This window comes from Hetaerina americana, unplaced genomic scaffold, assembly GCF_022747635.1.
Source record: "Hetaerina americana unplaced genomic scaffold, ioHetAmer1.1.p SCAF_10, whole genome shotgun sequence".
Lineage (NCBI taxonomy): Eukaryota > Metazoa > Arthropoda > Insecta > Odonata > Calopterygidae > Hetaerina > Hetaerina americana.
The window spans coordinates 60388071-60460159 of NW_027286070.1; positions in this window are offsets into that span (position 1 = coordinate 60388071).

The following is a 72089-nucleotide window of genomic DNA, read 5'->3' on the forward strand; positions in this document are numbered from 1 at the left end:
AACAGAGTCGTGAGTGTTAAATGGCTGACGATAAGATAAAAGAAAGAAAAGAAAAGCTTAGAGCATAGACCAGTAAAGGAATCATCAGTTTCAGCACGATTTTTGTTAAAATTGCCTTTATCGCAGCACGAAGACACTGCAATTTAAGAGTTTCCCTCGCCATAACTTCTCACAATCAGTCAGGCGTGTCAGAATAAAGCAAAGGAATAAAAGGCCGCTTGTTAATCTGATAAGGGGGTAGAAATCTCTTCTTTTTGATCCCACGAGAAGCTTAATTCCAGAAAATGGAGATATATTTTGTATTTTTCATAATTAGGGAAAACATAAAATCGTAAAGAGTCATTAAAATTTTTTTAAAGGTATGCCACGTATATTTCATTTGAACCGGTTTCAACTGGATAGATATTTCGTCAGGGTAATACATAACTTTTGAGTCTCCAGCGAAAGAAAACGCACTCATTGGTTTACCATTTAGGTGTGAGCTGAAATGCTATCAGGGTATAACATTAATAGTTTATGAGTTTTTTAAAATTCAAAACATGATTTATAACTGATACAAGGGTCAGAAACAGGATAATAAAAAAAATTTTATTACCTTTTCTTTATTTTGCTATTTTGCATGTCACCCTTCTGGCTATATGCCCCTTCATAAAATATCCACATTGCCTCTGAAATAATATTAATCACCTGAGTAATTAAATATTCTCATTACAGTGAGCGAGATTGTTACAATTTAAAGGGGAAGTTATTCTGAATGAAATGCAATAGTATATTGCACTCAAACATGGGAGTGCTTGTCTCATCCGTAGAGATTAAATCTGAAATCAATGCCACAATTTCAGAGTGTAAAAATCATTCGCCTTGACAGGAATTCGAGCCCGGATCCTTCAATTTCCGGCCGCGGGTTTTAGCCAGTTAATCCTCGATAGCTTAACTGGCTAAAGAACTCGGCCGGACATTGAAGGATCCTAGTTCGAATCCCGGTCAAGGTGAATGATTTTTACACTCTGAAATTGTTTCATTGAAATACATATTAGCGGATGACTGTTAAAAGTTACTGTTGCGGCATTTCCCACAGTTTCTTAGGATAAATCTGAATTATTCAAGAATCCCTAATACTTTGAAGATTCCTCCGTTTCCTCACTTCCTGTAGGCCAACAAAAATACCAAAACAGTGATCCTAACATTTAAATACCTTACTTAAGGAAATAAATTAAAGTGTTAATGCATCGGTTCTCGATCCCACCTCAGCTAATGATGTTGTTTAATATTAAACCAGGGATATCCCAGCATGCACTGGCTTTGGGAGTCGAACTCGTGGCCTTTTCATTCAGTCCGGAACTCCAAAAAGCAGAATCAATCTCCTGCCATCAAATACCCGGACCTAATCGCATGAACTCTGCTTTTGTGCTTCCATATCACTCAAACCGCAATCAATCCGTCACCGCTCCTTTCAAGTGGATGACGGAAAATTGACCAAAAGTGCTAAGTGCTTCAGGGATACGGAAAAAACGGCGAGGGCACGTTAAAAATAATACGAGAACGTTTGAAACTATCGCAAGATTTCTTAGTCTAAATCATGTTTAGACTCACCAAGAAAATAATGTCCGGATTCACTCTGAGATTACAGAGTTTTCACTTTAAAATTCCCTCAGTGAGTTATAGGTTTACCGCACAAAACCTTAAGAGCCAGGGCATGAGCGGACCCCGGTGTTCTAACTTCAATTTTAGCCCTCGCACTTTGAGAAATTAAAGTGCTGCCTCCCGCCGCCTGTCAATCACTTGATGGAATCAAGTGACTATTGCGTGGCTGGATGTGGCACAAAGGGGGAGGAAAGCAAAGGGGACGCATTAGTACATCAAAGTGACTTCTGCATTAGCATCAACACGTCGCCTTCGCCGTCATCAGTTCAACACGCAGTGCCGGGCATATCGATGCGAAATTCCCGCAAGCCATTCGGTCAAAGAGGGAAGTCAAAGGCAAAAGCATGCCGCTCCCTTGGTGATACTTCACGACTACGCACCCAATTGATGGCGCACGGTTACCACACACTTCAGCCTTCTAAGGCTGCGCTTCCGTGAAAGAAATTGACTGAATTGAGAGAGTAAGCCTATGTTTTCCACATTTCGCGTCGATCTATCTTTTATTTAGCATCTATTTCCTTAGCATGGCTAACCAAATCGAATGCACATTGATTTACTTAAATCAGGCGAAAATGGATAAATGTCACATCTAAAATTGAGCTAAATGCTTAAGAAATCTAATGCTTTGCATTGGATATGATTACTCTCACAAACTGCGTACATAGTTCAAATTTCGTAGCATTCTCTCTTTAGATAGATAGGTAGATAGAGGTCTTTATTTGGACGAAATTGAGACTAAATGGTCCCTTCTTCCATTTAACCATTAACTCTTTAGTGTAATCACAACGGAGAATACCATTTTCCAGCATGGTTAAATTTATTTAGCCTTGGTCCGTAAACAGCATTTGGCCTTTGCTTCGGATTATTAGCAGTGAAAACAATAGAGACTATTACAAACACCCAAGGCCTAGGTGGAGAAAAAACCACCCAGGCGGGAATCGAACCCGCGACTCTTGCATGGGAGCCCACACCGAGACCGGCACAATATAAGGTCATTAAAAGACCCATTAAATAGCCTAAGTATCTTTCAAACTTCCTCCACATATATACTATACACACATACAAACATTGATCACGAAATAATATGTGATAATAGACTAATAGCAAATATATAATTTAGCAAGTAAGTGCAGAGAAGCCAATCGTCATAAGCCACATTTACATGACAGGATATCCAGCTAACATGTTTACTGAGCATCCAATAAAAATAATTGGTATCCATACAATGAGATATTCGCTTTGATAAACGTCCATGAAATTTCAAAATGGGCCTTGGTTGTGCATCACAGGTAGCGTATCGAATTTTCACACTCCCATTATATTACGGTTGTACACCAACACGACAAGGATATCGCAAGTTAACATGCTTCATAATAGTACGTCAGTGCATGCTGCAGTTGTTTTCCTAATGCATTGTTGTACAGGTAATGTTACGTTCCCCGCGTGCTCATCGTAATTCCAGTAATCCCTCGCCTGTCGCCAAGTTTTACAAGGACCATAGCGCAGGTCTTTTAGTGAATATATCCGTGAAAGGCTGTACGTACTGCAAACCGCAACCGCTGTGCTAAAGGCCTATCGTGTAGCCCATTAGGAGAGCCCGTCTCAGCTCTTAACATTATGCAATCGCAAACTTCGCCGACTCTTCCACGAACGAACGGGAGTGGGGGGCGATGAGCAGAGCAAAGGGGAGTGGAGGGCTCTTTGAAGAAGATTGTTTAGGGGAGGGGGCGAGAGGGGTTACTCGGGCCACAAAGACAGGGGTGGGCGTTCCGTTTAGTTTGGTTTGGCATGAGTGCATCGGATTTTAAACCCTGATTAACGCATGGCGAATTGCGCCATGCGCCGAGAGGATTCGATGCAATTTAGTGCACACCTGACCGCCAATTTTCGCGCGCCCGCGCAGAATGGTTTACGAAGGACGGCTGGCATTTAAAAAAAATATACGGGCCTCTAATGAGATCCGAAGAACACAGAGGAATGGGGGATCCGAGGGAGTAGATTCGGGAGCGGGCCTCGGAAAATCGGGTGCAGCTATCGCAGAGCCTTCGGGTGGCCGCAAAGCAAAGGCATATGCGGAGATCGGCCGAGCGGTGATTGGGCATTGGTGTTTAATTTAATGGTCCTCTCTGTTTTCTGTGCTCCTGCGTCAATCGTTTTGTCCCAGTGGATACAAGCGAGCCTTCGGTATGCGGTGGCTCCACCTTTAACCTATCTTTGCGCACATTTCTCACTGCACTCTCTGTTTTCTGAAGCGGTTGGATATCTAAAAACATCAATTTTCATAAAAAATACAACCAATATACCGCTGAGTTTTCAAATTATAAATTTGTACGTTCAAGTAATGTCGTAGCGCATTTAAAGACAATGAATAGTACTTTTTCGGTTTTAATGTGGAATTTCAATCACGGCTTTAAACGACGTCATCTTCTAATACTATACGTGCCTAATCTTCGCTTTGATCGGAAACCTTGACGTATCGAGAGGGTTGGTGCATTACAACGACCAATAGCTACTGCTTTGAGTAATGACTACTATTCCTCAAAGGGGTAACTGTGCCAAAAAGATTGAAAGATTTGATTCAGATCGTATGGCCTCGTTAAAACTCTGCTACCCAATCAATATTTTACTGTGGTAAACGAAGGAGATGACTCACCCAGAGTAGAATCCAGTTCAGCTTTTATATCAGTTTGGTCGAGGCCTTTCAAATAAAACTATTGTATCACATAACGATGACCAATTTTCTCTATTTTCACAAATTCAGTGAAAACGTTCACAATTGATGGCTGCCAAACAAATACTAAACAACGTGGCGTCTTCACACTTGAAACATATGCTTTATAGATTGCATACTTATAATGCAGTAATATTTTACCAGCAACTACCGTCATCTCTAGGTCGGGCAGTTTAAGAGTAGGCACGCAAGAGAAAGACAGCCATTAGACTAAGGAAGTCAAAATGACGCTGTTGAGGAAGCAGCTAGTAAACAGCAAACTCTTGCTTCAGTAAAATGGATAAATAAGAATGAATAATAGTTGAGGGAAGAAAAGATTGTGGGCTTAGATAATTAAAATACGAATTTTAAAATATCTTGGTGAGGTCGAGGGTCAGCAACATAGAAACGCAGTTATTACTAGAAAATTATGGATAATGGTAAACATGAAGAGCGTAATAGTGATGGAATGTGATTGATGGGTGCAACAAATATTAGCATTTTACCATTATTTAATGGTAAAACAGAGCTGAGGAGAGGAATGGAAGAGTGAAGGAGAGGGATGAAATTTTTCAACGGCGAAATGAGGGTAGTAAAAGAAGAGTTGATGAGTGTGAAGCAAAAGAATTTTATGCAGGGCAGGAGTACTTCGAAATCCTGAGACGACGCGGAATAAATTTCAAGAACCTAACTCTTAACCATAACTCTTTAACGTAGGCCACCTCTATCATAGTATAGCACAATGTATCATATAAAAGTACAAGGGAGACCTAGGCAAAATTACTCATAAATAATACCTTTACCCTGCTAGAGTCTATAAGAATATCTAATGGACTAATTTTGGGAACAAAAAATACTTCAATTTTGAAAAGGCTGCTTCATAATATGATTTTTGTAAGCACAGAGCAGTAAATTTTGAATATACGTATGCCCGTTAACTAAGGACATTGGTGGGTTTCCGCATCGGCATTGAAAACAAAATTTCACCTAAAGTTAGGCATGTAAGCTTAAAATCAATTCAAGTTAATAATAATAAGACAAGAGAATTAATGAGCACGGCAAACTACGTTCTTGTTTCGACCATGCAAAATTTATTACAGTAAACACCAAACATTACACAGCCGTTTACGCCGGCTAAAGGCATAATATTTTTTTTAATTAATAGCATTTGCCTGGCTTTTCTATGTAGCTATTAATAGTTATTGTATCGAAATAAAATTAATTTTTTTCTCAAAACTAAAAAAATAAAAAAAAAACAATTAAATTCTATGCGTTTAAAATCCATTTGAATGCATTTTCCTATCCGGAAAATATTTTATGGCTTAATGGATGGTGTTCTTTTATATTATTGAGTAGCTGTACGTTTCGTTGTATAATCGCCACAGACGCTTATTTGCAATTATCGATAAATAAACCAACAAAAAAGCAAAATTGAATGTATGGTTTAGTCTAGTTGGTTACCGCTCACTCTGTATACCTCATCCAAGTTCTGTACATAAACTATTATTTGCATGTGCATGCACTGGAAGGTACTACACAGGCTGCCGAATGGTGTTTAGCCGGTTGTGCCAACAAAATATCCAAAGCTTGGTCATTTTATTGGATGGTGATTTTACACTCTCGTATTTTTTAAATTTCATGGCCAAGTTAATTTATCTATGATAAGAGACAAAAAATAAAACGCATTTGGAAGGAGGGGGTTACGCCACCAAAAATATTCTAAAGAATTCGGGTTAGTTGGTGCTTTATGTGTTACTTTTCCGCGGCTACACATCTGACCCTTATTAAAGCACTCTTTTCAGTGAGAATTTATCAGTAGATAAAGGTAAATATAGATAAAAATCATTCAACGTGGAACAAAATGTGCGGGCATTTTGTGATCAGCCTTTGGAGTAAATACCATCAAGTTGCAGCTGCACATTTTCAAATTTACATTCGTGGCTTCAATGAACGTTTAAAAAAAAAAGGAAAAGAAAAACTTACCAGATATTAGAAGCACACAAACCACCAATCCAGTCACATAACAACGATACTATGAAAAATGCGGTAAGATAGGGACTCCGAAAGGTGAGGTGGGGTTTGTGTGCCTTGGGATCGGAAGAGGGAGAGAAAGCGCAGCTGTCATATTCCGGCCCTTATCGAGACGGGCTGGAGCACCCGGCGTCGCAGCTGGATCCTGAGCAACCTTCCGATACGGAGCCGCCATCAAAGTACCCGTTAGTACACGCGAGGGTTGTTGGGAGTTGTAGGAATATTTCCGTATCCGAGGCCCGAGAACATGCCGCGTCGAGGGAATATGTTCAAATTCTGGAGGAGTGCGTGGCGCTTGTAACGTCGCCCGTCGCCGTCATCGGGCCGTCCAATCATCCTTTGAAACCCTACACGGCGAATTTAACTATTAACATGCGATCAAACAGGAACTTTAATTCAGATGCTTCAAGGAGTCGAACAGCTCTCGATGAGGCGATTGCGTCAACGGAAATGACAAGGACAAACAATCATTCACCCATTCGGGGTTAGGACACGCTAATAATGTTTTTTTGTTGAGATTTTCCAAACCATCCGATCCCATTAAACTTAACTTAAAAAAAGACTTATTTTGTTACTTTTACGACTAAGGTGACCCCACGCATCAAAGTTATGTTCAGATGTATAGCTTTATTTTTACAGGCACGTAAAATTGCATTTGAGGTCCACCAAGTAACTTAAACAGACATAGAGGAATATTTTCAGTGAGGTGTAATAATAACTTTAAATTTTATCTCCCTCGTAAAGGGCCGAGTGTACTTTAAACGACAAGGAAATTCTGTGCCGAAAAAATAAATGGTATTGATTCGCATATCGTCCGCAGAGGTCTGAGGTAGTTCAGTACTCCTCTAATTTTACGGCCAAAATATGAATCATTAATTTCATTTTAAACTCAGCGAAAGTCAGAAATCAACCTCCAGATATTGACGAAATAAGAAAAAATACTAGCAACAGGCTAAGGAGTGAGTATCAAGAAGGGAACATTGATCGGCATTGCCTCGAACTGGAATGGCAATTTTTAACCTTACACAGAGTGCTATCATTAATGACTTTTAAAGAAAACATTGAATTTAAATTGTATTAATATTCCACGAGAAATACATTGCATTCGTATCCTTCTACTTCAAACATCTAGGAACTTCCTCCAAGAAAGTGGAATCTTCCCTCTCGTTATGCCAGAAATTTCCGCCAGCATGACAACATTATGGTTTAAGAAGTTATGAGATATTTTCCATGCATGAAAACAAACGTTGAACTGAAACGGGAAGTTGAAGATAGGAGAAATATGTTGGACTCGGACGCAGCCAATGAGAGGCTGCACAAGTAGCTTCTCTCATGCAGGAAAAACTATGCATAAAGTGTGCGGTTAACAAAGAGCAGTGATAGATTACCCCAAGAAGTATTGCAATTCCGTCTTAAGGAATAGTTAATGATGGACTATGAACCGAGAAATCATTTCTGAGAAATATATTCCAAGAGCGAAAGCTGCTGAGCGGTGAAACACGATATTTATCACAAAGGAATTGTATTCAGGAGACGACGCCTGCGATTTAGAACCTGCCAAAATGCCAACACACCCAAGGCAATCAATGATATAATTTATTTTAAAGATTAATCGATGGAAAATTTATTGGAAAATAGGATCTTCACCCTGTGTTGATATCGGTTTTTTTTTACAACATTGTACTTACTAAGCAGGTGTAATAGCTGTTTGCAAATAAAGAGATAAGGAGGATCATAAAACAGATTCAAGATTCGTCGAAGGTGAGTCGAAGAGATGTGCCATATGGAGAAGAAGGTTAGCCTCGTCGTCTCAGTAAGAGGATCCAAGGTTTCGACGCACATGAGATGCCTACGGTGATAAGAAAAGTACTAATGCCGACCCTCTCCTTTCCCTTTCTCGCTCATTCACTCCCCTTGACTATTCTCAACACGCGAGGGTGACCTTTTCGCAAGAAATAAAAAATAAAATTAAAGCAAAGAGTTCATAAATGTGTTATACCTCGCGATCTTTATTCTCGGCCACAATTATAAAGTACGTTAACTCATTCCCGTCGGCTAATTGTCGGCCGAATAAAATAAATTCTGTGAAAACGAGCGTGGAGAATAAGCGAAGACGTTTGTTAAATAGCATAGATGCTTTCATTGCCATACACTTTCACTGTGGCCCAGCCGTGTAGGTAGGGCGTGCGGTTTCTCATCTGGAGGCCCGGTTTCAAATGACGGTGAATATCGCCTCTTGATATGACCAGTCTCGCCCAAGCTGGGTGATTATACGGGAACTGGGCATAAGGGAGAAGCACTGACCCCCTTACCCTCAGGTGTGGATTGCACATGCCCGAGGGGATACCATTAATATGTACATAACGAACTCTGTTCTCACCTAACATAATCATCCAGCGGGGTTGATTATTGTGGTGGGCGGTAATTACACTTAGGTTCACCTTCGGAAGCAATATACGCCTCAGTCACCATGTCACTGCTTTTTATGACGTAAATATGTGTGTACTTACTCCATAAAGTTTACATAGGTGGTGATTTCATCACGTCATAACTAAGTCTTTAGATTACTCAGAGCTCTTGAAGTATAATGAACGTAGTGACGACACCATCTTTGACCTAAGAGCACCTTGGTTTTATCAGTTATATACTTGGGTTCAATCTGAAATCATATTCCGCCATGTTATTTTAGGCGACGGAGACCAATTCACTGCCCACCAGGCTCGAAAATTATTGAGTTTTATAATTTCAATAAAAATAACCTTTATTCATTCCACGATGTCATGTGCTATGATAAGTGCACCTTGTATTTAAGAGGTTTTACACCACCTAGACGGAACGAGATTATCTGTACACAATTTACTTAATTTAATTCAACAATTTTACCTCCGGAATTGCATGTTTTGTAAAAAAATCAAAATAACTCGCATTCTTTTAACAAAAGACAGTCCATCAAACCTTGCAAGAATATATTCCCCAACGGATGTCGCTTTCGGCGGGCATTAATTAAAAAGATCTTAAATGCATGATATCAAAAATGAATTCTTTACGCTCTCGTTAGTCATGGGAAATTTATTTAACGATTTTTACTACATACCACCTGGGTCAAAAGGCATTAATTCAGGGCAGCCTTACAGCAGCACAGGACAAATGACCAATATTGACCACTTGTTGAAGAATATTTTTTATTGTCAAACGGGAAGCGAACGAAATTACGAGCCAACCAGGGTGGTGGGCATAGCACCTAAATCAATATCTGCCACCGAAGTTTTTGAATCCCCGCTTTGCCGCTCGGACCACCTAATAAAAACGCTATCTCAACGAGACCTATAAAGGGTTGAAAAACGCCCGCGCTGATATAATCTACACCTTTCATAAACCATTCCGGAAGAGGATTTTCTTCCAACTTGACGGAGATAGGGGAACGGCCCGGTCGGACTAAAAGGAAGAGAGTAAGAGATATTTTGTGGGAGAAGAGGACCCAGGGCGTAGTCGATTGATTCCTCGAGACCCATCTCCACCTCCTCTTCCTCCACGAGAGAGGGGGGGGGGGTTGTTCTCGCACACCCCCTCTTCCGATACAACACCCGTTTTAAAAGAGCCCCGTTAAAACCTCTTGATTTCCCCATCCTCTCCTCTCGGATTTTTCTTGAAGTCCCTCCGACGGCGAGAGGCGTGGGGCCCACCCGGAAAACAATGCATTTTAGGGGGTTCGCCATCGACCGTCCAGTGAAGTGTCAGGGGAGAAAGGAAGGGGGGGATTCGCCTTCCCCGCCCCCTCTACATACTCTCCCCGCCGAGGGAGTGAGAGACCTGCGCCCGTTCCATAAATCGAGGTCCTATCGCATGGGTGGGCGGGCGGGCGAGAGGATGGGAGAGCGAGGGAGGTAGGGAGCGGGCGGGCCGCACCCAGCCCCGCGCCGCGCCCTTCACACCCCTATCTCACCGGTGTATCTATCTCGCAGGTGATTTGTGAGGGGCGCCACGGGTGTGGAGGAACACGAAACTAGTCTGTGGCGAGAGGAGTTGGACGGCGGGTGTTTGGGGTCGTGTCAAGGGTGGAAAGTTATCCCTCTCTCTGATCCCACCCTCCCATACACCCTTACACTCCCACCCCCGAGCCCGACTCTCTCACCGCCAGGTCCCCCACTCCCCTCCCCCGGACCCGCCCCTCTCGGGACCCCCCGCCCCATCCCCCCCCCCCGCCGCCCTCTTACCGAACGTGACTACGAAACGTCTCACTCTCACCCTCCCGTCAGCCACGTCCCGTGGGGGAAAACGAATTTCCCGGTCAAACGGGATGCATGTAATTGAGTTAGCTCCTATGAATTAATTAATATGTGGTTTTAATTAAATGCAGATAATTTCCAGCCACGGAGTTTACGGTAACGGTAGGATATACAAAGTACAAAGCCGCCCGTGAAATATATATTGGAGGGTAATTCGTGGTTCACCCATGTGAAGAGGATTAATGCTAAATTCATCGGGTTAAACGGGATAAGGAATAATATTTTTCTGACTTCGCTGTGGCCGAGTATTAACTGGAGCTCCAAGTGTTCCAAATGAGTTCCCTGCGTTCCACGACTAATCCTTTTCAAGAAAATGCTATAAATGTGCCCAGAGCTAAGATTATGGCTTTGGCTAAAATGACAGCAAAATAAAGTGAAGAAGTAGAAAGCAATGAAATGCTTTACCATGTATATCGGGTCATAAATTTACAACAAGTAATATCAAAAATGGCTTATAATGCTAATAGGTTCCTCTTAGCATCATAAACCATACAATCAATGTTGAGGATTAGTCAGCTTGGTTTAGTGAATACAGTGGCTTAATAGGATAATGCAGGTGTAAGTCAGTTCGTTAAGGAACCTGGAAGCTTCTTTAAAAATAAATGTAGCATAGTGCCAATAGACTAAATTGAAGAAATAATTATTACCTCTATTGCAAATTTAAAATGATTTGCCAGCATTTTACAAAATATTGCAAAGTTTATAAGTGTTCAGGACTGTGCTGTGTCCTGGTGTTGCTGAGTTCAGTCACTTATCACCGACAATGAATTCCTTCAATACTTCGGAGCTTTGACATATTCATGAAGTGGATCGATACACTAAAATATTTGATTTTGTTTAACGATACACGGTTTGGACCCTTCACCTTTAAGCGAAGGACACAAACTCTCTTTATCCCAATGCTTGGCACAGATTTAAAACGTGTTGGCCGAATTATTACCTATTCTGGCTCCCAGAGGGTGTAAATCCCATTGGCAATGCTCTGGACAGCGAAATTTATTTAACTTTTATGAAATGGCAAATTTAGTTGGCATTTTTAATGCCATTATCTTTTGAACAGATATCACTCAAAATCCCATATGAAATGAGACTTGTACTGCAGAAAATAAAAACAATAGCCACATTTTTACAATTATCCGAGACTTAAATATTTAATGACAAAGTTACAAAAAAGTGAATCGTTTACTTTAAACTCTTTGAGAATGAAATCACCCTCTCACACGATCGCATTTGACTATTAGGGAACAGATAATGTGAAATACAGGTACAGTATAGCCCATACCGTGATTTGGATTCTTTTATTTTGCTCTTTTTACGCTGCGAACGCTGAGTTAATAGAGCTTCCAAGTAAGGTTACCATACCGAACCATTATGCCCACTCAGCATATGAACACTGAGGAATACACTGAGACCTTTTCCGAATTAAGACACCCCTCCTTATTTCCGCGATCTACTGCATCGCCTGCCTACAATGATAAGAGCAGAGGCGAGGCGTTGATTGCTGTTGGCAATGGGAAATCAAGGAGTGAATGGGAAATTCGAGTCATCTGGTGTCCATATTGATCGCCAAGGAGTCAGCGAATCGATAAATCCGACCTTGTGACGATAGAAAAGATTCCATATTTCATATTAAAAATTATTTTCACTTCGGATCTTCTCAAACAGCAAATCTTTGGAAAATTATTCTATCGTCTGACATCTATTTATGTGATATAGCATTTCCCAGTTACGTTGGTAATCTGTGAATCAAATTTCGACAATATAAAGCTGTATACACTCACATTGAACTATTATCTAGTTGACTTGACGGTATCCACGCATAAAAAAATACAAAAAGAAAATATCAGTCAATACATTCAAAACACCTTAATATAATTCGCATTTACATCTTTGGATATCATTAAATTATTATCCTTTTAGCCTAACTTAACAAACACTAAAATTATTGACATTTGAAGTTCTAGGGGGATCGGAATGGTGCGGTGGCTAACGTACAGGCTTCCCACCAAGAGGGCCTGGGTTCAAATCCTTGAGAAAACATATTTTTCAGTGGTACCCCGATCCCTACTTAAGGTGCTTTGTGGAGAGCACTTTGAGTGAGTACGACGTCCGTCGGATGGGATCTCCGTCGGATGGGACGTTAAACTGCGAACCCCTTAGCGCCTTTCGACAAGAGTAGGCTAATGCCGACGACGGGTATCTCTCCACCCTTCTTTTCCCATTCATCTCTAATGGCGCAAATGACCCTGGCTGTCGGTCGCCTCCCCTAAAAAACTACTACTTGAAGTTCTACTAACAGCCTTTTGTTGAAAATAGCTGTAATTTTCCATTATGCTCTCGCAATTACATTATGCATTCGATATTTACAAAAATTAAATCAATGTAAAACTGTTTGGCATCGATTTATCTTAATTACATGATTAACATCAAATAGAAAAATCAATTATTTGAAAATTTTTCAAAACTTCTCTCACTGTTTATAAGAGTGAATTTAAAAGACTTTTACAGAAACTTCATGTTCTAACGAACCCTTTTTTAAGGAAAGACAAAATATAATTTAGGAACATGAGTCAGTAGACATTACTGGAAGTGACTAATTTACCATGTTCAAAGCATTGCATCAATTCGATACGTATTAGCTTAGCATATATCAATTCCATATCAATACACAATTGATTTCTTTTGCTTCGTAAGAAATTCACTAATTTTTCCCTTTGGTAAAAAACGAGCTCATTTGTACGTTGTTTACAAGGTAATTAAAGTACATGTACTTAAAATTAAATTAATTTAATTATGTCACCTGAATTAAGCCAATTGCAGAAGTAATTTTGAAAATGAATAACGCCCATACTCCACTTCACAGGTTGTCATAACGAAACTCCGAAACAACCCCCAGAATTAATAAAATAAATGAATCTCGGGAACTGTTGAGAAATACTAACTTCATGACAAGACATAAAATAAAGACTCTCGCAGTATATCACATTTTTAGTGCCGTTAGCCAATTACGCCGGACCGAATGAAATGAATCGGCCGCAAGCTATAGAGAGATTTGGGAGACTATCATTCGCATTGCACGGTCAAAATAAGCTCTTATTTAGTAGCAGTAATTTATTTACTGTGGCTTTCGTTCGAGAAAAGAAATATCTTTCATTGTGGGACAAATTTACTTCAACATAAAGTAAGATTTATTTCATGAAGCAGACCACCAAAATGGGCTAAAGGGCAAAGCATTCATTTTAGTACCAAAAGGGCTGTTGAGAAAAAAAATAGTAATGAGGAAATCCGAAAAATATATATTGCCTTTAGTAATTACGCCGCCATTATTCTATTATTCCTCGCGTCGAAGTCTAAAATAAAAATTCAATCTTTCATAATCTATGAAATTCATCAAGGATATTCACACAATGATTGCGATTTAAAAAAATGAAAAATAAAAACTATAGGAATTGGTTTTCTTCTAGTAAAAGCGACAAAGAGGGAACATTATCATCAAATGCCGTGTAAAAATAAGGAGATGAACAAAATATATCCAGCCATTCGAAAGAAACGCTTCCATCTCATGCCGGAACTGATTCCAATGATCAAATGATGTAAAATTTTATCCGATGCATATCAAATAAAAAAATCGATGGTAGTCCTCGACGGAGACAACAATCTGGGGCATCTCTGCAAGCCGTGTCTGAGCGCAATCACAACATATTTTTTGCACTAAATCGCTTAATCAATCTATGGAATGACAAGATAGCGCATCACCGAACGCAGGCATGCCTCGTGACGTTATCGCTGAATCCCTTTTGCCACAGAATGGAGCAGGAAATGAATTCGCGATCTCGCGGAAAGAACGACTGATCAACACCCATGCTTTATTGTCCTGACTGATTACAGCAAGGCATATGCGTGCCGAATGGGATATTTGCGGTAACAATATCCCATTTTGACATATGCAGGTAAATACTAATCCGATGTGTACCTAAATTTTCAACGTGGATGAAAAATTGCCCTCCGACTCTGGGTTGACCTGTAAGACCGAGGGCCATTTTAAATTATGCATGCTTACATTATTTTTTCAAAGATATTTTCTCAACACACTTTTCCTTAACTTTTGAGAACACCTCAACGGCGGAAAAACATCTGCTTTTGCGTGAGCCATTAGAAGCGTTATCTGGACTCAGCCCAAAAATCAGATAATAATGAAAACAAAACTGTACTTAAAATTGAGTTCTTAGTAAACTTTTACTTCTCTGAGAGAAGTAGCCATTAAAAGTTATATGCAAACCGGAATTAACATTTTCATAGAACACCAAATAGAAAGCAGCGGTTTATCTATGCATGTCAAATTTAGAGTAAACTATTTTAGAAATGATAACGTTAATAATTATACTATACTAAACGTTATTGATAATGATACCGTAATGAGCACATTTTTGGTCATTATACCTATGAAGTAAATGGTAAGTTATTACTCGAATTAGAACCTACTTAGATTAAGGTGCATTGGTGATGGAAACTTTTCTGATGTGGGTGAAACTGGTCGAGGCATATTTAATGCTAATATAAACTACATCTTTGGCCCGATGCAAATAAAATAATATTTTGTGAGTTGAAGAATAGTAATAAAATATTTATATCCAACCCTGACAGTAGAAACAGAAAATAAACTAAAGTTTTACCAAAACATTATAAGTATTCTACAAAAAGTGTACGACAAATATTTGACCTCATCATTCTGAAAATCACTACCATCAACCCCTGACTCATAATTTGTAATTTAATCGATATCAATCAACAAAATAATACTCAATTAGAAATAGGCAAGTGCATGTCGTGAATTTCTGGAGACAAGTTAGAAGCGAAGAGAGATATAAAATGTTTGGGGAGTCTGCGCACATTGGGGAAGAGGGAAAGAAGGAAGGAAAGGTCAAAGAGGGAGAAAGGAAGGCGGAAGCTTCACAATCGTCGGGAAGGTTTTTCAAATGACGTAATCTGTGAGGAAACTCCTGTATTTACTGCTACGCTTCCTCATAGCAGCAAAATGAAAAGACAAAAAAATAATTACCTACCCCTTTCCCACCTTCTACCACCAGAGAGGGCTGCTTCCCGTGGTCTGGGTCTTGGCGGCGGCCGCAGGGAGGGAAGTTCACGGGGAGGGAGGTTAGGCACGAGATCCATGGACACAGATATGCACGATTCGTTTGGATTGATAAGGCAGCAGTAGCGGGGGAGGGGGTTCAAGTAAGAAGGGAGAGACGTGGGGGGTCGGTGACGAGCCGAGTGGGGGTGGAGTGACCACTCACCTCCGTTTGGTCAGTCACGCTTTCGGACGCCGGTGGGAGACCCCTTATATACATATATACACATTTTTTCGCCGGTCCCATTAGAGGCGCGAGTCTCAGTGAAGTGTTTATGGCAGTCCTTATTCGTGGTAATGCCTTTAACCCCGGCGGCCGCACGTTGAGACCCCAACCCACCTTACTCCCATTCCCCCATCTCTCTCTCTCTCTCTCTCTCTCTCACCCTACCATCCCGTACCCTAAACCCCTCAAAAAAATAAAAGGGCGAGAGAAAAAAATAAAATGAGACCCACCACCTTTCCCTAACCTCCCCCACGGTGGTGCGAAATTTATTGCGTCACAAATTTTCAAATGAGCTCATCCCCGCCGCGCAGGACGACCCCTCGGTCGGGGTGGCTTCTCGCCCCATTCCCGACCAGGAAATGAATCCACCTTACTCCCATCCCCAGTCGTGCGAAAAAGGGAAGGGCGGACGTGGGGGCGGGGGGGAGAGGGGGGGGGGCGTGGCCGGGTGCGGGGATGGAGAGATCCCGAGCCGCCGTCGGCTGATTTCTGCGAGATGTGCCCCCCCCCACACTTCCCCCCCATCCGCGTTATCTTCGTCCGTGATTTCTGACGCGGTGCCCCGGGGGTTTGTTCGCCGGGGAACCGAGGGGGCTGGGAGAATGGTAGAGGAATGGGAGTTTTGGGGATGACGTGTGTGCGGATGGAGCGTACCCGTCCGTGGTCGTGCTCCACGGGATGCAAACCTTCCAAACACCGAAAGGATGAATACAGAGAGGACCCACGGGGTCGACCGGGATAATTATGAAAAAAAATGGAGCGGAAGAATATTTCTTATCTACGGGCGCGCGCCGCCGTTCGAGTGGGAATTATTTTCTTTATGACGCCCATAAACGTCTTGATTATGCCATAATACGCGATTCCGTCCGTGTTACTCCCGGGTGTCCGTGGAGGCAAACCCGCCACACCCTTCCACCAACCTCCACTCCCTGGATGACCCACCCTGGGGAGCAGTGCAGGTAGAGTGGGAAGAAATTTGAGTCGCCGTGGTCGAGGAGAGAAAAGTGTGTAAATGAGAAACTGGAAGGATCTCACGGAAATTGCACGCAATTAATATGAAATCTTTATTTTTTTTCACCCTCGGACCTTTAAGTGATTCATCCGACTTCTAAATTACTATCGCATATTACGAAACAAGGAAGAATATCATGCACAATGCAATTCTCCGTAAATTTATGCATTATAAAACCCAAAAGTGGAAAGGCCTGCAGTTAAATCCCCTGGATGGCATACGCAAAAAGAAGTTTTTATTAAATGTACATGTAACCACCTACTCGCATTATAGATTATCAAAGCAGAAAATGCCTGAGTATGAATTTAGTTTAAACTATAGCTAAGTTCATCTTGAAAACCAAATTAGATTTATAAATTATTTTGGAGTAGTTTAAATCAACTTACATTATGCCAGTCGAAGTAAAAGAAACGAATAATGCAAAAAAGGCATCATTAAAGAGAACATTGTCTCAAGGGAGAAGTGAAGAATAATAAAAGCTGGAAATTTGGATGTTACGACGGAGTAAGGTGCAATTGGGTGATGGGAACAGGAGAAAGGAAATGTGTAGAAAGGGAGTATTGGTAGGTGCACTCTCGAGAAAATAAGACCATTTCGGTCATTAATCGTTAACCATTGATCTGGCTTCCATTATTATGCAAAACATTATTGATTTAGTAGAAGCGGCATAATTAGTAGGCACACATATTTCTATCTCAATGCTAAATTGTTTAGTGTTCATTACGACATCCACTAAAATATTTTCAGGCATGAGTGTTCGTGCAGAAATAAACTTTTTTCATTTATGGAAAAATAAATCCAAACAATGTATTTCTCGTCTTATGTATCAGAGAAATGAGTAACTTCGTTTTCCTCATTTTATCCGTTTATATAATGTAAATATATCCCCAAATATCAGGAAAAAGAAGCGGACATTTGGATAATTTCAATGAGCTGCTAATTTTATTCCTTGAGTTCCCATGTCCAGACACCTCTTTGTAACTTTTGGACTGGCAAGGATATTTTTAATCGAATAAAATTCAGTCAATATTGGCAGAAATCCTAAAAGAGGACAAAATCTTTGGAAATCGGTAACTCATTTGCGTTTCTGGCACTCAGTGAATTACGAGGAAACAATTTTATCCGTGCAAAACCCTTCCGGTGAAATTTCCTAATTTAAAATATCATAAAGCGTTCGGATTACGAGCCTAATTAAATGTCGGGATATCTCTATTAATTGCTACGATGAAATTTTTCTCGAATATGCCCATGTATGTTTTATGTCGGCGACCAAATAATGATATTTCAATATAGCAGCGACCAAATATCTCATTTACAGCAAATGCTAAGCAAATTTCACGACTCAAAATCAAAATGTGAGGTTCTTGTTAAAAAAATGTCAACGGCAAGAGTGGTCAATGTCGCGATTATTGAAGATTCGTAGGAGTAAACAGGTTTACCGATATTCTAGAATTGTGTAGTTACTCTTACTTGCGACTAAACGATTTGATAATCATGAATAATATACAGAAGAATAAAGCTAAACACGTATCAATGGCTCTGAGAGAAATTTGATCGGAAAGAAATTAGTGGGCAATGATTAAACATACCTTTTTAAAAAACTTTTTACATGTTCGCCACCATTGGATATTACATCTATCTCCATATATCCGCGAATTCACGTTGAACACGATCATATCTAATCATTTTCGAACATTTCCTTCAGATACAGGTCTCCACTCAACTCTGGCCATGTATCTTCACCCTCCCACTGACATGACGCAGTTTTCCCTGAGGAAGTTCAGCTGATCGCCCACGCCCTCCCTTGTTCATCCGCATAACCTAAGTTTCATCGACGACATGATCCCCCAATAACGCTGATGAAATTGGAGGAATATTACCTCCCAGAGTGGGCAATTATATATAATCAGTAATGGTTAATTACTATGCATAATAGTCAACATGGGGCGAAATTGCCATGCCAATGAATACGCATACATACATGTATGGTGTATATATATGTGCACACAAAATTATACTCGCCTAAATTCATTATTCCTAAAATATAAAATGTTTTGCATCACTAGATAGAAAAACATTCGTAAAACATTGATGATACTAACATTAACATATTGATAAAGACTAGCCGTGCCCATGGTATAGTATAAAACATGTAACTCTTAAAAATGTTTGTTTCGATTAAGTTATTGAAAGAAACTTTTATGCAATCAGAATCTATCTAAATAAGAGTAAATGTTCATTTCATCAGTATTAATAGTAGTGCAGTAAACAAGAGGAAACAACTAATCGAACGAGAGAATTAAAAAAACCATATGACGTATCTACCGCTCTCATAATTAGCATGGGAGAAAAATTCGAGATAGCCCTAAAATTGAAGCTTATTGTAAAATTAAGACAAGATGATCGATACTTCAACAAAAGAAATTTAATAAAGAGAGTCGACACTTATTTCATAAAATATGATGAATTCTTTGGCGTCACTTCCTACGCGATCAAAATTAAAACACGTACTTCGCTGCACACTGAAAGAAGTCGGCTGGGTAATTGATATCATTCATGCATACTAACACTCTTCCTCAAAGGCACTTTAATAAAAATGAAATAATGCTATTCTCCACCAATGAGTGCTTTATCTCATTTTCGTAATTTTAGTTATAATGAAAGTGGTTTCGTTCGGAATGATGGCATATTTTAAGTGAAATTAAACTGCTGTAATCATGTTTCCAAAGCAAATACGACACACTTACGTAGCTAGCAGTTGGTAAAATGACTAAAATATATACAGGTATGACGGTTATACACGATAATAATAATACGGCTAATATTTACTTAATTTTGATTTGATACAAGGACTTACAACGAATCTATTTTTCCTTAGAATATAGTGCAGTATTCTGGCCAAGAATAGATTTCAAGCAGAAAGCGTGCGTAGCGAAATATTACTTCCGCAGCGCATAATTTCTCTCATTTCTCGAATATCTGATCACCTACTCGCAGCTACAATTGGGATGAATGATCAAAGCATGCTATTCAAGAATACTATGACGAAGTCATTGAGGTGAATTTCTTCCAGGACGATCCATTTAACAGGCAAATCCAGTAATAAATTACTTAATTTCATTCGACCGGATATTGCTGAGAACATTCATTATTATTCATCAAGGACATGTAGAATGCGTTATTAACTTCGCGGGGAAAAATATATAAAAATGGTAAGCTCATAAATATATATCGTGGAATCAAATGGATGGTGCTGTGCAGGCAAGTAAACTGCTGAGGGAGAGTTTGAATTTTTCTTGATGCTGGATTCCAAGCATAATACTTTGTAATACCGGGCATCATTTTGATAACAATGGCATAAATCCCTTTCTTTCGGCGATATACGTGGCTGTATTTGCTGTTACATGTTACATATTTCGCTCCCCTTTTCCTAATGTAGCACTAGGTGAGGAGTCACGCGACTGCAAAGCGCAAGACTGGAAAATAGCTCCCAGTATTTCCTCGTTTCACGCCATGCCAATCTCACTCTACAACGATACGGTGTAGCAAAAATAAAAAATAAATAAAGAGTTTCGACAGAACGCACATGCAAAACTTCCCCAAAGGCAGGACTCAACCGAGACATTCAAAAGGGGATTTTTTGCGCGAAAGCCTATAAATAGAACATTCATTTTCGCGCGGTAACAGAATACCTTATCTAGGGATTGAGTTTTCACCCCAGTAGAAATGCAAGCATATGAACATCGTCTATCGCGTCCCGTTCTAACGCTACGCGACGGGAATAAACATGAGACGGACAGAAAGTTGACGGACCACTGAGCTTTCTCGCAGCTGCCCTTTCCTAAGCGGGCACAAACCTCCCTCTTGAGGATTCCAGGTCGATAAAACTAGAATTTGCACTCATTTCCCTTCCAACCTTGCGCCTCAAGAGAACGAGTTGACACTCTTTCGACGACCTTCATTCCCGAGCCGCTTGGAAAGGAAGAGCCATTTAAATGTTTACTCACCGAGGAAATTATTATTAAGAATGACGTTCATTAAGAATGACGCTTGGGCTGACTTCTGAAAATGGGAGTGGCCTTTATCTTTCTCTATGTATTTCTCAAGCTACTTACGCATGGAAGTGGCAGTAGTTGAGCTTTGGAACCGGTATAGGTTATCCCTTCCGGTCGGCAAAGGGAAGTTAATCGATTCTGAAAAGAGAGGAGGGATCGATTACTTGAGGATGCTAGCCCAGAAATGTGGAAATAGTAATTGAGGCTGGAGCAACCTTGGACCAAGACTTTAGGTCGGGAGGGGGGATACGGCCGAGTTGTAGGGAGGAAGTCGGACAAGCGGTTGATGGCATTCTATTTATCTCTAAATAAGGTAGGTATTGCCACCACAGGCACGTGGCAAACTATGCAGCTAACTCTTCGATAGCGAGCAATCTCGAGACCACGAATGTGCTCCAGGTCTACCTCTGCCATTCCCCCTTCCCTATGTTCTCCGTGTGTCCATTTTGGAAAACATTACGCAAAAATATGAGATGGTTTTGCTCGTCCGTCTCCCAGAATTAACTTTCCCATTAGTTAGCTTTGAGAATAAAACAGCTATCTACTTCAGCTGTCGGGTTAAAATTAAATACTAATTGTGAGAAACCTGACTGAATTTTCTAAAGTTCTTTTGAACAAAATAATTCCAAACACGTAATACATTTCTACAGTGTTATTTCTCTACGAAGTGCGATAAAGATTTCATTAAATTATTTAGATTCTTAACGACCGAAAATGAGTTTTGTTTGAAAGTATATTCATTTATCTAATTTAAAATTTCTTCTAGTTTTTGTTTGAATTTCAATGGCTATAATAGACCAATCAATCTCACGATGCCCATTTTCTCCTCCTTGGTCCCTGCACATATTTAAATTAAACGGCCTGAGAAAGTATTCACACTAGTTTCTATTCAATTAAGCTAAAAATATGAGGACTTTATAAACGTCTTCACACGAACTTCGTTATTCCTAAAAACCTAAATGATTTTTATGGACAAAAACGTTATGTTTATAAATTTAAAATGAGCAATGAACCCTCAATTAGCTTCTATTCACGAGAGCTTTTCTTCTTTTTTTCCCGAATTTCTAATCATATCACTTATTTTCACAATTTAATGGTAATAGCATGAAATGATGAGTAGGTATTTATTAAAGAATAACTTGCTATACGCAGTGTATTCAACACATCTCTTCTGATTCTGACTGAAACAAACTCTTCTGATTAAAAATAATATCCCTTGACTTTCGATTAAATATTTTTTTGCGAACCAATTTACTCATTTTTACGGAGACCACTTTGCGAAAGCATCAGAACACGAACAGCTACAAAAAATTAAGGCATAAACATCAGAAAAATTCATAATTTTGACGAGTTGATGGCAAAAAATTGGAATAAATTCATAATTTCCCTAAGATAAACATAGGCCCTAAAGGTCGGAGTTTGCACAACATAACGAAATCCACTTGACATTTAGTCAAAGAATTCCTGATTTCATTCCTAATTGAATGAAATTCCGAACGTGTTTGGCTCCCTCCCTCATTTTCTACGAGAAATAATCCCTCTAAAAAAGCTAATCTAGGAATGCATCGGGTTTTCAGGGATCAAAGACGCGACTAATTACGCCTCTTGCAATTAAGCCCGAAGAAAATAAAATATGCTCATGGATTCAATCACTCCAATTAGGGAAGCTGTTTTACTCTTCAGACTGCATTGACACTTTCTCCGATCTTCTCCATTTTACTCTCCGACACCCCCCGTTTCCAAACCCTTTAGAGCCACTTTTGCGCCATCTTCAGACGAGAAAGCTAAGCGTTCACATTAAATCAAAACGCACGACATTTGATGATGGTGAAGGTATCGCTGACATGTCGAGAATAGATGGCGAGGAGATGCAGGGTGATTGAGGGAGAATAAACAATCACGGCATGCATTCGGGGACGAAGGCGCGGAGCACTGGGGGATGAGGGCGCTTACTTGCCGTACTATGTCTTCTCCATTGAGTCAAGGCTCCTCCTGCAGGATTAAGTGGTGCGCTTGTGCTTGCAAGCTGAAGAAGGGGCCGGAGGGAGCCTTGCGCACACAGTCTGTGCGCGTGAAACCGCGATATTGGATCAGGCGGGGCGGGGCGGGGATGCTCACTGAAAGTTTAAACACAAATGCGTAATGATATTCTCCCTAAAATAATCCCTCCTCATTAAGATGCACCGGAGCGAATGGAGGTACGAGGCGCACTATAGATGGAAATGACTCTGACGTTAGACTAGAAGCCAGAAGGGAACCGAAACTGATAAACATTGATGCCGAACTCATCATTAATTAAACATCACAACCTGCAGTACGATTATCTAATATCTTTAATCTATTAAATTAATCCAAATCACACGCCAGCTGCACTAACTATTTAATGCTAAGACGACATGTTATTGAATGTTGCGCATAACATTTAAATTAGAAAAAGATAAATCGTCTTGAATGTACCTACGGATACGTATATTTTTTCCATCCATTCGAAGCCTGTATTGGCCGGATGATATTTGGTCACAGAAAGAGATATAGAGGAGAGTTATGCAGCTACTATTCGTGAGCAAACAAATGCTTCGAAATTGAAATAAATTACAGCATTCACTTGATGGACCCAGACGTGCTAAGCAGGTAAGATGACCTGAGAATGAGAATAAGGTAATTCATTTTAATAACGCGAAAGAAATGAAAGGAACATCACTTACGGAAACTACTAGCTATCCACAGTTCGTCCTTTTAAACATTGCATGATCCTTGTGAGATGATAGCAAGCAACATCATTAAATACTTACTCGTGGCCGGGTTCATTTCAGCTTTTTCCGTACGGGTACTGTTATAATAGGGATTTATACACTCACTCATTCCACTTTGAAATGAAATTCATTTTCCATGGACCCACTGCGCCGAGTGCCTTTTTCGCTCTCTCTCTTCGCCTTAGACAATTAAGACTTGCCAATTAAGCTGCAAGAGAAATTGCCGAGTCAAAAGTTCTAATTTCGTAACAGTTTAGGGTGTGGAGTCATGACGCTGGGACCTAGACCCTCATCATTTCCCGATTTCATTCCACTGATATTCCGATTTGCAGCTCTGTTTTCGAATACTCCGGCAAACTCTTCTCCCCAGCGCCCCAGCCATCCAACGAAGCGAAGAAATCTCGTCATGCCAGCTGTGTAACACGATTTTCCCTCCTCCGAGAGGTGTCACCCCCTATTGTTGAGCGTAAAGAAATTAGAACGAGTGTCGGGTGACGGGCGTGTGTGCTAGAACTTCAGGACGCAAGTCACATCCCTTCAAGCTCTCATCCGCAAAAGGAAATCCTATTAGCGCCGCAGTCTTCTCCTAGTTTCATTGCTATAATATACATATGTATATATCTTTTGTGTTGTCTCGCTTCGTGCGCCAAAAATGTCGTGGTTTTTGAAGCCCCTTCACCTTTTTCCGAGCGACGGAAAAAAACCTAAAGCGAGTTCATGAAATCCGTATCGTAAGGAAGCCCAACCTTGTTTTCTCGGAACACAAATTAGTTCCCTTCAAGCCACGAAACAGAGTCCTGTTGAAAACTACAAAGTAAAGTATTTTTATGGTAAAACATGATTAACTTAATGTTCATGTATAATGCATTTTAATATTAAAAGTCATCTAAAAATAAAATACATATTTTCCTAGAAGAAGTATAATGCGAAAGTGTTTAAAGAACTTTCTGATATAAAGTACCAGCAGCATTCTTCAAGACTCTTCGAATGGAGTTTTTTCGCCATCGAAAATTTATCAATTTAAAAAGGAAAATTTCAAAAAGGAGCATAGGCCATCAGTGTAATATATCAAAAAATTTGATACTGTTTTACTTTCGAGCAACAAACAAGGTCTTGTATTCGGGGCCAAAGCCGTGTTAAGAGTAATACGACGAAAGCGCAAAGCAAGCTACATACAGGGAAAGCCGGTAAGTGCAGGGGCAAAGAAGGAAACTCATGATCATGGAGCACGAAGACTTATTAATTGCATATTTCAAAGAATTTGCAGGTGAATGTAAGCAAGCTAATCATGATAAAATACAACGGGATTTTTTTAATTTAAAAGTATTAAAATTCAAAGTGCTTGCTAGTAGGTCTATGTAAAATAGTGGAATATACAAGTGGGAATCAATGGTAGAAGAAAGAATTATTACAGAATTCGTACTTCGATTTTGATCAACCCTATTGAAAATAATGTCAGTGCTTCTAATAGTAAAAGCCCTGGTTCTTTACGTACCTACTGAAAATTCTAAAAGTTGAAAATTGATGACTGCAATAGGGTGTGTATTTGACTAAATATTTTTTCCAATTATAAACCTAACTATAGACTTCTCTTGAGTTTAGTTTATAACCAGAATCAAGTATTTTTTCTCACCTTTTAGAACATAATCATATATTTCGTTTATACGAGTAAATATCAGCTTGATTTTACTATCTCACGTTTTAATAATACAATTAGTGAGGTAGCCCAGTAATTTTATCTCTAAGCTACCACCCTGAGGGCCTGGGTTTGCTTCCGGGTGGTATATCCGGGCGAACTAAACTTCACGCAAGCTGTGTGATTTTTCTGGTACCAAATATTCTTGAGAAACTTTAGGTGGTGCAGAGTAAACCTCCCTACCCTGATGTGAGAATTTTAAACGTCATATAGGACATAGTTCTAGGTGAGCTCTACCCTTACCTATCGAATTAACCTTCGGGTTGAATACTGCGGTTAAATATTAACAAAAAGCAGCTGAGTTTAAAAGCTGATGGCAGGCTATGAAAAATGTGACCGAGCATATTAATTTTCAATAATCAGAGAATTCGTATCATTAAACCAACATTACGCTGCAACTAATTATGAATCGCCATATTAAATCAGCGCGTTGAAGTACCTCCTTGAGGACGAGAGTAATAAACCAAAAGAGCTTCCCTAATTCGAGGAGTTCACTGAGCACACTTAAAGCGCATTCAGAGCTGAGCTGTACCCTGCAGTGGTCTGAAACCCACCCCTACTAGTCATATGACATTTAAACAGTATTAATGAATGCTGTAATATTGTATATTATACTTCTGATGTTTATGTGAAACTAAAAAGTGAGAAAATGCAAGCTGGAATGGGCTGTAGCCACTTTCATTAATCGGTATTGAGCAAAATTTTGATAATTTCGAGGATATTGGTTAATATAACCCCCAATAAAGACGGCATAGGCGTAGGCGTAGGGCATAAACAAGCGATTTTATGAAGGCAGTCTTAGATTAAAGCAAGGGATGCCATTTGTAAACCTTTTAACGGGTTACCCCGAAGAGAGCGTGGGCACAGAATGCATGCATGCATGGTATTAGTTACCGGAGCGTTGCCGGTCAGTTTACATGAACTCGGGAGCAACATCTCCTCCAGGATAATAATGTTTTCATCAATTTTCAAGGAAGCAGTATAGAAGGCAAGGAAGCGTCATTAAGTTTCGGAAGAGAGGACGACGTCCACGGAGAAACGTAACTCCGTGGTTTCATTGGATTGGGAAGGTTGAGGAGAGGGGTTAACGGTGGGTCGTGGATTACGTGAGTCGTAATGGTTGGAGTAGATGGAGGGGTACTTGAGTTGGCAAGGACGGCAGTTACTATTGAGATGGGGAGACCGGGGGGGGGGGAGGGTCTTTCTAATGCTCCGGTCGTGGTACTAATACCGAAAGGTGGGATTACTTAATCAATAATCTAATGCTTCCATAATACTCCGGACAGGTTATTAACACCATTAATAACAATCACAAAAATGATAATCAAAGTATCAAATTTTACTCGGTAGGGTAATTGGAACAGTAATGCACTTCATAAATGTCTTTCCTTTTCTAACTTTATTGGCAAGAATAATGAAACACTTGATCTGGTATATTCCCTTAAAATATTCGTGTAAAATGCTTCCTTTGGCTCTTGGACAGTCTACCGTGGACTGAGAGTATAATAAAAATCATTACTTAACCCCTATTATGCAAGCGCCATTTACGTGTAAAGAGACCAGTTTTCATATACTCCTTCCGTCGAAGGATCAACGATGATTACCTTTTCATCAACTTGAGTAAATTTTAGGAAAATGTTTACATATTTGTTAAAGATATTATCTCAGATGGACAAGAATGCTAAAATGGTATATTTTCAATTTGTTAAATAAATCTACCATTCATTTCGTTTCTCAAATTTTAACCTGGACCAATCAATATACGTTTTTGTTTCTTCGAGCCTCATATTCATCAGATGGAATACGTTTATAGTGGCGGGTCACGAACGAATTCAAGCATCTTGGGAATCGAAAGGTTTCATGAATACTTTAAGGGTCCAGATGCCATATTATTTTCTACGAAATCACCTTAAAGACATCCAGGGCATTTAGGGTTTAGAACGAAACTTGATAAATTATTGAAATTAATCAAAATGTACATTTCGACTTGGCAGAAAAATGTGATGGATGAATAAATAACATGGTTTTTTACGTGTGTAAAAAAATTCGCCTAGCGTCACATTTAATTTCACTCAATTCACTTTCGATGCAAGCAATGAACATGACGGATGAAATTTGACATACCATACGGCTAAAATTAATTATTACCCTTTCATTTTCATCCGAATCTTATAAATAATTCTTGGATGAAACAATTGTTTTTTTCGAGCATAAAAATGTTTCGTCAGATTGATGATGTCGTCAGATCATCGTTGAGTTTCTGTGTGGCGAACTTGACTACGCCGATCGGTATCGATTTTTATCAAAGGTTTGCCCTCCATTTTCGGAAAATAAAACGGGTAAATTTAATTACGGCATGGAAATTTGAAGGTCACTTGAGGGATATGCATCAACCCGAGGGAATGTGGTCTAATAAATCAAAGTACCCGCAGCACCCTCCTTTTTAGCATCATAAAACATAAGCCAATAACGCGGTTTTCCCTGAATATAAAATAAATTCCAATGAAATTTTAAAATATTATTAGGTCAAGTGTTGAAGGCTTGAACTACCAACTGAATGTACCTAAAAATTGAATTCTCTCGACACTGTACACGATTATATATAGTAAATTAATAGGGCACCAACATCCGCGCAACTGGTTAGCCGAGCGACATTCTTCATGATTAGACTGCAGTGTAAACTTTAGGTGGCACAAAGCTATAAGTCATTCAAAAATACTACAGTGCTAAATATCTAGAATTCCTCATGTATATGCAATTCAGACTGCATAAAATTTATAATATTTTGACTTATTTACGAAAAAATCCATTTGGGTCATAGAAAATAATTAGCAAATTTAATTTTAGCTTAAAGAAACTTGTTCTGTTATACTCCATAGATTTTAAAGGGGCTTTTACAAGAAATTTTCAGTTTTCACCAACCAAAAAAATAAAATGTTTTTCAAGGTAAGTATTGGTATTTCAAATTTTAAATTTAAATTCTCAGAATATTAATGAATTTAAATAAAATTGATGCTCGTGGTTATAATGTTAATCTATCACCAATATTTTTTTTACTATAAAAAGCTCACACTATTTAGATGCATAAAATTATCAATTTTTGTCACAATAAAAATAAGATTATTGTAGGATTTCATTCTACTGAATGAAACTAATACTAACTACGAGAATTATGGCAGTAACCTATAAAACATTCGATCAAACGTCACCGTGTTAATTGGGTAAGTATTTATCACTCCGGGAAGTATTTATTATTTCAACCGTACTTTATGATATCTTAAAGATTAATATTTGAAATACCTTACAACTTATTTGGAAAAACATTATTTAATAGGGTTATTTACTCCACTAACTTTTACAGGTTTGGGTTATTTTTCGTAAATTCTCGAAGTACTGCAATTTAAGAACCACGGCAAATTTCCCTCGGTTGTAATCCTAAAATTTTCCCTCTCTCTGTTCCCTAAAATCCATTCCGTGATACTCAAGTATTCCTTTCACCATAAATAAATCATCGCAGAATCGCGTGAGGAGATTTACAAAGGGTCTTATAAACGCAAAATTTTCGCAATACATACATCGCAATACATTGTCGGACTAGGCGCTTCGCCTCTCGCGTTCCACTCTGCATTCAATGCTCTTCAAGATCGTTCTACTGCAGAATTCAGTACCCTAATGAGCAATTTTAGCTCTTACTGCGACGCACGCAAAGCTCGGTGAAGTAGGAACGAACTAAAACGTTTCCCGCGCCATTCGATAACGGTAAACATACAAATAGGGAAAGAATGAATACATACGATTGAGTCCTAAGATATCGCACATTTGAAAGAAAACAAAAAATACTGTCACATTTATCTTTTCTCTATAATTTGATATTTTTATCTCCCTCATCTCCACACTTAATCAAATGAAAAACATGCAAAATAGGTCTGGGCATTTAAGCATACCAATGTTAAGTTTGTATTATATGCACACATATATTATTTATTTATTTATTATATTGTTATTATCTAAACATTAATTTGTTATATACATATATATATATATATATATATATATATATATATATATATATATATTCATACATAGGAACAAATACACCCACACACAAATTACACAAATACGTATAATCTATGCATATAGTCCATATATGTACAAATTAATGCGCAGATATAATTTCCAATTCCCTAAAGCTTATTCAAAGAAAATTGTATGCTATAAAAGCATGATATAAAAGCTACAGATTTAAAAAACTGAATAACAATAATCAAGTTCCACTTGGACTAGGTTGTCTTTTAATTTATCTAGTTTGAAAACATTATTGACCAAAGAATTTTTCATCATTGGTCTTAAAGTCCAATGACCAGTTAAATGAGCCATTGGCCTTTAGCCAATGACAATTAAATACTAGACCTTAGTATTTTTGGTCATACATTCTCTTTTATATGCCCTTCGTGATTCTTTCTTCGTTTCAATTTTCTCTTTTATGATACCCCCGGCATTTGTTACTTCCCAAAGGATGAGAGGGAGACATGGGCCGTGTTCCGTGGGAGTGGTTTTTCGGTAGTATGACCACTTCGTACGGACCGTTGTCCTACAGGAATCATGTATACTCACTCGATCTTCAATTAACCTGTCCATCAAATCAATAGCGATTTCCACCAGGATGGGAAGAAATACATTCTTCTCGGGTCACCTTCACGAAGAATTTATACGGTGGACAACCCACACCCATAATTGTGCACTCATTCTTCACAATGTTTGTTATGGGTCGTTTGTTGTGTACGTTAGCTGCGCTCATATCATGAACGTTTCCATACCTTGAATAATTGTGGGATTTATGTGAGTCTAATGCTGGTCGCGGTAGTCCAGGGGTAAGAGCGTTGGACTACTTACTGGAGGGCCAGGGTTCGATTCCTGGGTAAGGCACTCAGGGCACCTGCAGCTCCACCCAAGCTATGTGATTTTTCGAGTACCAGGTAAACGCCTTTCCGGGAAACCATAATCGGCACATGGAAAGGAACTGGCCCCCCTACCCAATGTGTGAATTTCACACGCCGTCGAGCTTAGTACTGGGTGAACTCTACCATCGCCTACCAAACCGACCTTCGGGTTGATTACTGTGTTTATGGTTTTATGGTTTATGTCTGTCCAACTTTATCCATCTCACATTGTACTGCTTCAGAACTATGCGATCGAGTTGACATAGTCTAAATACACTCTCAATTTACTGCAATGTGTTTTCCCATTTTCCTTTCAGCTGAATTATTTTTCTTAAATATTCATCCAAATGACTCTGGAAATTATTGATTGAACCAAGCAAGATTCAAAAGGACTGACATGGAGGATCTATATGGTGAGCATATAAGGCCAGCAACTTTAGAAACAGAAAGAGAGCATGACGTAAATGGAGATCGCTTATGGCCAGGGATACTTGATTGCGAGATAGTGAGAGCATTAAGGCAATTGAAATGAAATAATGCCGTAGGGATAGAAAACATCCCAGCGGAGCTGCTTATGGGATTAGGAAAAAGCTTTTAAGAGATAATTCGTTGCATTATTGAAGGAGGAACTCGGCCGGAAGAATTTGTTAGATTAGTGTTAGTTCCCGTACCGAAAAAGGGAAAGGCAATCGTATGTGAAGGCCATGTAATAATATGTTTGATTTCGCTAAGGCAACTAAGGTTATGATCATCAATAAGAGAATGGAAAGGAGGACAAATGATTACATAAAGGAATATCCATTCAGAATGTTCAGAATGGGGAAAGGTACGCGTGATGCCGCTGCAGTAATTTCACTAATAGAGAGGAACACTAAATACAATCAGGGTGTAGTATCTTATTTTGTAGATTTCGAGAAGGCGTTCGATAAAGTGAGTTGGGAGGAATAAATAAACGTATTGCAGACAATTGATGTAATTTGGAGGGATAGATTGAATTATTGTGGGGTCACAGACTGCTCAGATGCGAGCAGTGGATGTAGAGTCGGGATTAGCAGTGTTAGGAAAAGTGTACATTATCATCCATGCTTTTCAACGTATATGTGTGAAAGATATGGTTAAAGCAGCCTGGGAAAAACTGGAATTATGAATACAAGTCGGTGAACAATTCATAAACTTAGTCAAGTTTGCTGATGATCAAGCTTTTATTTACCAGTCAACCAAGTGGTTACAAAATTACACTTAAAAAAATTACTGTCATAGGCATGAAATGAAGATCAATCCACGTAACACATAGATTTTACTGTTTAAGCGGAGGAGAAAACCTATGCTATTCGTACAATAGGAGAGAAAATATTAGATCAGGTGGAATTTTGCCTATCTCGGACGTGTTTTGGACCAATATGGTCAAAGTAGTAGCGATATAAGAAGAATAATAGCGATAGGCGAAGAAGCTTTCTCACGGGGAAAGGATTTGATAACAGGGACGCTGAGGGATGATGTTGAGAAAAGGCTTGTTAAATCTTTGATATGGAACATGGTGTAATGCAACCGGGCTCATGGCTATTGAAGCAAGATAATAGTCGAACGTGTATTGGAAGCTTTGAAGGTGTGGATGTGGGAAAAGATGGAAAAGGTAAAATGGGCTGAAGGTAAAACAAACTGGGAAGTACCGGGAATGGCGAGAAATGGGAGGAATTCCTTGGAAGAAATCCTAAGGAGCCAGAGAGAATGGACGCAGAGCATTTTGATTAGAAAAATGTGATAGGAGGGAACGTTAGGCCAGCGAGGAAGTGGTAGGATAAGGATAATCCTTTTGAACGGAATGAAGGGGGAAAGAATTTGAAATTGGAGAACAGTTTAACGTGGTTTGGGGTAGTATTGTAGGTGTAGTATTTTCAGACTGAACTGGTAAGTGTACCGATTATCAGTCTCTGTCTGTCAAAAACCTACCTTAAGTGGCAGACTACCAATAATCATAATAATTCCATATTAACCAAGTGGATCCATTGTGTTCCTGGAATCTTGCATAACTCAATTTTCTGCGGCGACTTCGTTAACTTGTTTTTTGATTTATTAATTCCCCATCATTCATACCATTTGCTTCTTTCAAAAAATAATTCAGCCCTTTATTTTCACTTACAACAGACGTATCCTTTCCAAAACATTCTACTTATGCATTTGTTTTGCTTTCTTTATTCATTTTCATCTTGGCAACTTGATTTCTTAATATTCGAAAGACTATTACAATATATTATTCCAATTCAAGATTTTTCAGCAATGTATACACCTAATGCCATTTGGAACTGACAACTCCACTTGATGCTCTTTTCATCTATGAATATCTCACACAATTGGTGCATGAAGCGCATTATTTTTTCTAATGGTATCTTACAGGGATATCTGACGTGGTCTTCCGGTTTTTATGAATTTCAATTCGTTATTTAGTAGTCTATCTTGAATTATTCTATCCATTGACTGGTAATTCGTGCTACTTTAGAAGCATGGCACTCCACTCAATTTTTGACGATCCTAATATCTCTCGGCTATTTTTGCCTTCTACTACTCAATCGTTGCATTTTACGCCTCATTTCGTTAAAAAATGACTTCAGTATTTGCTGATTTTTATGAAAATCGAGTTTCCTTCCAATTCAAAGCTATCTAGTAGATGATAATGATATGTCTAAGTTTGTCCCTTTTCCAGTTTGAAAATAGCTATCTACAAAAATAACATATTTTAGGATTTCATTTTTTTGTTATGCCTTGCTATAGTATAGTAATTACACTATTTCTCGCATCTTTTCACCTTAAGACAAACCTCAAAGAAAAATTACGCCAAAGGATTTTTATTTCCTCTTTTCAAATTCAATCTTATCTTTTGTCGATGGAAAGGGCGACATAAAATTTATTATAGCTGATTTGATTAATTTTTGTTCTCCAAGGTTGCTATAAACAAAAATAAATGGGTAAGTATTTTTATTAATCGTAGACATCAAGTGGGTGTAGTACAAATCGGAGAACATTCAACCAAATTTTAAGGCGAATGAGACTTAAGTACACAAATATCTTAAAGGTGCAATGAGAACATAATTTCTGGTTATCAAGATGATATAGTAACGTTTATTTCAAGCGCCACTAAAATAACTCTTAAAATATAGCGCATATCTCTCAGTATAAGGCCACTTCTTTAAGTTTCATTTTCACGACAGCAATAAAGAGCATAATTTTAAAGATTTTTAGCGCAACAAGTCCCCACGCATAATCTGAAATTAAAAGTGCCCGCTGATAACCTTTCCGAAGAATTAACATAATTTTCACCGACTTTCTCGGAGCAAATTATTATTTTTTTTTAACGCGCTCCCAGAGTCAAGTTCTTGGCCGGATTGCCGGATAAATTACGCAAGCGGCGGCGAGCGGATCACCTTCCCATGCACGTGCACTCGGGAGGTTCGCTCACGGAGAGTAACACGCACTTAGACACGGTTCGCACCTACCAAATTTCGGGCTCCACTGCCCTCCAATCCCCACCCGGTCTCCTCCTTAATACACCTCCTGTTCCGAACCCATTCGCTCCCCACGCGAATCACCCACTGCTCGGCCAGAGAGAGAGAGAGAGAGAGAGAAGGAGAGAGTTAGAGAGTCTGAGGTGGACGGAGGGAGGCCGACTGAGTGATGCCTTGCCTCTACCACGTCCCTCGCCGCAATACACCCTTCGCGTGACGGACCTCGCTTCTCACGCCATGTTCAACGCTCCCTCTGTTGTCGTGACGCTGAATTATCGCGCCCGCCTCCCCACCCCATGCAACTTTTTCCGATCCTCCCTCCCTCCACCCACCCCACCCACTCCTCTTAGCCCCTCTCTCACATTGCCCATCCCCTTTTACCCTCCCCCCTTCCAATCCGCTCACCCGCAATTTTCCATTGACCCCGTGTTCATGTGTATTGACCCAATGACCCTTTCCAACCGATGGACGAACGAACACCTCGAGATGATGACCGCTGTGGCTCCAAACGAAATAAAAAAAGGGTTCCTTCTGAATGACAAATAGGAGGAGGTCGCACGCAAAAAAGGAAGCGAATGTAAGAATAGATGGGTGAGTGGGAAGAGGAGAGTGGGGGGAGGGATAGCGTGGGTGGGGGCGGGACACGAGGTCGGAGGAGGGTGAGGAGAGGCAGGAAGAGAAGGGAAAGGGCTCCCTCAACGGCCTCCCTTAACAGAGGCCATGATCTCTTTCTTCTCATTCTCTCTCTCTTTCTCCCTCCGAAAAAATGGGAGGGACGAAGGAAACAAAATTTCGAGGAAATAATCCCAAGATATCAGGAAACCTTGAATTAACGTCCGCTCGTTGACAGATTGCAGCCTAATCCTTAAGGAAAACGCGATAGAGGGAAAGTGATAGATGGGAGCTTCGTAAGAAAGTCCGAGGAGGGAGAGAAAGGGACGTAAGGGGTGTGAATGAGGAAAAGGCTGGAAAGAGAAACAAGAAGAGAAATAAATACACCTACTCGGACGCATAACCCTCAAGATTAGAGTAGTATTATGCGACATGAATATGTAACAAAAAGTAACTTAGGGCTAGTGTGATAACAAAATAAGATACGTTTTATCTCCTATACAAGCACTTTTACGCCAAGAGTTACACGACCGTAGATAATTTGGATAATATAAGACTCATACAACCAGCATAATACTAATCCGAAAACTAAAATATTCAAGAAGTCCCAAAAGTGATTAAATGAATATTTTCTAAATACGTCGGTGACACGAACATTGGAGACCTGTCTCCAAATTATATGCAAACCTAAGGTACAAAACACATTATCGTACCAAGAACATAGTGAGGAGGACAAAAAGAATAACGTAACAGTCATGCGGTTAGACTATGAGAATATCAGCAGGTGAGAGATAGTACGCACGCAAAATGCTCAGAGGGACCTTTGGATAAAATTAATACTAAACTCACGCTTTTGAAACTTTGTGGCAAACATTTAGTCCATCTATTTGTGGTAAAAAAAATTCCAACAGTAAATTTACAAAAATACTTATAACTTCGTGCGTCATCATTTGACACCGAATACTGGGGCCAGATATGGTAATAGTGAAGTTGAGAAAAGAAGACGAAACCCTTGTTAATATGTACTACGACCGGGAGACACAGGTAACGGATCAATCTCGACTAATTTAAATTGCTCTCCCCAGCATGCTTCGATGACGCAGCACTCAATTTTCGGCAGAAACCTCAGAATTCATAATCCCTGTGAAAGACTTGGTCGCCAAACAAATTAATTTACGAGAAAAGGGATGATGAAACTATCATTAAAATAATAAAATGAAACGTAAATAAATTAATTTCATATTTATTCTACGGTTATTATTTTATCATTATAAATTATATGATAGACCTCATAATTCTTTTGTCGACGAAGAGAGTTTCCCACAAGATCCCCCTAATATTAATTTTACGTCTCAATTCAATCTCCCTTGAAGATATGCACCACCTCCGTGTCTGTGTGATCTTCTTTACGAGGATTTTCATATAAATATTTATTTATAAAAAAACAAGAGTGATGATTTAAGTGATTGGATGCATTGGACGGCTTCAATTTGAACTTTCATTCTTTCGCCCAATCTATTCATGTTTTCTGAACGACTGTAAACCAAGAGGAAGAGGGTTAGGAGAACGAAATATTAATCCCGGATTAGTGGGTTGCAGTCTTAAGGGTACGAGAGGGCAGATGTTGTAATAATTCCCTCGATTCGCACGAGACTCTGAAGGCAAAAAGGTGGGTTTTTTGGGTGACTGTTCCCCTTAGATCTAGGAACCAGGATCATCCGGACACATGTCCTCCGATCTCCCCCATTTCCTGCTTTCTGGATCCATTTCAAACTATGCTTTGAAACTTATTCGAGTACACGATATCTGCATGTATGTCTCAAAACATAGTGGAGATGCTGATAAAAGAACGACAAATAGATTCAGTAATCACGACCAAGTTTCATGAGATATTGTGTACTAAGATTTCATATAGTGGGAAACAATTATTATAAAAACTAATGAATTTACACCTCTCTAATTTTCAAAACAAGCTAGCCAAATTCAGCAATATCGCCCCAAACCGTTACCCTAAACCACGTTAAACGGTTCTCCAATTTGAAATTCTTTCCCTCCTTCATTCTGTTCAAAAGCCTTATCCTTATCCTACCCCTTAAGTTGATTCCTCTTCGTGGCCTTTGAGATCTTCTGAGCCATCCGTTTTTATGAAGACTTTCTACGCACATTATTTGCTAGAAATCGACACGGCCATTAGTGAGTGCATCCAAGGAGTCAAACGTTTTTATGCAACGGAAAAATTTTCCATTTAATATTACATCAAGTCGAGCAAAATTATTTCTTCTAGCGTTTTGCGATGACATTCTAATGAAAGAATGATGCATCATGGAATTCGTAAAAAAGAACATTATCACTGATGGGTTCACAGAAAGATTCAATCTCTACTCATTTTCTTGTGGGATTGTGGTTACTTCTTTAATTAATGGCATAACTACTTTTTTAGTATGCGCCCTATGCTTTACTGTTAACGATTGCTCTTAGTCTTTCCTGAATACATGTACGTGTGTGAATTAAATCTACAAATTATCAGAAGAAATCCTTCATACCGATGAGTGGGCGGGTTTTCCGCTGGTAAGTGAAAATTGAAGATTTACAACAGGCATAACCGATTATAGAACATATTTTCACAGTCTAGTAGGTGACTAAAATGTATCATCACTTAAAAAACAGCACATAATAACTTAAACATTCCGAAATTTTATTTTATAGAGTTTAATTACTGATTCCAAATTATAATCCTGGAAAGTAAACGTATCCTTTTGACACAATCCTCTAAAACTTCTCTCAATCCTCAACTACTCCTCGATAATCCTGATGAAATGTTTACCTAAATCAATTTAGTATCAACCAACCATGGTGCCTCATATAGAGGTTTAAATGATTAAATCCTCAATGTCTACAAAAAATAGCCGTGCTTCACCAGAATGAAATAACTGGAAATCAAGTGAAACCGTTGTGAAGAAAGAAAACATTCTACGCGGATGAAATCCCAAACAGGAATACATTCATTACCACCATTCACGGAAGGCTCTGGTAAAACGTTATAGCAGTGGGGATTAATTATAAAAAATCCAAATTAAACATGATTAAAATGGAATGCAATTTAAAATCTACCTTTTTATCAATAACCTTCCCGCATGAGTTCTGTAAGTATGTGTAGTCGAAGCTATGCGTAGATAAAAATGTAACGCATACATGCATGCTCGCATTATGAGCGAAATATTTCCAAGATATGCCCATTGAATTGCCATCAGGGGCAGAAAGTGAGATGAAGAAAACCCGGAAGAATTAAACAAGTAATCATTGATATGATAATTATATAGGAATGAATAATACAACAGGCGGTAGTCCGAACGTTTTTATTGTGTTAGGATGCCTACTGCCAAGAGTAGTTCTAACATGTAAACCAAAAGGTAAGATGTAGGCCAAATGAAGGATCTCAGGATTTCCCAGCGTATGGTATTCAAGAAGTTCTCTCAGGTTTCCCCCCGGGTCAGATTGCAGTACACCGACGTTTCAATGGCTGACTCTGTCATCGTCTTCAGGGTGAAGACGATGGCAGAGTCAGCCATTGAAACGTCGGTGTACTGCAACCTGACCCGGTGGGAAACCCGAGAAAACTTCTTGAATATGTAAACCAAATGTTGGGTCCCTGAAGAGGCCAACTAGGAATTGGCCACTAAATGGAAAAAAGGCCGTTTATTATTGACCTTTCTTCAGAGACTGTAAACATTTTCATAATCAATACTTATGAGTGACGGAATAACTCCTGTTTTGGAATTTTAGGAGCTCATCTTCAAGTCTTCTTCTTGCATTTTGGCAAATAAATAATTTTGTCAATCATGATAATGAATAAAAAATAATTCAAAGCGTATTTTAAAGAGTTTCATATCACTTATAGTCTTCAAGTGAAGACTTCACTTACTAATTATCACTTAAATTAAGATATCCATGAAATGATGATATGTATTTCAGGTGAGAAATTAATTAGATATAACATGAAATTTTAATTACTCACCCTTCCATTCATAGTAGTATCATTTTACTAGAAAACACACAAACATTTGAGAGAAAGAAATATTTAACCAATTGATTTTCCGATACTCCAAAAAAATATTACTGCAGAAAATGAGATTATCCAAAGGACTGCGATAATTTTATGCCAGATTCGCTCATTTTCTCAACCTAAGAGAGTTATTTTGATGTTCAATGCCAGATATTTTTAATTTAATCAGTGTTATTCAACAGTATTGAACCAATCGAGCATAGCACCACGTTGAGTCAACGTGACTTTGAATAAAGTGGATTTTTAAACCAGCATTCCTTGTTTTTGATAAATTAAGCTGAATTTGATTGCTTTAGCTCAATGAAATGATTATATTTGCAATGGACTAGAGCAATGCACCGTACCGATTAAAACCAACTTCATGCGCCGAAAAACCTGTTAAGAGTTCTAAATAAAGCTGAACCCCAAAGCCTAACTCGTTATAAAGAGATTCATAATAGCCGCCACCGAACGCAATCTGTATGAAGAATCCATTTCGTAACTTCGCTCCATTTAGAAAAAATCACCAACTAAAACCTCTATTCAATTTTTGAAGGGCGACAAAGGAAGCACATGCCCTGCTAAAATCGGTTCGCGGGCTGAAACACAAATAAAACGCCGGATTGATATTTGCATATAAAAGCCCAGACTGCACGGAAATGTAAAAAGAACGCATATTTTTGTTCCAACGCTGTCGCAGTCTCTGCATTTTAAATATTTGGGACGAAAATATGAGACTAGAATCGGAAAATATCGCAATTCAACCGATCGCATTTTTGACTTTTCGATAGAAAAAACGCGTGCTCTGGTGCCGTCCGTACCTTACCCTGTACATAGCCCCCCACCCAACACACACACACACACCATAAAATTACGATTCAAAACCATTCGATTCGACCAAAATAATACAAAATTTACTCCACAACCACTTCCGTTCCTCTGCGGAAAAAAAAGACTTGGACGTTTACGTCGCCCGAATACAAATGCACGTGATTCACGGCATTGGGGATCACCTGTCCGTCGGCGGAACCAGTTCCCCTCGGTAGTCGCCGGCGATGCACGGGCGATCGGCTCCTCTTCAAAAAGGCGGCGAGGATTTAACCCTTTGGGAAGATAGTACCGGATGTGGGACAAAGGGCAGGCACCCCCTTCCCCTCTTATCCCTGCACTCGGCTGCTGCGAGGCGACTTAAAATTCCAGCGAGATTGCCGCCGGGAGGGAGTCAGGGGTGCATAGCTACAGGATAGGACGTATGCCATGTATACGAAGCAGGCCCACAGCCATTGGTCGCTCTGTCTCTTTTTTCCATGGCAAAGGAACATAATTTGGAATCCTAAATTGCATTTTCAAGGACTCTTGCATACGGCGAACCCACGTATCGTTGTGAATTATCGATAAATCATTCACGATGGTAAGATGAGGTTATTCATTCCCTCACGAGGGTGGTATCATCTGCTGAGCCCTTACTGTAGAGGAAATAGATGTGACAGCTGAAAATATCGATTTTATAAAAATCTTTCGCTTTCAAAATTAACATTCATTTTTTTTTTTATTTTATCGGATAGTGAAAATTTAGGAAGTAGTAAAACTATTAATTTAAAGTCTAATCAAAATTAATTTTATTTACATCACTATGTAATATAGAGTCAGTAATACTCTCGGCCTCAGTTCCTTTGATATTCAACATTTCAGTCAGCAATCGAGCTTTACTTCTTCTTCGGCTGCAAGGCGATGAACCTCATCAGCTGATCAACATTTAAATTTTAATGCAGGGCCTTTCGAACTGAATTCAGCTCCATTCATATTTTCCATTAATATAGTGGAATATTTTCAATGGTATTTGAAAAACGATTAATCTTGCCCTTGACGTAACTAACTGACTCAATTCAGCCAAGGGAGTCACACGTCGTTTTAGAAATTAGTAAGACAGGCGCTTCAAGAAATTCAAGAGTAAGGGCATTACCGAAAATGTTCGGGGAGGAAAGACAACAAGCAATCCTACGCAGGAAACAAAAGCCATACGGTCGTTTATCAAATGCGCTTGCTAAAAAAATATAATAAAGAAATAGAAAGGATAAGTTAAACGCTTGGAGAGCATACAATTTAAATAGGTAGAACACTTATTTAGTCATTCTTAGCCGAAAATGTTAAAATAAATATAACCATTGAAAGGATTAAAAGAATTCGGCTAGGCTTAGAGACTTGAAGAAAGAAGAGGCTTATTTAAAGTGAACGTACATATTGATATAAAGAATATAATATTGAAAACTAATTCGCACTATAGTCACGTACAGCAACAGAAATTAGTCGCTGACGCCATCGCTAAATTTAGAGGATAGTGAGAAGTGGTTTTGGTGAATATCGGAAAAAATAAAGCGGACGAAAAGGAAAACTAACAAAGATATGCTATCCATCGTAGTGGAAGAAGTTAGAGTAGAGTTATGAGAAATCCGAATAAGACTGGGAAAGTGGATGCAAGGCACAAAATGTGGCATTGAAACATTGAAAGTGGGTCAGTAAAGTAGAGGGAGGACAATAAATAGACAAGATGGACGGAATGAAGAGAGATAAAAATATCGAAACAAAAATTTGGGTTATTTTAACGTCGCAATAGTGCCATTTATAAATACCGCTTTACGCCGGACTTAAAAGAGTGCGAGTTCTTATTATTTAAATCTCTGGGCCCACCAAAAGTCCATATGGCATAATACTGCTAGAAAAACAAGTGACATTCAAGCCCGCGCAACGAGAATATCGAGATATTTCCCAGAAACGAGCGACGCGCCTCGATCCGAGGAGGCATTTGGCACGTGGGGGGCAAGCGGGGGCACCCACTCGAGGCGCATTGCGGGCGATATGACCAGGAGCGAGGCGAGGAGCGAAGCGAGAGCAGATCGTGCAGCGAGGACGGGAGTGGGGACTTAAATGCAAGGACGGAGGCCGGGGACTTAGGCGGGGAATTAGCAGCCGGTTTAGTGGTGACGGAGGACCCCGAGGAGGGTTCGAAGCGCAATGCGTTGATGCGGCGAAGGGCCAAAATGGGGTGTAGCTGGAGTCAGAGGAGATCGAAGGGGTGGTGTGGGGAAAATGCAGAGGACTAGAGGACCTTGAGGAGGTCACATTCAAAAGCATGGTCAACTTTGCGCCGTAGACAGCCCAATATTACTCTGATTTTTTTACCGGTAAATATTATCCTGTTTGTTAACTTCCATTTTGGAAATAAAAAAGACAATGTAGGGAAAATAAAAAAATAATGAAAAATAAGAGGAAGTTCTCGCGGTACGTAGAAGATAAATAGGCGTCAGAACGAGTCGTCAGACAAACGAAAATTGGTCAGACTTTTAAGTGGCAGATTAACTTTAAAAAAAACATCGCTATATCCTAAAAGGTCTATTGCGTCTTAAAATGTTAGGTTCACTACATAATCGACTGGATTTAGTATATTTATAGGTTTAACGAAATTAAATAGCCCAAGCAGTTAGTTCAACAAAGGCGTCACCAGCAACGCTGACCATACGTCGTGATATATTGCTTTCTGAAGAAAAAGGGTCGACCCGAGGAAGTGTGGGTTGGGTGAAGTCCGCGGCAGTGGGGGTGAGAGAAGTAACCGAGGGCTCTGGACAACCACTCGCAGCCTCCCCATTCCCCAACCAAAAGACAGTCCTAGGCCACTTCATGCGGGAATGAAATCGGCGCAGGGGCCGGTTAGGTCGTGTGGCGGGGAGAGAAGCGGGCTGGAGGCTGTTGAAGGAGGACTGAGCGAGGAGGTGGGAGCGAGGACCCTCGTCCGGGGGGATGAAAGATGGGGTTGATACGGAGGGGGTCGGACAGAGGTGGTTGGGAGTGGTTAGGGGCGCGTCTCAGAGAGAGAGAGAGAGGTCCGTGGAGGAGGAAGTCTCCCAACGGTCGTCCGGCGTGCAAGTGGCCCTTCTACACTCGGCCAGTTTTAATTGACCCCGGCTACCCTTCCCAATTTCGCCGGCGTACCACCCCCGCCCCATAATACTCGCCCCCTCTTCCCCACGCACACGCCCACTCTACGACTTCCCCCCCTCCGTACGCACTCCCGAAGCTGCCGGCTCTCAAGGCCCCATACCGTGCACCACACACACACAAGATAGCACGGACACACAGTCTGGACCTTTGATCCTATAGCACTCCAGGACTCCATTAAGCCCCTCCAATTTCTCCAGATCTTGAGTGGTGGAGTGGTTCGGCGGAGGGCGGGGGGTGAGATTCCGATGAATCGGGAGGCTGACGTAGTGAGAGTGGGAGTGAAGTATTGGAGACGGTGGCGGTTTTGAATGGAAAGTGCGTGTTGATATCGGATCGGGGTCCGCTTTAACCCTCGACTCCCCTTGTTTCTCTCTTCCTGGTCCTTGGTCGTCTTGACCCTCCCCCCCCCCCCCCCCGGCGAAAACGGAACGATCCCCACCATTCTTTTCCCTCCTCCTCCCCTTCTTCCTTTTTTTTCATCGGTCGAGTGAGGTAATTGGTGGGACGGAAAAAAATGGAGAATCCTTTGCGGAGGGAGGGAGCGAATTAAGGGAACCTGAGGGCCTTGTAGCCTACCAGGCGGACAACTTCCACCACTCACAACGACCGCTGTCGTAATCCTTTATATATTTAACCCCCATCCCTTCCCATCCCTTTCTCTTTTCTCGCGGCGCTTCCCTCCCAAGGGCCTCTCTCTCTCTCCGGTGGTAAAGGGCTCGACCCTTTCGGGAGGAAGAGGAGGGTTGGCGGGGGACGCGGCGGAGGATGCGAGGAGGGGAGCGAAGGAAGTGGGGAAGCTGTGCTCGTGAAGGGAAAACAAGGGAGCGGCGTGGGCGCGCATCTGAACAGGAAGTTGTGTAGGAAGCGGACGACGACCCGATGGGACAGGGAGAGGAGTTTCGTCGGGAGGCTGGAGATGTAGCGGAAAGGGGTTGACATGGTGGGTGGTGGATCGAGGGAGAGGCCACAGATCCGCGCTGGGTGGGCCCAATTTCCGAGTCCCTCGAAGTCGAAGGGGAGAAGGGAGTGGGAACGGGATCAGCCGGAAGACGCCGTGGTGAGCGCACCAGAAAGAATCGCCCAGGGCAACGAAATGACTTCCCGGTGGAAAAGAACAGCGGCGATGCAAAAGACCATAGCAACGCACGAAACCACTGCAAATATCTTACGAAAAAGGATCCCTAAGAAGCCCTCTTCAATACCTGGGGTTGCCAAGAGACCTTTTTCAAGGCCATAAGATAAGTGAATTGAAAGTAAATTGAAGAGCATAGTTATTCATTCACTACACCTAGCCGAGTGCTTTGGGTAAGAAAATGAGCCCAAGATTGAATATGAAAATCTTGATGCGCATGTTAAAGTGAGGGTAGTAATTTTCAATGGCGATACTCCATAATCAAGGTGCTTTGAATGATGCCATCATTTTCAAATTCTACACGTAATTTCGTAGTCCACTACCAGTGCTCCAAATGGTGATCTTTCTTTAACTTTCAATATCGTATATGAGGAATTTACGCTGAATAGTATTCTTATTCAATTACACCGAAAATATTCTTAAGCTATAGCAATCTCTTCATAACGTTTTGATTAAATTATTGCTGCATTCTATCAAAACCAGCCTTAGGGTTGGCTACTGTGGGATCAGTATACATGACCTATTACATCGCTTTCGGAGCATCGGCAGCGTTCCGAAAATACAGCATTAAGTGTTCACAAGCAGACATAGGTGACATGGCACTAGAAAATATTATTTAGGTATGAACACATTTTAATATTTATTGCAAGGTTCACGGGACGACAGTTAAAGAGGGTTAGTTTGAGATACTCATAGTCACATCAGCCTAAAATTGAAAAGTTTATAAAGCTTAGATACTGATGTTTATAGTTATCTACAAGATAATGAAGCCAAGAAACGCACTATGAGAACCTTTGAATGCCCAAAAACCTACAGTATACGATAACTTGAGAGCTACTTTTGCCATTATTCCACCTGAAAGAAACATCCTGAATGAGCTAATTGCCGCTTATGCCAAATGGAAAATAGATGGATAATATTGGAACGGATACTTCAAAGAATCCAGCGAAAGCCTAGAGCTTAATACCGAAAACCAGGCAAGTCAGTCTAAAAAATATATTTCTGATTTTTCTTTTGCATCTCGTCGAAATGTTGGGTCCAAGTCTTTCAATGACCTAGCTAAATACTTCACAGATTCAATGCATTAAGTGTGTAGATACAATTATTTAATTTTTCAGTTCTCAAAAATGAGTATTAGTGAAAAGGTATGAAATAAAATAACTAAGAGGTTTAGAATGTATTATTTTCCAGTAGATTTCCGCAGCTTATAGCTGCAAAAGTCAGCGATTGTCATCCGTACAACAGTTAAGTAATCCTACCAAGTCTCCACTGCATCCTCATATGATGACATAATAATTTCTTTGCATTTTTCCATTTCTTTCCCTTGTAATGCACCTTTGCACATCTCTTCCCCTGGGAGTAACGCAATGGGCATTCAATCTGGGGTCACAGTATGGATAGTAAATATCCGCAGAGCACTCGAATATCCATTTAGTCCTCCTATTGAAATGCTAAGAAAAATTGCAAGTCCAACAAACTCCATCACCCTTCCAGATTAGTATTTAATAGAATAATTAAACTCTTTCTTCTGAAAAACTCTTCAACATTCCGAAAACCAGATATTTTACGACAAAATCTTTATGTTATGAAAAAATACGCAAGGCGATAAGGTACGCAAATTTTTACATTGTCTGCATATTACACATATAGTATTAATATCTCCCTCACTACATTTTTTTAAAGTAAATTTCCCAAAAGTACTTCGCCTTAAAGATATAATTGCTTTTTCTTGTTTTGCTTTGCTATAATTGCTTTTTCTTGCTATAATTTGCTTTTTCTTGTTGCTTAACGCTACCGTGCACTGAATTGTACCAAAAGATGACAACAATTAAATTTACTAAAAACATTTACCACAAAAAAGAGTTAGTTTAAGACTAATTTAACTGAAAAAATAGGAACAGTTTCATTTTTTTACAGCAATTAGGATGAATTTAACTTAAGTTTTATTAAGAATTTAACACCAACAATGAACAATTCCATCCATAATAATTATCAAGTATCAACTATCAGTATTGGTGTGTTATTCCGATTAAATAAACTTAAATACCAAATTTGTTGGTAGACTGTGCCATTTATTACGATCAATGACTACAAAATAATTAACCTCAATACAATTTGAAAATTTTTCCGCACTCTTGTCACTCGCCCAAAGGCGTACGACACCTGAGCGAGCCCGTCAAACCGCCCACCCTCGAAACTATTTCCGGCAACAACCCCAGTCACAATATTTTAATATTACTCTACACGTTCCGTGAGCCGGATGACCTACTCCGGATCGCAAAATCCCCGCATGGGTGGGGAAAGGAGAAGTAATATCGTTCGACCCCCGTGTCACCGCCGTCCGTCGCCGGCGGGTCGGGACGCCGAAATGGGCGCAGTCGCAAGCGATATCGCACCTACCACCCTCTCTCGTTGAAAAACCACGCAAACACGCCTCTCCGAGCCCTCTCCTTCTTCCTCTCCCCCTCTTTGTATTCGGTTCGGCCGCCACCGGCGCGCGATGGGAGGACGGAGGAGTGATGGGGATAGAGAACGGAGCGGCAGGCGTGAAGTTGAGTTTGCCCAAGCGGTGGAAATTCCGTTGCAGGGGTCTCCACGATGATCATCGCGCGGTTAATGTGTGCACATGCCGCATGCATCGGAAAATTTGAAAAGAGACTCCCTCCCCCCCATCCCCCCACCCTCCACCCCCCATTCCTCCCGAACTCCTCACCCATTTCTTTTCATCGGAAAATTTTTGCACGGGGCAATGCTCACACGGGAGACCGCGCCTTCCCTCCTCCCCCCTCTCTCTCCCACTTCATTTCCGAGGGAGCGCCGCCGCGGTGTGAAGGGAAGAATGGTCAAATATTTAGCGCGTCGACTCCCTTCCATTCGTTAAGTGTTTGTTTTCCATGTAACCCCAGTCGTCGACGCTCCGCCGTTTTCACAACGGAGAGAGATAAAAAGAGAGAGAGAGCTTCAATGATGCCGTTCGGTCGGAATAGTACTCCTCCTTTCGGGACTTTTTAATGCGCCCGACATTTTTGGTCAAATAAAAACGGCGATGACGTTACGGGCCCCGATAAGGTAAAATATTCATCCGAGGGTTCGAACAACTCTTGTGCACAAAAAAAAGGAACACGCAGTCATCCCACTTTCAAATCCCAGCGGAAATTCTGAACTATTATTTGCCCATTCATACTTAATCCACTTTGGCTTGAAGCATCTAGGCTCTATGCACGCTCTCTCCACGGGTTTGATAAAGTCTGATAGGTCTTCTTTTATTTTCTTTTTTTCATGTTTTCATGATTTTTGCATACACAATTGTGATAAAATTTGACAACATGCAATCCCCTTGCTCCTTCCCACTTAATGCAAAAGCATTTTACTGAACGTATTTCATGCGACTGAATAAACCGACACTAGTGAGGAATAGATAAGAGCAATGTGCATTCACTTTCCCTGGTGCAGATATTATTTGCAAAGTAGGCGTTTTGTTTTTATGATAATTACACCTTTTATCATGGTTAGGAATGAAATATCTGTTGCGTGAGAGTTTACAACAATAAGTACGCCACTGTACAACTTTTTTTAACCTTTGGTTTAAGTACAAAATAGAAAATCTCAATGCTTATTGAAAGATTTACTGTAGGGTAATGAGTTCGGTCATTTTGCTGGTAGCCTGGAGGTTTAAGTGGCTAGTATTCCAAATGAGGAAACTCGAATCTAAACTGAGAAGCTGTTTGCAATCCAAAGGAACCCAGCAAAAGAGAATACTTAATGATACACACTTCTATGAAAATATGATAACATTCCATTTTATATTATGGTTGTTAGGTAAGAGATGGTTTTTACGATGCCTAGTAACCTTATCATCAGATTTAAGCGTCAATAGTCACCACTATTAGCAATAATTTAATGGACCTCTCCAATCAACTCATTGAATCTGCTTTCTCTATTAGTTAATATTTCTTTGTTTTCTTGTCTTACATTAACCGTTCCATGTATCGCTCCGGGTTCCTTTCTCCGTAGATTTTCCCGTTCACGTTGTTCGACGAAATATTCCTCAGCAAGAAAACCTACATCAATAATGCCCGATGAGTTCACATTTTCGACTTTTCAGTATTTTCTGTGGATATTTTTTCGCTTACCGCTGGCAGAAGTTGTTTGATTAATAATCGATCAGTCATCCATTTGATCCTCACCATTCTTCTTTCGACGGTGGCCGCATTTCCCTTGTCATTAATCTTCTTTTCTCCGATGCTACCTTTGTCCATATGTAATATCTCCACACCGCAGCGTAGCGGAAAACATGTAATGCATGCTTCGTAGACGCGTTTTCTAATAGGGAGACTTATGTTCTCTGTTATCAACAGAATTCATTTTTTTTAAAGTGCATCATTCTTGATTTTCCTACTTTATGCTTGTACCATTTCTTCAGTTTTACAGGAAAAATAATGTCTCTTCCGTCGGAGGCTCTTGCTTAGGTTTTGTTTTCATCTCGGTCAATATTAGGATTTTCCTTCTGTTTCACTTCAACATGCACCGTCGTCCATCACATTTTCTCAATGTAACAGTCGGCATCAGATTTTCTCCTGACGCTAATAGTTATATCGTTTGAAAAATTCAATTGAATTTTTAGAGCATATCAGGAATAACTCCCTTTAAATCATTGCTCAATGAAACTGATTCTAGTGAGCGAATTAAATATCGTATTTGCGAAACCAAATTTGGACTATATCCATAAAATAACTATTAAAAGGCTATTTAATTCAAATAAATAAATAAATAAATATATATACATACCTTATATGTATACATATACATATATATATACTTTATATATATATATATATACTTTATATATATATATACATATATATCTATATATATATATATATATATATATATACATATATATCTATATATATATATATAAGTAGGAGTGAGTTATTATAAAGTATGATGACTTTACTGCTGATAGAAAATTCCTTTTAACTCGCTAAGTACGGATAATTTTATCTCAATGTTTTACAGTCTAGCAAACATAAATTATACTAAAATTATCAGTTTATTATAATACAGTTTTATGATTATATCAGTTTATATCATACCTGTATATCAAAAAATGACCCTATACAAATCATATTTCAGTTTTAAATTACATTTTTAAACTTAATGGTGTTCAAAACTCAGGACAAATACTATCTTTGCTTTCTTATTTGTCCTGAGTTAAAAATGGAATTCTACAAAGTTAAGGCCTCAACAATTTAGTGCACTTAATTGTGTTCAATAGCAGTTTTAATGCAGGTACTTTGATAAATTTTAATGATTCCGGTTTCATTTTTTTACTTTATCTTCAATTTAGCCCAAAATATTTTGCAAACAAAATGCATTTCGTATCGATGACTCAGTTTCAATTCACAGTTATCATTAAATAATCAACCGGTTAAGGTAATTTTTGGATGGACACAATTACAAAGTAAATATTTTGTGACTCATAAAAAATACAATTCAGCAACCTAATCAGGTCTCTGTTCACCCTGAGTACTAAGAGTCTTAACAGTTTCCCCTCTATTATAGTCTTCAACGTCCTACTGCCGACCAATACGCCCTTAATCCATTTTCCCTGCCTCCTTAAGGTTTCTCCCAACACACCCCTCTCCTCACCCATCATACTTAACACTTCCTCATTCGTTTGCCTATCGGTCCACATAATCTTATCCGCACCCGCAATCTTCCTCGTTCACACCCATACTTTCCACCACGACAAGGTTTTAGTCCATGGGAGACTTTAATCCACATATATATAAATATATATATATATATATATATATATATATATATATATATATATATATATATATATATATAATATCTTTTTGAAAGTCTCACGGACGTAATAATAATGTCTAAAAAAAACGAGGAAGGGCTAGGCATGGTGGAGGAGGAGAGAGGATTGTTGCGAGAAATCAAAAAGAGGCAGGAAAATTGGATGCAGAGAATTTTGATTGGGGATGGGTTATTTATAACTCGTTAGATGGGAGAATGTTAGGCCAACGAGGAAGGGGCAGAGGTGTGATAGATACAAGTAAGTTGAACGAAATGAAGGGAGGAACGAAATAATTGGAGTTGAATATGCGTATTGCAATAATGGATATCAGGTTGTGCTTCTTAAGAAAAACAAGGAAATTAATTTTCGCTGTATTATTGGTAGCTTGTGTTCTTCTAAAACTTACCTCAACCAATAGATTACTAATAATATTTATGCATACGATTATGTTTAGCAATTCATTCTTCGAGGATGCACGCCTACATTTCATACAGGATTCTAGGATCAGAGAACAATAGGTTTTCGATTGTAAAAGATATCTCGATTCGGACTCTGCACTTTTTGCATAAATACTGCCACATCCATCGCCAGATGGTGATGGGAAAAATAATTATTTAAATATCGTAATATCTGGTTATTTCATTAAAATAAACCGCTGGTTTTTCACTCAAAGTAACATTCTTGCTCTAAATTTGCTTGTATAATTGGGAAAATCAAAAGCATTAATGGATTAGACCGTATTAAATATCAGTATTTACGAAACTGACCCTAGTTTTTGAAATTTTAGGCATATTTATTCACGTGAATTCATTCCTTCATCTCCCATATATTTCCCGAATCTATTCTCTTTAAAGTTTTTGATGTTTTAAGTTTAGACTATGTACAATCGTTCATTTTAATAACCACTTCCTAAATCTAAACATATTGTCACCAACTATGATAAGAATCTCATAATACTCAAGTGCTAATTGCGCAGAGGGAAAACTATTGACTCCCAACATGTTTTCTGCCGAGGAATCTCTGGGTCATGCCATATTTAGAATCACGCTTCTTCGCCCTTCCTTTTCATTTCGGAAGTACTTGATAAAGGCATCAGCGTAAATTTCAGGGTTTTAATTAAATTCCAGGATTTCGGCTTTCCTCGAGCCGGTAATAGATTCTTCTAGCTAAAACCTCGCTGACGGATGTTGGGCCAAAAACCAAATCGAAAATTTGTGGCTATCCTTTCATCCCAATGAAATTCTGTAAAGACGGAGTATCCATTATTTTCTTCTCTAGTCTATGTTCATGCATACTACCAAGTATCGATATCAGGTTCCGCTAGCCTTTAATGTTCAAGTGGATTTCTCCAACCCCCGGTGCTCTATTTATAGTGCTTGTTATTTTTATTCATTTATAAGCCTCACTTAATGCAATACATTTATATGAAGCCACATTAAATTGAACCACAAACTAAGTAATCAACCCTAAGGTCGTTTAGTAGATGGAGATAGAGTGCACACAGTACTTAGCCGACGGCGTGTGAAATTCACACATCAGGGTAGGGGGGCCAGTTCCTTTCCCTGTGCCGGTTATGGTTTCCCAGGAAGATCTGGTACCCGAAAAATCACATAGCTTGGTTGGAGCTGTAGGTGCGCAGATCGGATTGCCTGGGAATTGAACCCGGGCCCTCCGGTAAGTAGTCCAACCGTCTACAAGATAGGTCGAAGGTAAGGAGCCAGAAGAAAGGTAGTCCATGTAGCGTCTGTTCCTCAGTGAGGCGGCTGCAAAGGCGTCCGACCCCAGTGGGTCGGCCATTGAGTATTGGTGTCACGTTAAAAATACTATTGAGGAAGGCAACAGGAACCGCCTAAATTATCATGCCTAACAATATAATGATGGACACTATAGATAATATGAGTAATGGCAACTACGGGACTCGGTCCAATCGGCCGTGTGTCGTGCCTGGCAGCGGGAGAGGCAAGGCTTCCACGGTCGTCAACTCACGAAACCCTTGCAAATGAAAACCAACAATAGCAGGACAGAAGACGCAGGAGAAAAAAACCAAATTAGTTAATGGAGGAACTTGAAATGTCACGAAAATGTTAAGGACAGGAAAATTGGAGAATATTAAGCGAGAGATAGAAAAGGGAAATATAGATATTTTTAGTTTATGCAAGGTGAGATGAAAGGATAGCGGGGAATACTGGAGTGATAGTTATAGAATAATAAACAGCGGCGGGGACGAGAGCCAACGAGGGGTTGCCATAATACTGAATAAAGAGGTAGGAAGAAGCGAAGTAAACATAGAACAATCGACGAATAAAATATTACTAGTAGAGATAAAACAGAACCGAGGAACTTGGTCATTGTTCAGGTATGCATGCCACAAAGCAATTATATGGAGGAAAGAGTCGATAGCATATACGATCAGTTAGAGGACATAATAGCGTGTGTTCCCGCAGGGAAACATTTGATAGTGACTGGGGATTAGAATGCGACGGTAGGCAAACGATGATATGGTGATGAGGTAGGGAACTACGGTTTAGGCACGAGGAATGACCGCGGGGAGAATTCCATTGCGTTCTGCAGGAGACAGGGGTTAGCCATCCCCAACACTTGGTTTAGACACCATAAAAGACGCAGGTATACATGAAAAATGCCAGGTGACTCAGAAAGGTATCAGTTCGATTATATTCTGATTAGGCACAGATTTAGGAACAAAGGGATCAATTCGCGTAGCTTCCCGGGAGCGGATGCGGACTCTGACCACAATTTAGTCGTTATAAAATGTAGCATCCGTTTCAAAAAGATAAGGCAGGGGCGGTCGTTTAGGAAATGGATTTTAGAAGCATTTAATGGATTGTTAAGGAGGGAGTTTCAGCAGGCTGCTGCTGGCTGTGAGTTCCCCGCACACAGTTGCTCACTCGGTCTTACGATTCGCACTCCCGGGTAGCCCGCGTCCCCCAGTATATATGGCTAACCCGCCAAGATGGCGGGCGCACACATACTGGGAGGCACGGCCCGAGAGGGCGCGTCCGCCGGGTTAGCCGTAGTGGGGACCCACAACCAGGTCACTGTTTGTGACTCATGTACTTTAATGAATAAGTTCATATACATTTCTATTAAAATTTCATTAACATGGAAAATAAGGCCACGGCCTTTACATAGGCTATAAACTGCGGTTGAATTATCACAATGCATTTTTATGTTTACGTTATACAATTTAAGTTCATTAAGTAGTTCTAAGGTTAGCTTCAGGCCGTACAGGGCAGCGTAGGCTTCCGCCGCGTTGATTGAAGATAGGCGTGGGATCGGGAAGCTCTGGTTTATGTCCCAATCCGGGATGACCACGCCGCCTTGCTCCGGGGTTGCATCGGTGTACACGGTGATGCTCTCCGTTGGTCTGGGTAGCACCATCTTCTTGTTGAATATTTCAGACTCCTGCAGCATGTACCACCACGCTGCATTTCTTTGGAACACTTGGGATACTAAGAACTTTGGGAGTCGCAATAACCATACCACCCAGTTGAGATAACCGGCTAGTTTTGGAACATCTTGCTTGCGCAGCACAGGGTTAGGGGAATGCCTTCGTGAACACATTTAATGGAACTTGGGGTGAGTTTGAGGGACAGATCCGCTGAGTTGATAATCACTCCTAAATACTTGATTTCGCGTACTGGTTCCAATTTTGATTTCCCGTAATTTATTTGTATGCCATATTCTGACTCAATAAACTGGGTAATTACTTCACTTTTAATTTTATTCCGGCTGTATATAAGCCAATCATCAAGATAAGTTATCACTTTAACTTTAAACTTTTCACTTATATCCTTTCCTACTTCGTTTGCCCACCTTTGTAATATCGCTGGGCTTAGTGCATGGCCCATTGGGAGCCTAGTAAATGCTAGTTTCATTTGTCGGTATCTTACTCCATAGAACTTCCAGTGCCTGGGATGGATTTGTAATTGATAAAATGCACTGGTCAAGTCGACTTTAATTAAATAGGCCCTTTGTGGTATGTCAGATAACGCGCGCCCTGGCCCCATAAGGCTGAATTGCGGTGTTCGGTAGAACTCTGTCTATGGTGATAAGTCGTATATCAGTCGATGTCCCCCATCACTCTTAGGAATTAGAAAGCATCTAAATGAACACTTACAGTTCCAATGTACCAAAATCAAGGCAAGGCAGAAGGTGTACGAAGATTTAAATAAAAAATTGAGACGGGCAACAAATATAGCCAAAGAAGCATGGTGGAAGACGTAGTGCGAGGGTATGGAAATTTTGCAGAAGAAAGTGAAATTGGTGAGCTATAGAACAAAGTTAAATATTTATCGGGAAGTAGGAAGGGAAGATCTTTGCTGGCAGTTAGAGATAAGATGGGTAATATAATAATTGACATGGAAAAGATCCAAGAGAGATGGAAGGAATATATAGAAGAACTGTATAGTAAAGAACTTAGGCCAACAAAGTTGGACATAGAAAAGGAATATGATATAGATGGAGATAGCTTAGATCCAGGCTCACACGACGATGAGTTAGAAATGACTTTAAGGGAGATGAAACTAAATAAGGCCGTGGGGGTAGACAACTGTGAAACTACTAAAAGGTTTAGAAAAATGTGGTAAGGCTAGCATATATCGACTGATTCGTAGAATCTATGAGGAAGGAATCTGGCAGGAAGACTTTGCGAGATCAGCGTTAGTTCCTATTCTGAAAAAAGGCAAATTCTACATAATTTCAAGGCTACAAAACAATAAGTTTGATAATCCACACAGCTAAAGATGTTTAAGGATCATCAACTAAAGAATAGAGAGTAGGGCAAAGATTACTTTGGGGATGATCAGTTTGGGTTTAGGAAGGGACGAAGCACGCGTGATGCCATCGCAGTAATGAGATCACTAATCGAGAGAAATATAGAATACAATCAGGACGTATTTGCTGGTTTCGTAGATTTCGAAAAGGCGTTTGAGAGAGTGAATTGGGAAGAACTAATGAGTATGTTGCAGAAAATAGGAATAGATGGGGGGGACAGGAGGCTACTCCGCAACCTGTACATGTCTTAGACTGTTCAGGCGTAAGTGGGGAAAGGAGAGTCCGGATGGGCAGTGTTAGGAAGAAGTGTAAGGCAGGGTTGCCCATTATCACCGGTGCTGTTCAACGTATATGTGAAGAAAATGATTAAAGAGGCATGGGAAATACTGGAGGCATGAATAAAAGGAAATGGCAGGAATAGGATAGGGATGTTGGGCGGGATGAAGGGAGGAAGAGAGAACATAGAAATGAAAAAGGATTTGAAGTAAAGTAGGTTGCTGGATTGTGTTTTGCCAGGAATCGCAAAATATTTATTTGGTAGTTGTGTCCATCTAAAACCTACCTTGACCGGAAGATTACTTAATAATAATAATATTTAGAAGGAGACAGGTACGATGGATGCAGAGCAAGGCGAAAGGTGATGAAATGTTGAAGACTGTGCTGGAGGGGAGAATGATAAGCAAACGGGGAAGGGGAAGTAGGACGGTAGGGATGCTAGATAGAATGGAGGAAGGAAGGAGGTATATGGAATTGAAGGTTGGTCGCGGTAGTCCAGGGGGTAGAGCGTTGGGCTACTGATCGGAGGGTTCCGGGTTCGATTCCCAGGCAAGTCTCTGGGCAACTGTCCTGGAAAGGACCTGGCCCCCATACCCTGATGTGTGAATTTCCCACATGCCGTCGGGCTCAGTACTAGGTAAACTCTACCATCACCTACCAAATGACCTTCGGGTTAATTATTGTGTTTATGGGTTTTTTAAATGCATATATGTGCGTGTGTGGGCATATATATATATATGTATATATATATATATATATATGTATATATATATATATACATACATACATACATTAACACATATACCACACGTTAAAAGTTTCACTGCTCTTTAGTTTATTTACTCGAAAAGAATAGAGCGACCTGGTTTGATCTCAATTCCTCTCCGACATCAACACTGGCCAACCTTTTAAAAGGGTAAAGATATTAATACTGTGTGATCTCGGGAAAAGCAAAAGGGATAAAAGTTGACAGAATTTAGAAGGCTGCATTGAGACGAAAAGGAAAAAAAATTTCTGAAATGCGCTTTGAAAAATATTAACCGAGGGGGGTGACGCCGATGGCCTGGCATATTGTTTGATCCACCAAATACGAATTTGTGACGGATCAGCATTTCAAAAATCTTTCCCGTCTCCTCGCTTAAATCTCGACGACAAATGGAAAGGTCGCCGCAAGCAAAAAGAATAAAGTCATGTCCGAAAAGTGCCATTTCGTTCGCTCACAAAAAAATGTTGAATTAACATTTTTTTAGCGACTATACCTTCGGTCTAGGGTCAGAGTCATCGCGATCTAGCTAGACTCATCCATCGTTCCACAGACAATTAGAGACTAAATTTTTCACCTATTCAGGCTCATGTTAAACGTCAACGCTACATTTAATGCGGGATTACTATGAAAACGTATGGAAACAACTGTTAGCGTAAATTATCTGCGACTAGGAAATGGGGGAGTAGACGGAAACTATTGCGAAGTAATTAGGATAAAGACAAAATAATTAGGTAGGCCATCTCAGCGCGGGTACAGCTCAACGAATAACCCTCCTCGTGATCACTATTTACTTCGGAAATATCCATTAATTTTTGAGGCGTTAAATCAATGCAACCATGTAACCTGGTTCAGTCATGAAAATTATTAATGGAACCAGTCGATCAGAAGATATGGAAGGAATAAACGGAGGAACTTTATGATAAAGACGTTTGAGATATGTGGCCAACAGGCTTGGATAAAGAAAGAAAACATGACGCACAAGAGATTAAACTTAGATTCTGGCACACTTAACAGCAAGATAGAAATGGAATTGAAGAAATTCAAATCAAATATAGCCGTGTGGGTGGAAAGTTAACATTCCAGTGAACGTGCGACTTGCACTCCAAAGATTTAGGAAAATGTGGAGGAAAGGGTTTCTACGGACTGATTCGTAGTATTTGTGAGGCAGGATATTCTCCGGTATATTTCGTCAAATCAATGTTATTTACCAAATCAAAAAGGAGGAGGCAGCCCTATTTGAGGAACATATAACAATAAGATTAATTTCGCAAGCAGCTAAAGTGGTACTTACAGGTAGAGGAGGAAATCGATGAATGAGGGGATGATCAGTTAGGGTTCAGAATGGCCAAGTGCACACGTGAAGCCATTGCAATAATGAGGTCACTAATGGAGAGGAACATAGAATACAATTAGTATGTATTTATTTGTTTAATAGATTTTGAGACGTCGTAAGGGTGTATTGAGAAGAATTGATGAATATATTGCAGAAAATAGAAGTAGATTGGGTTAGTATGAGACTCATTCGCAATCTGTACATATCTTTACCTGTTCAGGTACAGTTGGCGGATGGAGAGACGGGATGGGCAATTTTAGTAAGAGGGGTGATACAGCGGTACACATAATCACCCGTGCTTTGTAATTGGATGTGAAGAAAATAGTTAAAGTGGTATGAGAAGAACTGAGGTATGAATGAAAATCGGTAGTGAATTAATAAAATCAGTTAGTTTTGAGGATGATCAAGCTCTTTAATTTCCCAGTAAGCCATAAAGTTACAAGCATTGTTCAGAGCATTGGAAAGTGCGATAGGGTGGGATGAGAATAAATGTTAACAAAGCATACATTTTGCTGTTTTCGAGAATGAGAAAAGCTAATTAAGATAGTATTAAAGTAGGAGTTCGTAAACTGAAGAGAATGGAACAGTTTACCCTTTTCGGAAGTGTTTTGGACCAAAATGATAAAAGAAGTATCGCTATGAGAAGAAATGCATTAGGCAAAGGATCTTTCATAAGGAGGAGGAAATAGATTGTAAGGATATTGGGTAAGGATATCAAGAAAATGTCTTTAAAACCGGTTGTGTACGGCGTTGGAGCATAGAAATAGACGAAGATTGGAGACTCGGAGAAGGTTATAAAGTAAAAAAAGGTGAATTGGACAGAAAGGAAAACAAACGAGGAAGTGCTCGGTGTAGTGGAGGAAGACAGAGTATTGTTGGGAGAAATCCACTGGAAAAATGGATGCAGAACGTTTCATTGGCAATGAGATGTTATGCTTTGATAGAGGGGGGAGCGTTAGGCAAGCAAGGGATCGGTAGGAAAACGATAGGAATGTTGGACGGGATGAAGGGAGGAAAGAAATATGCGAATTTGAAGGAGGATTAATTTTAGTGTCTGATGTCAGGTCGTGTTCTGTTAGCATTGGTCAGTAAATTTATCGTTGCACCATTGTATATGCTCTGTCCATCCAAAAATTACCTAATCCATCAGAATACCATTGATAATAATCAATCCGCAGTGATTTTTGGACTGTTACCACTGGCCATATTCTTGAAAAAATAATCTGATGGGGAAAACGACCAAATGGCGCCCTCGTAGCGAAAAACGCCATTGCGGAAAACACGAAACTGCACTGCATTCGGCGCTAAAGGGAAATGTTATGAGAAAATGCAGTGTTGCATTTCATATCCTGTGTATGGGTTGGAGGGGGATGAATTGGACCGAGTCCAGCCTCGTGGCGGCGCTGGGATCATCTGGACCCAACCCTTTACCTCTGCATGAGCGGGCCCGACGCGTGCGTGCGGCGGGGAGAAAGGAGGGGGAGTGTAGGGTCTCCGGAAGAGAGGGGGTCCGGACACAATAGGCCTCTTGTGTATGTTGCCATGGCAGCCGCCAGACTGAGACAGAGGCAAGGATCGCAGGCTAGGAATACCGAACTAAAGAGCATGGATTTTATCCCCTTTACCCTCCCATCTTCCACGGCTATTCAAGCATCTCCCCCATTATGCCTCACTCCATCCCTCCGGCGTACGCGCGATCTTAAAACGGCAGGACTCTGCTCATCGAGAGTTGTTTGCTTTTCCCAGAAATATTCGCGAGAGACTGACTTGCATATCAGGCCAGCGGGATGAATAACACAAAAATTCACAGAGCACTGGGATATCAATGAGGTTTCACAGTCAATCCTGCCATGTTTACCTTCGACTACTCACGTCGCTTCTGAATCTTCAATGCTATCTTTCTTTATCCATTAAAAAGATTAGCTTTATATCCAGCAAATGGGCTTTTTCGAAAAAAAAAGATTACTAGTGATTCAAAAATACCTAGGTGGTGGAAATGAAAGCGATATCCCTGGTGCAATGAATAAATTAAACTAGTAGTCAAGTATATATATATATTGTCCTTATGCCACTTGCCGGTTGTGGTTATTTATGATTTTCAGAGGAACCTCAGACATGGTCGTAATAGGTTTACGATTGATTCATAAATAATATAACTTTGTAATACGTATTTATAAAAATAATTCCAAAAGGTTTAAAGTCCTGGAATAGCAGTATAAGTATGCATCGTTGATAATTATAAACTTTTTCACGCGTATTTTTCAAATCTGTAGCGTCATATGAATTGTGTAATAACTATCCAAATAACAAAGAATAATACATAAATGAACATCTTTCACGCCATTCCCATAGTTAATCGCATTGTAATACGCGCGCAGCCACGCGGATGCTCCCAGAGGGGTTGGTCAATTTCCACGTGAACCTTCTATTTAAATCTGAAGTCCGCTCCCTAAGGCATCATCTGAATGGGAATCATTAATCGATACCGTCCTCCGTAGACTATATGAAATTTTTAAAATGGATGTCCTTCTCGCAAATAAAACGTATGGATAATTAACGTAGAACACAGCAAAGATAAACTGCCCTATGCAATCTGTGGATGATGAACGATGAATTTATATCGCAAGAAAAATAAAAATTAGTTTAAATTGAGTTTCTGTGGGAGGGGGACACTGTTTATTATATCTTCAACAAAGAGTTTTTAAATAGCCTAAATTTTTAAGGGTACTAGGAGTTGAAAAAGTCAGCTAAATGAATGTAACATGGTCTATTATCGAATTCAGGGGGTTACGAACTTAAATTAACGAGTTAAAGCAGTGCTTACATCTACAAGGACAATTTCCACAAAGCAAAAATCTTTTTTCTCACAAAAAGTCATTCAATGCGCGTAATAAATGGTAGATAAAATTATAATGTTCACAGTACATATATCATTTAGTTCCGTTCGCAGAAAGTTCAACGAAGCATCTAAATCATAGGTATATACCCATAATCCATTTGAAAATAATTTACTGAGAGGCAATAATCCAAATGCAACCAAGAAACAGGCGAGAAATATTTTCGACCGAAATTCAAACTTCATGTGATCCAAAGGAAACGGAATGGAAACGTCCAAAGATTATTGCTACCTCATGACTTATCGCTCAAATGCGTGCAAGACTCATAAATTAGCCAATTAGTCGAATTCTTACGGCCGTTCAATATTATCACCCTCTTCCTTTCACATCGTACCACTTTCCCCTCTTTAGTCTCCGCTTTATTTCTTGCGAGGCTTCACGAAACTTTCAAACAATAGGGAGTAAAAGCTTTCCTGGATACACCATAGGAGCCTTTGTCCATGATTTTTTCCCTCTCTTCATCCGGGTCTTTCTCTGAGATGAGTGAGAAAGGGTGGCGCATGGAATGCTATAAGAAGCAATCGCACGGCTCCCTCCAGGAAGGTTTGTATAAGTTTGTTCCAAGTCGCAGGGGGGGTTGTTGAGTGTGGGAAAGGGGACCGATGAGGAAGAGGAAGAAGAGGCAAAGGCCTTCAAAAGGGGCGGCCGTCGCACGCGCCCCGAAACCACCCCCGCCCACCTCCCACACACGCACACTCACACACACCCACCAACGTCCGCCGCAGTCTCGCCCGCCACCCACCCCACCACCCTTACGTGTACCCCTGACAACGGAGTGTTTGCCGTTGTCCTTATCGGGACTCTATTGTCGGCACCCCTGGCGCCCTCTGTCTCCCCTCCTGCGGACCCCCACGGGAGACGAAAACATAGAGGAGTGGATTGGAGCGTGGCTTTAATGAGGCAGGGGGATGGGGGTGAAATAGAAGGGTGGTGAGAGCAGGGGGGAGAGAGCGACCCCTCTCAGTGAGAGAACGGGGACGGAAAAGGGGGACGTATATGTGTGGGTTTGGAGGCGGGGGTTGTTTCCCCGAGACGGATGCGAGGGGAGGCGGCGGGGAGGGTGGGTTCGGAGGCCCAGAATTTGAGAGAACAGGAGGGTGGAGAGAGAGGGGTGGGTGAGGCGTTTGGACGGGCTGAACGGGCCCGAAGGAAAAGTTGCACCACTGAAAAGGAGGTTTTGTTGCGCGTGCGTCTGTGTGCGCCGGGGAGCGTGGCGGTGCACTGGAAATCAACCCCCGCTCCCATCCCTTTTATATTGAGTTTCCCATTTCTTATCGGAAAGATAAATTCAGAGATCAACCTTCCAATCTCTTCGGCAAACCCCCACGTTCCATTATTACCATATGGGAACCTTTTCATTGTCAGATGGCGAGCATTAAACTCTCTCCTCCCTTTTGGATCGACGGGGGAGAGCGGAACGGGAGAGAGTGGAGGTTGAGGCTGATAGGTACATAGGTACTGCGATCCATTCAATTGCTCGAGGGAAGGGAGACGGAGTGCGTATAGGATTTCGGTCCATATAGCTGTGCGGTCTACCCGAATGTACTCATTGCTCACCTCAATATGCATCGGGAAAATGGTTATTTATGAGAGGGAATATTTACAAGGATATCCTTCCAGAGCATTTCAATAGCAAGGATATTGAAGAAACACGAAACTTAGCGAAAAAACTCCGTCTTGGGAAGTTTTATAAACTACCCATTGAACTATTTGGCAAATTTTGTGATAATACGACACGTATATTCCGAAAAATAACTTTCAAAGTACAACTTAACTTCAAGATCAGGAAAAACTACAATATAACTTTCCTTTCAGCCATGCATTATATCCTCCATGCAGCTAACGCTAATGTGAATTAAGGGAGTAAAAATGCCTGAGAGTAAACTACAAAACCTCCCAAAGGAAAACATTTACAAGGGTAATTTAAAATGTTTTTCGTAATATAGCACGTCAGTCGAACACTTTGCCGTCATGGTTATGACTTTTAAATATACGCTATGAGTCATGAGATGAATATACTAAACTCGAAGGATCCATGGAGACGATCCATAGTAGCTTAAGGAGATAAAGAAAATTGTCCCTGATAGCACGGAAATTAAGACATGCCTCCGTAGATGCATTCAGGGAAAAAACCCCATGCATGGCATTTAAGAGGCACGCCGTGAAACGAGATTTACCGCGCTCAATAAGCGCGTCCTCAAAATGACCCCGCAGGAGACGAACAAAAGACGTCTAAAACACGCATAAAAAAATGAAGGGCGAGTAGGTCCGTTACTCGCGGAGGCCATAAATCGGAGATAAGAAAGGAGCTCGCGCGGGCTTGTTCAACGCATTCTGCCCGGACGACCGCAACCGGATGACTAAGAAATCATCCACGAAGCCGGGGGGGGGTGAAGGAAAGGGTGGAGGGGTGCTGCGGGTGAAGAGGCGACAGAGAGAAGGGGAGAAACGGATGTTAGTGAGCAATGTGCCGGCGTTTCGGGGGGGTACGACGCAGGGTTAAGACGCGTGGGAAGGCGGTCGAGGTACATATAGTATATGCATGCTGGGAGATGCCTGGGGTTAAGGGTGCCTAACGTGGCACGGAAAGCATATAAGTACGTCGAGGTGAACCGGGTTGGGGAAAGGGGGGAAGATTGCGGAGGGTGGAGGTGATAGAACGGCGCTCGTCATCCTTTTTTTAAACCCACCCCCACCGTCCTCCACACCACAAGAGCAACCCCTTTCCGATTCCCCACCCTCCCTTCTGAAACCGCACACGTAAAGGACGACTTTTTTAAAATCAACCCCAAGCCCATCATGTCTTTCCCTTCCTCCCCCCCCCTCCAGTCAAAAATTCGAAAGCACACTCCCCCCTCCCCTCACCCGCTATGGGATATGAAAAAACAACACCCTAAGAAGATCCCCGCCCCCTCCCTTCCGTACCTCCACATTCATTCACCCCCGAGTGTGCACACCACACCCTTCCGTGGAAAATGGACGCGAGACTTCCTTCAAATTGCTCGTGCGATCGGAGATGGAGAAAAATCCCCACCCCAACCACCCAGCATCCCCGCATTTTCCTCCCCCAAACCACTGCTCCCTCCTCGATTTACATCCATCCTCCTCCCCCTATCCACCCCCCCTCAATGCCCTTCATCCTTTAATGTCCGCGCCGAAAAACCGCATCCCGGAGCGAATTCCGAAACCCCGACTCTTTTGAATCTCGGAAAGAGAACGAGAGATTTTCGAATTCTTTCAAGGATCGAACCTCACTCGCAGTACGAGATGGGGCGGTGATGCAAAATGGACCAGGGTCGACGGATGGCCGTTTGAGGCTCGCCTCAATTTCATCTCCTTCCAACCCCACACCCCCCCCCCTTCTCTCGGAGTTACCCCAACCCCATTTCCGCCCCAACGAAGAAGCTTCTATTAATATCCTCGACTGCTCCCCAGGCTCCCATGCGAAACTCGTCCACGTGACCTGGCCACCGGGAGGGGAGCGGGGTTAAGGGAACGAACGCCCTGAGGAATCGTGGGAGCGGAGTCTCTCTGTGAAAGCGGGGACATCAATTGCCTGCTGGCCGACGGGAAGTTCGTACGCGAATTTCGTGCCGGCCGGGGAGGTCGGAAGGGTGGAGACGCCGGGGACTGGAGTGACGAAGGCGAAGAGGGTGAGGGGAAAAAATCATCCGCCCCGCGGTCGGCGGGTTCCACTTGTTTCATTTATCCTTCCGAATCTCCCCCCCCCCCCCCACCGCCCACCCACATCTCTTCTGAAGCTGTCGCGCCCCTCCGCTTCGTGCGCTCTTGAGAGACTAATGCCGAGAGGAGTACGAAAACAATTAAGGTTTTGATAAATGACGCATTCTTTTGAAACTAATGCCCTGGGACTAATTTGGCTGTTATGGGGTTTTTGCGGGTAGACTCGACGCCATAAGTTGTTAGAGTCATTTTTAGAGACTTACATCGACCCATAAATAAAATTTTTGAAAATAAACCTAATTAGTGCCAAGGGACCCGAGTTATCAATTCATTAAAATGCCGCCTTAAACGGATGTAATGTTAAACGGTTCGAATTGCATATTCATCATGTTAATTTTTTTTCCCCGGAAAATTGCGTTAAGAGAATGAAAATGAGCTTCTGGATAAGAGTCTGCGGTTTAATATTTGATAAATTATTGAAAAAAGGCTTAAATTTACAAAATGTTATTAGTTTTCACTTCTGCTGAGTAATTATTTATTCTTGTAGTTCTTAATTTACATATAAAGTATGGTTTTATGAGTAAAATTAGTGAAAATAACTTAGCTTCTAGGAGACTAGCAGTTTCAAGTTGACGCTAGGTAAACGGAAACTGAGATTTAATTGCGTTTAGAGACAGAAATTCCCTTCGTAAAAAACTAAAAGTTAAAAAAAATAGGTGTACCAGGGTTGAAAACATTCATCGCACTTCTTGGTTTTGAGAACGTGAATTACCAAATAATTCTAATGTCATTAAATACCATGAAAAAATCATCTTTTAAGTTCATTTCATGCTCAAATTTAATTACAGTTATTCAATTCAGAAAGTAATTGCAGTTGCGACATAAGTTACGCCTGCCATGCTGTGAACTATGGACTCTAAAAGCTACGTAATAGAATTGAATGAAACGGAATAATAAATATCTGTGGATGAGAACCATAAGTTAGCTACAGAATATATCCCTTAAAAAAATATGCTGGTCACAACTGGAGCGTGCGTGATCCAGCGCCAACACATTTCCATTCATTATTTCATTGGTCCGTGATTCCACGACATTCTGTTAAGAATTCTTAACTGAAATTTGAAAAATAACTGCACAACCTCAGAAATATTCCCTCGATTCATATCATTTCATAAGGTCCCGATTTAAAATTATAATTGAGTTGAGCCTTTCCTCAAATTTGCATGCAAAACTGTTTCCCCGGATCGGGATTTTATGACTATCACGATTTTAAATGTATAAAACATTTGCCGCAATCTAACAAACGGGGTGGGGGGGAGAGGAATGGGGAGAGGGAGGAGGATGCTCGGGAAATGCCTCTAAAACTCATTCCTTTCCCTCCCGAAAGAAAAGACCGACGTCATGAGAGATGAAAAAGTAAATGAGCTATTTCGCGCGAAAGCAAGCAACGGATGCGGGGTAAAGTGAGTTAAAACCCAAGAGTCAATCCTTGCGAGTAAGTAATCGAGGCGGAAAGTGTAATGTGAGAAGGGAACTGTGATATGAAAACGATCCTCACCAACCTCCCAATTCCCCCTACTCCTCAGTACACCCACTTCCGAGTCGCTTTTAATATATGTTAACTTCATAACAACCCCCAAGACTTCTGGCGAGTGAAGATGAGAGAGTAAAGGGTCCTCTCCCGACATTTTCCATCTCTTCCCTGTCTCGATGCATGTGGAAAATACTCCCTCCCCTCCGCTCCAGGGTAAAGCGTTTTCTTTTCTGCCGGTATAAGTATTTTTTTTTACCTTCGACAAAATACGGCGAAGAGAAATGGTTAAAGAGGCAAAGTCGGGATTATACGAGAGAAACTCAACTAAGCCGAGTTGGAGGACAAAGGAGTCAACGAAGGGGATAACGAGAAAGATTGAATGAGTTTGAGCGAACACGTTTTGCGGCGAAGGCAAGATGACACAATCCGTAACTCCTAGCTAACCTCTTTCGAATCCCTTGCACGTTAAGGGATGACGTGAGTCACTGCTGTTTCGCGAATGTATTCCTATTTCGCAGAGGAGTGCCTCGAGGAAAAACCATGAACTTATCGCGTTAAACGAGTTAAGTAATTGAGACGTAGTTCATACCCTGCCGATGATTAAAATCACTCCACTGGAAGGGCTAGTGCCGTCATATTGTCTGTAACGGGAGGTGATTCCGAATAACACGCGACAAGAGTGCGAACGTGAGAATAAAAGCAGCACTTTAGAATAATTTAGTGTGATTCAAAGAGCTCTGCTTTGATGGATTAAAATTAACTTTAGGAAACTTAAAATAAAGAACACAGAGTAAATAACCGTCGTTTATTCCATCCGATGAAGCTATAGGATAACGACGTGTCGAGAGTTAACTCCACTGTCGTCTTCGAAAGTAAAGTGTCATATGACATCAAGTGGTAGAACTATCCAGGTGGCTTCATTACTGATTATTATATTTCAATCTTATTTTATCGTTATTCATGTTAATTGCATCTCGTCTTTTGTACAAAGTGAAGTATTTCTCTCTTAGACTCCTTAATTCATGCATCTAAATTTTTTACTCCTTGATAGGATTGCCAGTTGCAATTACTTCTCCTTTGCTGTTCTCTTTTTTTTTCATCAAATTAAATTTCATATTTTCTCCAGAACTGTTTTTTGTTATTATTGACTACCTATTATTCAAAATATTTTTCATTTTCATTTCAACAATTAAAGAAAACTTAGTTTTGATGTTGCATGCCGTCTCACTTGACGTCCTCTCTCGGTGGATGGGTTAACCTTCTTGTTGGTAACGGTGAATGGCCCTGGATCGGTAAACCAGATGAACGGGTCTTAGATCTTTGAGTATTACTAAACTTACTACAAAAATTACATGCTCTAGGATGCTCTGTTTATTACCTCCCTCATATTAATATATATATATATATATACATATATTATTTTTTCCAATTCATAAAAGCGCTGGTTTATTCAATGGAAGATACATTTTGCCCAAAGTTATTCAAACTGAAAAAATATATATAGAGGCTGCTGATGGGATAACGAAACGGTGCGCGTATGTTTGGGTTGCAATATGATTTACGAATCTTTCAAACCGGAATATAAGCATCTCATTTCGAATCACCCTTGCACCCAGCAATTCGTTTGAGGATTACATCTCCACCTTGTTTATTCTTTGCCCGTGTATGGGGGAGGGTACTTGATTTTTTTCCATGACTGTTTTTTTAATATTATTGACTCTCTATTATTCAAAATATTTTTCAGTTTCATTTCATTAATTAAATAAAACATAGTTTTGATGTTGCTTGCCGGGTTGGTAATCACTCCCTGCAATACACCAGAGCGTTGGCTTGCAGGGCAAGATTCATCCATTGTTACCAGGTGACCAAATAAACTGTCTTCGTCTTGCTCTAAAGGATAAAACATAATTTGCTTCTGAAAAGGAGTCAGTAGTCGTGTAACCTAGCGTGCCGACATCTTTCACATGCGCAGTTCTTCGTGAATAATTTTCCACGCACTGCCATAACTAAGACAAGTTCCATTCACGATAATTTGGATGGCTGCTCTTCGTTCTAATAGGATCAAGTCCTCCACTTTCTTCTCTGTGGCACCATCGTCCGTGAGTGATGGCCTTCCACTTAATTGATCGTGTTTGAGGGACATGTGGCCAGTTTGAATCTTTCTTTTACACCTCACAACTTTGTAATATGACGAGCGATCATGTCTATAGACAGCCATCTGTCATCTTGGATTTGCCAGGCACTGTAACCTTTCACGGGGATGTTCAAGGTGGTGCTTAGGGTCATAAGACCCCCTAGGCTCTTTAGGATGTACTTTGAGTTCTCCCTTTTAATATCGAAGAAGCAGAGTGTTAATTACTTCCACGTTTAGGACGCAAGTAAAATAAGATTCACTGGTCCATCCGAAGAGTAAAATAGAAAATCCATTTATTATTATTATTATTTAAACTTAAATTTTCAAAGACAATTCTTTTTCTCCGATGGCAAATAATGAAGAGGGAACTAGCATTAAGGTCAAACGAGCAACTTCGAGGTGATAAAATATGGATACCTCTTCGAAAGCACGTAAAAATATTCGGCATTTACTCGACACAGAACCATTTTCTGGGAGATTCTTCTGACCTGCGAAAATACATGTTTAGTATAAAGTCAAAAGCTCCTTTATCAACAAACAGAAGTAATGTATAGAAATAAAGAGGAAGCAACAAAACTGACCCGAGGATCTGCTAATTTGCTGGTGACCTCTTTGTAAATAACGATCCAGAATAAGACACCCCTGTATTAATTAGCCTTATCGTCTCGACATCTTTGGCGAAATCAAGGGAGCCTATTTTTTCCTCCTTTTTTGCAATGCTCAGAGCTATGTTTTGTCATGTTTCCGCATTTCCTTGAACTCGAAGTTTTTTAAATTTATATTCTAAACACAATGAATAACGTTTATATTCTATTACGAAATGTCCTGATTAGTCTGGTTATTGTTTCTTTAAAAGAGTTTCCCTGCAGGTAAGTAGGAGCGATGGTGAAATGATCTACATGCAAATCAAAAGCATCTTTCATAATAAGAAGAAAACCGGGCAAGTAGATACAAAATTAGCATATTTGTAGGATTAAAGTCCCGAAAAGGAATGAACTCAAGAATTATGAACTATGAACACGTTACCATAAACGTCGCGTTGAGTGTTAACGTTGTATAGAAACAACAGATTGACACATTTATTTATAATCCCACACTAAGTGATCTCATACTGATTTGAAAGAAGCAATCCTGTAGTAATACTTCGAACTAATCCTAATTAACAAAATAGCAAACATGCTACACATGAGTCTAGGGTTGGAACGTTGATTAAGGGGTAGATAAATTAAAGTTAGGAAGCGAAGTGCATACTTAACCCTTGAGAAAACGAAGGTATCATTGATGATGCTGATTCCATGAGAAACGGAAGCATGAGCAGTGGGAGAGAGGAGGTGGAAATGAGGGGAGGCCTGGAGAGAGGATTGTGTCGATAAAATCCGTGAACGGGGGAACAAATTAAGGCCGAGCAACATGAAGGACGGCCGTAAACTTTCTAACTAGAAGTAATGAGTTGAAGAGTAACGAATAAAATGAACTAGGGAAGGATTAAAGAGACTTTCTCTTGGCTTGATGAAACACGAATTTTTAAGAGTCTTGGTGCACAGCTACATTTAGAATTAAGTCTGACGTTCTATCTGGAAATAAGCGCTGTAGATGTAATTGAGATTCAAAACAAAATTTTCGTCGTCGCGTTTGCTTAACTTTTTAAAAATCTCTCGCTCCCTTCCGACTTGTTTTGCTTAATTTTTATCCATGTCAACTTCAATAGAGAAACAACTCTTTCATCGACTGAAGGAAAGCTAAATTTTTCATACTTCAATGTTCAGGACCGGAAAAGTGAGTGGGGACTCTTTGAACTTTTGAACTAAAAATGTGGGGACTCTTTGAACTAAAAATGAAGAAGGCATGAATTGGTATATTTGAATCCATGGGAGATCTTGAAGTTGAGTATTACGAAACAGACAAAAGCTAGCTAGGTCTTCATGAACACACCCACTAGCTTATAAATAGACCCCAATCCTCAGCAACAGCCAACAAAAAGGCATCCTAACTTCCCGTCTTGATCGGACCAGGCAAAAATTTTCAGGCTACATAGAAACAATTGTTCGTAGAGATTTAGAGTGATCGCTTAATTAAATGGAATATGAACACTAAGAGGATGATTGTTTTTCTAAGACTTGTCTATTGATCTAATCATACTGAATCGATTTGCATCAGTGATTGAAATTAAATTTATTGAGTTACACTTATTCGCTGTTTAATTTGTGAATATTATTCATGCTACGGTTATATGAACCGAAACGAATATTTTTTACTCCCTTTTGGGCTATTAAACCGCTGCCATAAACTCAAAGGTTAATTTGATAGGAGAACATCATGTCCATACTGAGTCTCCTAGTTCGCCTTAATGTCCTAATGGGTGTAAAATCCACACATTCAGGTTAGGGCGTCTAGTTCATTTCCTCATGCCACATGAAATTACCTGGAAGGGTCTCATGACCAAAAAATAACACAGCTTGGGTCTAGCGGGGAATGCCCAGTGCTTTATCCACATTTGAATCTGGGACTCTTCGGTCATCATCCCAACACAAGCCATTAGGATAGGACGCCACTTTTTTCGCCTGTAATCACGAATTTGCCACAAGGGATTCATTCTTAATCACTCTAAGCATAGTTATATTACGCATGGCTGACCTTAATTAAAATTGCTCACTTTTTAAACGCAAATCTTTAGTATTTAAGTGTTAATGAATTTATTCGAACTGCTATATTATAAAAAAAACGCAGAGAGCGATACAATTTGGAGCTCTATAACGATTAAAATAATTCAAAAAGTTAGCGTAAATAAATGTTGCCAAAATTCATTTGGGAAATAAAACACGACCGTATTTGACCCGTTAATCACGTTCGAAAATTATGTCACAAAATTTCGACGCGAAGTTCAATACGAATGAAAATATCTCCATCGTCAACCAATCCAAAAATAAAATCTCAATAATGCTAAGAGAGGATAACATTTTACAAACGGGTCCTATGACAGGAAATGATCGAGACGGAATTCCACGAAAACGGAATGTGGAACAAGACCTTTATGCCACGGGAATCCATATACTTCATACTGCCCGTCGGGAAGTGGCTTACAGCAGACAAATATACTTGAGTCTTAACTGATGAAGTTAGATTCTTCTAAGCCTAAAACACACAGTCAGTCAGAGAGAGTAGTTTCAGACGACGCCTGGCAACCAAAACCATCTTGTAAGCACAAGAACAGGAGACGGAGGAGCAAAAAGTGGGAGAGATAAGACCCAAGGTTTGGGGAAGTAGGTCTGAGAGGGAAACGACACGAAAGATCGAAGGAAAGGAACACGCGGATCAGGATGAAGCATTATGTCCGGTGGAAATCGAGGCAAATACTTTGGGATAGAACGGGGAAGAGGCAAATAGAGAAACGTTTCTATTTGAAGGAAATGTGTAATTCTTGAGTCCTCTTGCACTCAAGAAAGGGAGAGAACGGAAAGGAGAATAGGCGGAGGGAGAGGGAAAAACGAGGAGACTCCAACTCGAGACTCAAATCGGCGAGAATCACTTATTCCTTTCGCTAGGATCGCTCCATTTTTTATAGCCCACCCACACCCAAACCTCTTCCCTTCCAGTCTCCCCTCCCAGTTATCCCCCTCGGCCACCCCGGCCCCTTCCATCAATTTGCAACTGTCTGCCACCGATTTCCTCCCCAACTCCCACCACTCCCTCGGCTACCACCGACTCTTTCCTCTCGCCGTCCCCCACTCCATAACCTCTCAACCCAACATCCCCACCAAAAATCTCCGCCCCTCCCCCAGGACTCCCCCGCCCCGTGAGTCGGGAATCTCCACCCGCTCCCTCGGGGGATGAAGGAAGGCCCTCCTCCCAACCTTCACCCCCCATCCCCGCTTTGCCCTCGTCCTAATCGCCGCATCTATCATCCCTATGCCTCATCCCCGACTCTCCCATCCACACTTCGCCCCCACCCACCACCCCTACCCCATCTGATGTCCCCTCGTCGGGAGAAGCCATTCCATCCAAAAACACCCCCGCACAGTGGGGATTTCATGGCTCGGGAACACTCACACTCTCCGTACCCGGTCTACTGAGACTCCACACACCACACACAACCCCCTCCCCAATCCGCCACGTCTCCTTCTCCCCTCTTTGCAAACCCCTAATCCCCTCACTCTTCCCCTCCTCGCACAACCACACCCTTCCTCTCCTTTATGGCACCCACTCGCCCCTCCTCATATCTCTTCCCCACCCAACCACTCCCCCTTCCGTCCTATCCCGGCGTCACCTCCTGTCTTCCCGGCATCACTCTCGCCTTCCCCGGAGTGCCAAGTCATCCTTACCCTCGCCGCCACCCTCGTCCGCTGTGCTTTTCTAGGGATATCCCTCCTTTTCATCCTCTCTCTCCCTTTCTATCCCTCATCCAGACCCCGCGCCTTAACATTGAAAGATAAGCACCCAAACACTCTTTTCTTTTTCACTCCCCGCGATATTTCCACCCCCCCCCTCTCCCCACGCTCATTCTATCTCACCGACGGCCTCCCCGCAATCCTTCCCCGTCTTCTACTTGCTCACCTTCCCATCACGTTCAACCCCTGCTTCCCCCCCCCGTCCAACCTTCCCTTCTCCAAACGCAACCCACCCCCACCTTCTCCTCCTCTCCGGCTTCCTTATCGCCACTTTTTCGACTCCCCTTCTACCCCCGTCCGTCACCCCATGCACTTTGTGCCACCAAAGCTTTTTCCCTCTCGTTGCCGACCCCTCCTCATCCTTTCTCCTTCAGATTATGGCATTCCCTCCCTCTCTCTTCCCTCGTAAATGTCTTCCGTGTATTTGGTGGGGCGATCATCGCTTTCGTGCTCACTCTTGACTCCTTACCCCTCCGTACCTACTCGCCCCCGCTCTCTCTCTCTCTGCATTTTCTCCTTATTCGCCTTCCCCTCTTGGGATACCAAACCCCATCCGGACCTCTCTCTCAGCCCCTTCCCATACCACACTCCACGCCGCAACCCGCTTCCCTTCCCTTAATAGTCGCGGCTCAACACGCAATATTCGTTGATATTTATGTGGATCTCTCGTGGCGGGGGTGATGATGGTGTACGTTTTTATCTCCT